This window comes from Myodes glareolus, chromosome 10 (assembly GCF_982192425.1).
Source record: "Myodes glareolus chromosome 10, mMyoGla1.1, whole genome shotgun sequence".
In the NCBI taxonomy this organism is placed as follows: Eukaryota; Metazoa; Chordata; class Mammalia; order Rodentia; family Cricetidae; genus Myodes; species Myodes glareolus.
The window spans coordinates 299701-369712 of NC_142035.1; the positions used below are offsets into that span (position 1 = coordinate 299701).

A 70012-nucleotide genomic window follows, 5' to 3' on the forward strand; every position below is an offset into this window, starting at 1 on the left:
ACCAAAGCTGGGTGAGGAGCTAGGGCAGAAATCAATTCTAGAGGATATGGAGAGCCGGCGGTAAAGTAGGCTACTTCCTTGGGTATCCTGAGGACCTTTATGGAGTAGAGATTGTTAGACAGCCTGAGGCTTAGGCTCTTGTCCTGGGCCTTGGTGTGAGTAAGCCAAGATTCAGTCAGGGCTTGCGGCCCCTTGGGAGTTGCTGGTGTTATACAGCCACTGAACTTTGTTGTCTCCTGTGCTGTAGGTATGCCGGTGGTACACAGTGGACACACAGTGCCGAGCCAGGCCTCACTCTGCTTTGATCCTGGAAACCCAGCCAATGACAGGACTGAAGGGAAGAAAAAAGGGAGACCGAAAGCCGAGAACCAAGCTCTCCGAGATATTCCTGTGAGCTTCCTGAGGATGGGGTTGGGGGTGGGAGCATACTGTTCAGCCTGTGAAGGCCACTGCCCTGCCCTTCTCTGCCCCCTATACATCCTGTGCCAGGTTGTTTCAGCATGTGGCCTAGGGCCTTTGCATCTGACTGTTGTAAGGTCCTAGTGGGCTGTGTTAACTAGTCCACAGCATAGGTCTGATCCTTGGTCTGCTCTTGAGGTTAAAGAGCTCATTTGGTTTGGGGGAGCTTTGAACCTGGATAGCTGCAGGTCAACAGTTTGACCTTTTCCTCTGTCCAGCTCTCCCTGATGAACCAGTGGAAAGATGAATTCAAGGCACACTCAAGGGTGAAGTGTCCAAATTCAGGGTGCTGGCTAGAGTTCCCCAGCATCTACGGGCTCAAGTACCACTATCAGCGGTGCCAAGGGGTAAGGGGCTCTGGGTCGGGGAAGAGGAGGCCTGGGAGTGCATCTGGGCAGAGGCCCCCGGGGCCCCATCCCACACCTGCCCTCCCTGCCCAGGGTGCTATCTCAGATAGGCTGGCCTTCCCTTGCCCCTTCTGCGAGGCCGCATTCACCTCCAAGACCCAGCTGGAGAAGCACCGGATTTGGAATCACATGGACCATCCCCTGCCTGCCCCCAAGCCTGGCCCAGTCAGCCGGCCGGTCACCATCAACCGGCCTGTTGGGGTCAGCAAGCCCATCGGAGTGAGCAAACCTGTGGGAGTCAGCAAACCCATTGGCATCAGTAAGCCAGTCACAGTCAGCAGGCCTATGCCAGTCACCAAGCCTGTCACAGTCAGTAGGCCCATGCCAGTCTCTAGACCTGTGCCAGTCACCAAGCCCATCCCAGTCACCAAACCTGTGCCACTCACCAAACACATGCCGGTTACCAAACTTGTGACAGTTACAAAACCTGTACCACTCACCAAGCCAGTACCAGTCAGCAGGCCCATTGTGGTCAGCAAGCCAGTGCCGGTCAGCAGGCCCATTGCCATCAGCAGACACACACCACCCTGCAAAATGGTATTGCTGACCAAATCTGAGAACAAAACACCTCGTGCTACAGGCAAGAACAGCAATAAGAAAAGGTACAGGAAGTCATTTGGGGTGGTAAGTTGTCAGATGTGCCTGGGGGGTGAGAGGGCCACTGGATTCGCCTGGACCTCACCTTACCTGCCGCTTGCAGGACTGCAGACAGTTTGGACACCTGCCCCATCCTGCCCAAGCAGGCAAGGTCAGAGAATGGAGAGTATGGCCCATCCACCATGGGCCACAGTGTGACTTTTCAGCTGGGTACAGATCCCAACAACAGCTCCCTACTGCCAGGAAGCAAGCCCTTGATGGGCAAAGAGGCGCTGCGGCCTGCAGACCCAGCGTCCCAGCCAGAGGAGGACCCTGAGCGCACAAAGCACAGTAAGATAAGAGCACTGGGAGGCTTGCCGTGGCGGGCTCTGGCTTTCAGTGGGTCTGTGGCCAGAATCTTGGCACTCATTTTCTCTCCCCTGAGTCAGGAAGGAAACAGAAAACACCCAAGAAATTCACAGGGGAACAGCCATCTATCTCAGGGACCTTTGGGCTCAAAGGTAAGACTCCAGCCAGCTGGAGACCTCTGTACTGAGTTTATCAGTATTTAGCCCATATTCTTATCCACGTTGTGTGTGCACACAGGCCTGGCCAAAGCTGAAGACAAGGCCCGAGTTCATCGCTCCAAGAAACAAGAAGGATCAGGCTTCGAGGAAGTGCGGAAGAAGGTGCTGGCCACCCCTGTCACTGTCAGCAAGGAGGCCCCAGCTCCTGTGGCCCACCCAGCCCCAGGTGGGGGCTGCCTGGCAGGACCCAGGACAGGTCTCCATGGTGGGCTGGATCCTGTAGCAAAGGCATGGGGGCTGCCCCTGGAGTCCAGGGCACTCAGGAGCCCCACAAGCCTGAGGCCTGGCCCTGCCTCACAGGTGGCCCTGAGGAACAGTGGCAGCGAGCCATCCATGAACGGGGGGAGGCTGTCTGCCCTACCTGCAATGTGGTTACCCGGAAGACCCTCGTGGGGCTCAAAAAGCACATGGAAGTATGTCATAAGGTAAGCTTCCTGCACCCACCGCCACCCCCCAGGGTACTGGGAGGAAGATGCCCTGACCTTGATGGGTTTCTCATAGTTAGGCCCTGTCTACAGTTGCAGGAAGCACTCAAATGCCAGCACTGCCGGAAACAGTTCAAGTCTAAGGCTGGCCTCAACTACCACACCATGGCTGAACACAGTGCCAAGGTACACTGCCTGACCCCCAGCTCCCTGTCCAGCCCCGACTGCTGACCTCTCATTCCACCGCTGCTCCTCTATGCTTGATTTTGGATCTGTGGCCCTAACTCCTGGCTGGCATCAGGTCTGAGGCTTGCTCTGTCTCCAGCCCACTGATGCTGAGGCCTCTGAAGGGGGAGAACAGGAGGAACGAGAGAGGCTTCGAAAGGTGCTGAAACAGATGGGACGGCTACGCTGCCCCCAAGAGGTCTGTGTTGGCCCATGTGTGGGAGTTCAGGACTTGGGAACCTGGATGGTTACTTACCTGGTCTCTGACCTCGATTCCTAGGGCTGTGGAGCCGCCTTCTCCAGCCTTATGGGTTATCAGTACCATCAGCGGCGCTGTGGGAAGCCACCATGTGAGGTAGACAGTCCCTCCTTCCCCTGTTCCCACTGTGGCAAGACTTACCGATCCAAGGCTGGCCATGACTATCATGTACGTTCAGAGCACACAGCTCCGGTGAGTGGCCTATAATCTGCCATGTCCTTGCTCTAACGGCCTATGTTGTGTCATGCATGTATTTGTGAGTTCATATGCTCTCTGATAGATGTAATCCTTGCCTTTGGTAATCCTAAGTCTTGTGTTTCCCGGGAGGAAGGACGGCAGCCTGGTGCCCCAGGGTCTTGTTTTTCATGTGTCTATATCTCCCACCACTTGCATGTATCCTGGGTCCCCCAGTACCTGCAGAGACCACAAATGGCCTACAACTCATGCCAACTCTAACTCCTGGTCTCTAGATGTCTTCCTTCTCCATGACTTAGACTGGCCTCTGTGTGTCCTTGCTCTCTAGCCCCCTGAGGAGCCCACAGACAAAATCCCTGAGGCTGGGGACCTGCTTGGAGTAGAACGGACCCCAAGTGGTCGCATCCGTCGCACGTCGGCCCAGGTTGCCGTGTTCCATCTACAGGAGATTGCAGAGGATGAGCTGGCCCGTGACTGGACCAAACGGCGCATGAAGGATGACCTTGTGCCTGAGACTGCACGGGTGAGTGGCCCACCTAAGGGATGGGCAGGATCTTGGCCCTTGGTCATTCCCTAATTGCTCCCCCAACTTCTTGGTCTCTGACCAGGACAGGCCTCATTTGATTCCTCTGTGGCAGCCATGTTCTTGTGACCTTGGCCATCTCCTAACCCCATCTGTGAAGGGGCAATGAGCCTGCTGCAGAAGCACATGCATTGTGTCAGAGCAACATGTGCCTCAGCCTGAAGCTCACCTGGTGCTGTGCCTGGCTTTGCAGCTCAACTACACTCGGCCAGGCCTCCCTACACTTAACCCCCAGCTGCTGGAGGCATGGAAGAATGAAGTCAAGGAGAAAGGCCATGTGAACTGTCCCAATGATGTAAGCTGGGACCAGCATATAGTGGGAGTGGGCGTTGGGGCTCCAGGATAGAGGACTTAGGTTTGACCCTTCAGGCACAGTAGAGGTTAAGACAGTGAGTGTCCTATTGGGAAGTAACCATATTTAGTGTGACCAGCCTATCTCTGACCCTGGGTTTCTGTAGCATTTTCACATAGATAGATACCATGTCAACAAAAGGGACTTCAGCCTGGGGACCCATCTACTTACCCTGCCCAAAATCCAGGACTTCAGGGACCTGCCCCCAGAGAAGCCCCATAGTACTTTGGAGTTGAGGGTGGGATGCCCCTTGTGTGGAGTTGTGGGAGGGCTCCTTCCACAGCTGTCTCCTGCCTGCAGTGCTGTGAAGCCATCTACTCCAGTGTGTCCGGCCTCAAGGCCCATCTTGCCAGCTGCAGCAAGGTCAGTCCTGGGATTCCCCCAACAGCTGGGTGGGGCACTGAACATTTACCTGTATAGGTGTCAGATCCCTACCCTGTCCACTGCAAATGCTCTCAGAGACTAGGAGGTCCTCAACAGGGGGCCCAGAATCCCTCTCTGTTCCCTACTTTAGTTGTTTGGTTCCAGATCCTGCTCTGGATTCTCCTTATGTGGTAGAAGTGTTCATCCTGACCTGAGCAGAGGGCGCACTTGACTTGAGATGAGGACATTCACCAAAGGACTTTGACCTATCCCTACAGCACTTGCCTCATCCCATCCTCCTTATTTCCTACTCTTGTGGTTTAATAATCCTATTGCAGGGTAGTGTTTCAGTCCCTAAACCCACCATTGACACACACCCAAGAAGACAGTACAGCTTCTCTCTAGTTGACCCCAGTCCTAACCTTTTAGCAGCAGGATAAGGGCTTGGACCAGATGTGGGTGCTTTGAATCTTCCGAAGGTTGGGTACTGGACCACTGTGCATTGCAGGGGGACCATCTGGTGGGGAAGTACCGCTGCCTGCTATGTCCCAAAGAGTTCAGCTCTGAGAGTGGTGTCAAGTACCACATCCTTAAGACCCATGCAGAGGTATGAAAGTTATCCATGCTTGTAGGCCTGGAGACTGGCCTTGGGGGTGGGTTGTAGAGAACAGGTGGCTCAGATGGTGTACACTGAGAAATCTGGTGTCCTCTCAAAACACAGATCACTTCCCCTGAAGTGTCAAGAGCATGGGGTAGTAAATCTTGAAGAAAAAAGAAAAAGCAAAATGCCTCATCTTGGTACCTAGCCACTGAGGGGAGTCTCCCAAGGCAGGGGAAACCCTGTCTTTAGCCACTTCTAGTAGTTGCATGCCTGATCAAAAAATAATTTAAATGGATTGGAAAAATGTATCAGTGGCTAATAGTAGTACTTCTGGATCTTCCAGAGGACCAGAGTTTGTTTCCCAGCACACATGTCAGGAGGCTCCAGCTTCCTGGCCTCCATAGGCACTTGCATTCATTCACATGCACATACCCACATGCAGACACACACACAACAATAAAAAAATAATAATGAAAAAAAATTTAGGACTGGAGAGACAGCTCAGAGGTTAAGAGCACTGACAGTTCTTCTGAATTCAATTTCCAGCAACCGCAATGTGATTCATAGCCATCTATATAATGAGATCTGGTGCCCTTTTCTGGCATTCAGGAATATATGCAGACAGAATACTGTATACATAATAAATAAATCTTTGAAAAAAAATTGACAGGGAAAGACAAAGAGTTCTGTAGCTTTGGATCAAGATCCCTAGTCTTGATTACAAATTTTCTCTTCCTAGAACTGGTTTCGAACCTCAGCTGACCCACCTCCTAAACCCAGGAACCAGGACTCCTTGATGCCTAGAAAAGAGAAGAAGAAAAGTCTGTCCGGAGGAAAGAAGCGGGGCCGCAAGCCCAAGGAACGGTCCTCTGAGGAGCCAGCATCTAAACTGCCACCTAACAGGGATGACTGGCCCCCAGGAGGCAGAGACAGGGGGGCCCGAGGCTCCACTGGGAAGAAGACTGGAGTTGGGAAGGCGCCTGAAAAGTGAGCCCAGTGCACAGGGCCTAGCCACCATGCCCAGCTTTGTCCAAATTAGGGGAGCCAGTTCGAGACCTGTCCTCCACCTCCACACACACACCCATCTGTCCAGAGGGTTGGCAAACCACTCTGATCTCCCTGAAAGTGGTCCTTCCCCCTGTTTAGGCTACTTCACATAGCTAGGTGGGGCTCCCCGGGAGTGCCAGGGGCAGCAGCAAAAGTGCAATAGGCTGGGTTGCCCCAGCCATTCCTACAAGGACATTTTTGGACCTGGCAGGATCTAGAACCTTGGCGCCATGGGGCATGAAGTGTGCTTGAACGGCCAAATGGCCCCTATCTCCACCTCCCTCTGGCCCAGTAGGGTCCCCACTCTGACTTCCTCAAGGCCCAGACATTCCTGGTGACCCATAATTGTGGGCTGATGAGGCACCTGAGCAGCCTGGCTGCCACCACTTAGGCCTCACATTCACCCGACACTGGATCTCCAGTACTCCCAGCTACCTCCCAGGACAGACCCTGTCTAGCTACTGCCATGCTGCCCTGACAGCCACCCGGGTACCCATCTGTCCTCTCGCATCCACTTACGACCCCTTGCTTATGTTTTCTACCTCTCTGGGCCTGCTCCCCTGCTCTGTCATCCCTGCTGTGTGTCAGGCCTCACCCCACTGACTGGCGTTGTCATGGTGGAGTATGTAGCCTTCCAGGCAAGGAAAGAACTCTGTATGTTCTACCTTCAGGGAGGCCCAGACTGATAGCTACCAACCACCTCCAGCCTCTAGTTCTGTTGTTGGCACTCTAAGGGATTCCTCCTTGGGGCCACAGCCATGTGAAGCTTAGGTTGGCCAGAAGGAGCCTCTAGCCCAAGTGCGCCTATGAGAGACTGCTTATGTCTGCCATGCTGGGTGGGCCCATAAGCCCAGTTCTGTGGGAGCCCTCTTTTTTTTCCCCTGCTTTTTCTGCCCTCAGTATCTAGTGGCAGTCAGTCATTTAATACAGAAACTGAAGGATAGTGAAAGATGGGGTCTCAGCTCTAGGCTGGACCTCACCCCTTTAGGGGCCCTGAGGATAACAGGGTCTGCAGGTTGGGCAAGGCCTGGAAGAGAGATCTAGCCTCCTTGGTTCTGCTTTCTAACTCTGCCCCACCACTCTGTGAGCCATACCAGAAGAAGGCTGGAGGGGTGAGAACAGGCTTTTTTCCAGTGTGGATAGGGTTGGGCTGAGGCCTGTGTTTCTGATCCTGGATGATGTGAATTTTGATATTTGCCCGCGTGTGTCTCCTGGATGTTGTTGATGCCAGTCTTGTTGCTGTGACAAGTAGCAACCTTTTTAAAACTTTTTTTTATATATATATATATACAAAACTCAAAATTTTTATGTTTTGGTGCTAAGGGTTTCCTGGTGCCGAAGGTAGAGCTGAGCTATAGTACTAACTGGCACCTGCCCCTTAACCTCAAGGAGGAGGGGTGCCAAGGAGATTTGGGATGGAATCCTTGTACACTCCAGTCTAGGAAGGCTCTGACTCTGGGCGGCCCTGGCATGCTATGCTGGGGTTGTCTAATGGACTCTTCAGTTCCTATACACCTTTGCCATGATGAGAGGGTGGCCGCAGAGGTGGGTAAATGGGTAGGCTGGGACTTCCGGGTGGTGGTGTGCAATTGTGGAGGGGATTGGGGCCCAAGTGCACTTTCACTACACTTCCGTGGGGTGTGACCATCCACCCCAGCCTCTCAGGTACCTGGGTTTGCTGGGGGCTGTTTTCCAGGACATGCCTCAAAGCCCAGATGTAGGCTTTGATATGGGACTTGGGGTTCTGGTAACTTGATGTTTAGCACTTTAACTCCTTTGTCTTTGAGGTGGGTTTGGGGGCAGCTGTCATGTGGCAGTTGGGTAGGTACCAGCTGGTGGTGCCTGGTAAGGGATTTTGGCAAGCTAGTCAGTCCATAAAGCTCTCTTCCAAGGTGGTAAGGCCCTCCCTGGGCAGGGTTCATCAGTTTGCCCACCTCCCTACTCTTGCCTAAAGATAACCACCAGCCTACACAGACCCTCAGTAAGAGGGGACCATCATGGCAGATCTCCAGGAGATGGTGGGCTTGGACTTAGAGGCCCAAACAAACCCGGTCCTTGGCAAAATGCAAAAGTCAGGGTCTCTACAGATCTACCTCTGGCTCAAAACAAAACAAAACAAAAAAACCCAGAAAAGTGCCAAGGGCAGACATTTCATGCAGAACCAGGGTGCACTTTATGTTCCTATACAGGCAGATATTGGTGCCTCCTGGGGACTTTGGGGCCTTCCTGTCCCTATGGTGGATCTGAGTGGAGAGTAGTTCCTGTGTTCCCCTGCTGGGTGGAACCCAGGCCCTTTGCCCTGGAGGCCTGGTTTCCCAGGTCATCTCTCGTACCTGACTGCAGCGCCTCCTAAACTTTGGGTTCCTTGGTTTGGTTTTAATGCAGTTCTCATTACACAAGTGCATTTCTGGCTATCACTTGTAACCATAGATAATACATGCATATATATTCTATCTACAAAGTGTTTTATTTGCAAGATGTTTTGAGGTGAGCTTGGGTCCTGCCCGCCTTGTGATCATCTGTCCCCATCCTCATCCCCTGGCCCGGAGTGGTGCGGTGGTGGGCCGTCAACTGTATGTATTAAAATTACTGTATCAAATAAATGTTTATTGATTTTTTTTTTCCAGGGCTTTTGTGCGGCTGAGTTTGTGTTGAGGCCGGGGCCCTTCCCTAGGCTTGCCGCATGGCCTTGTGGGGCTCGTAGTCCGTAGCGTGCCAGACTTCCTGCGCGCTTCCCTGGCCTCCGCCAGGTTCGGGACGCCATGGCTGCGCCGCCGGCGTCCGCGGACGCTGCCCCTTCGCCCCTACAATCCGCTGTGGCCCCAGACGTGCCTGGCCGCCCGGCCGAGCAAACTGAGACCGCGTGTGAGGACCGGTAGGCGCAGGCCTGGATAAGGCAGGGGCCGCGCTCGCCTCTTGGGAGGGTCAGAGCACCGGTTTGCATCCCTTCTTAAAGCCCGGGTGGTTCCGCGGTATCTCCGCAGATAGGCAGCTCGGTGTCCACAGCCGCGCGGTTCCTGGATAGGTTTTGGCGGTTCTCGGAGCCTTGGGGCCTCCTGGGCCATATGTCGGCAACCCTCTGCCTGGGAAGAAGGAGGTGGCAGGTGGCCTGGAAGGCCCCAGCAGGACGGAAGGCGGAACTGGCCCGAGCCCTTAGCTTTTGGAGGCGCGGAGAGTGGAAACCTGTTTGACCTGTGTGGCCTGGATTTGTCTCTAGCGTTTGCGTTTGCGCACTTGATTGACTCTAGGCTTTCAGGTGGGTGGGTGGGTGGGCGTGCTCGACCTTCTGAGTTCCTCGAATTTGATCTCACCAGCTCATACCCACCTGGCGGCCAGTGGTAATTGTGAATGTAGGATGGGGTGGTGATCTCCACCTGCTCGAGAGTTTGGGGGCCCTTTCGAGGCTTTCAGGAGCATGGAGATGGCTCGGCCTGATCATCACAAGTAGTAACTCCAGGCCACCGCCGCCAGGGGGTGGTGACCGCGCTTGGAACTGCGCGTGGCACCTCTTTCGGTCTGTTCCGGCTCTAGGACCGCTTAGGGAACTGTGAGCCCGGACGACTCCAGGTCGGCAGGTGCTGAAGGTGGAAAAGGCCAATCCCGGCTAGTTCACACACTCCACGGCTTTCTAACTGGTAGCCTGAAAAACTTGGTTTGGTCTAACAAGGCTAACTTTGTGATACTTTCTAGTTCAGAATGTCTCGAAATAACCAGAAGCAAAGAGGTCATGGCCACATCCTCTGAGGGTTCTGAGGAAACACCCTGAGAAGATACAGACTGCCCTGGAAAAATAGATATTGGACTGAGATTTATAGAGAGTGGAGGGAAGCTAATGGTGCCCACCCAGAGTCTTGGGATGCAGGTGGAGGTGTGTGAGTGAAGGCTTAAAGTGTGGCAAGTGGGCCGTGGAAGCCTCTAATCTCCCAGTCGTGCGTCTGTCTTGTGATTGTGGCCTTGGTGACTATCTCTGAGCCATTCCCTGCCTCTTGCAGGCCTTCTGTAGAAGCACCAGAAGGGGTAGCTTGACTATAGATCTAGTGACGGCAGGGGAACCTTGAGACCTTTCTTAGTCCTTTGGTGGTCCAAGTGATGAGCTGTCCTCTCTTCAGACTCCGCTGTAGACATTTGATTCCGGTTTCTCAGACATAGGGAAATGCAAATTATTTTTATTTTTTTTAAAAGGGAGGCAGGTTTCAAATTACTCCCCTCCCCCAAGATTTATTTAGTATGTATACAGTGTTCTGCCTGAAGAGAGTTGGGAATTGAACTCAGGACCTCTGGAAGACTAGCCAGTGCTCTTAACCATCTCTCCAGCCCCTGGGAATGCAAATTATAAGACAGCTCTATTTCCATGATGTCGTCATATGTAGGTTCCTTATCAATGAGGTCCTCAGTAACCCCTATTTCCTTGATAAGGATAGAGGACTGCAGCAACTCCCTGGTGAGTGATGGCATCTGAGCCATAGTTGACAGAGCTGTCACCTAGTGGGTAGCCAGGGGGAAATGAAGACTGAGTAGCAGCTTCCAACACTACTTCCTACCTCAGACAACCCTGAGACCTAAAATGGAAGCCTAAAAGGAGGAAACCTCAGGGGCCAGAGTTATTAGTCAGGTAGCCCGGTATATCCTAGGTTAAGATGAAGTTCAGGGGTCAGGGTCTGATGTTCTGGGGCCAAATCTAGTCAATCAATAGGTAGTGCGGGATCTATTCTGTTAACAGTAACAAACCTGGAATTAGTCCTGTCCTTTCTGAGACCAGCATGGTGTTAGCTTCCCACAGACCTGTGGCCCGTTTTTCTACTCCCCAATCCTCATCTGATGGAGTACTCAAAGAACATGACAGGATTCTCTGTTGTGATCAGCCCGCCAAACTTGTGAATGGATTCCCTAGGATCCCTTGACTCTGCATCCCTGTCCAGAACAACGTCAGCCTCCCAGAGCAATCCTAGGGCATATCCAGCCAACCACCTGAGAGTGGAGGCGGAGGGACCAACTCTAAACACGCACACGTACATGTTAACATACATAGGCTCCAGTCCTGTTCCAGTAGGGATGTAGACATAGCCATAAATTACCTATATAGTGAGAAGAGCTGCCTCCAAGGTGCTCCCAGAGTGGCTCCTTTTCAGGTGTGTGAAGTCCACTTGGAAACTTCCTTTTTCCTGAGCACCTACCAGACTGTCTTTGTGCTAGAGGCCAGCCAGGTAGGATGAGGTTGCAGTAAGGCCAACCCACCCGTGGAAGAGAACGCCAAGACCAGCAGAACTTCTCTGATTAGATCTTAAGTCAGTAAAGATTTCAGCTGAGGCTGGGACTAAATCTTCCCTTTCTCTCTATGCTGTGGGCATGAAGGTGGCAGTTTCCCTGCTGACTGATGAGGCCTGGGTGACCATAGGACTTGCTGGAGCCTCTGTAAGGTGGGGGTGGCACAGTTATTCTTGGATGTGCTAGGGTAGAGTTTCAGATTTGTTTATCATTGTAGGAGGCACCTTGAGGCCAGGGGAGAGGCAACCAACTCAGCATTGACATTCATCCTGATATGGAGGGGCCTCAGATTTCCTTGTCTCCCTGTGTATGCATTCAGGGCACAACTGTATTTCTTCCAGAAAATTTGGGGGAAAGGTACTAGAGTACAGTGGGCCTTCACAAGTCCAGCTAATGAGCGTACTAGCTAACACTGAAATACACTTCACACCAACTGGTCTGAGGATTGTGCAGGCCAGAGTCAGTACTATTAATATCTGGTACATGAGCCCTAACAGGATGATCCTCTTATACATGTGGCCTTGGCCTCTGAGACTAACATTGTGTTCCCTTAGTGCAGTAGGGCTCCTGGGGCTACCTAGCTGCTGTGCCCCACCCCTTGTATATAGTAAGATACTGCTGCCAGACTAGGGGTCCAATACCACCTAGCTCTTCTGCTGTGCTGTCCACAGGAGTGATTCCACCCATGGAGAACTAGTTCAGGTGGCCAGAAATCCCAAGCTGTCCTTGGGGACAACAGTAGTTCTCAGAGGGAGTGATACTCTCACTGCTAGCACCTAAACCACACATACTTGGGCCATCCCACTGTCCAGGGACACCCACCTCTGAGCCCTCTGTACCTACCTGCATCCTTGGCAATGAGCAGCCCCCCAGCTTACCCTGGCATCAGGATTTCAGGGTGCTGGACTCTTGGAACAGAAGGCAGGTGAGTTGCAGCAGAATCCCTGCTGATGAGAACCCTGCTTCCCAATGATACTGACCGCTCCTGACTTGTGTGATGCATGTCCATGGATATCTGAAAACAAACCAGCCAGCAGGGAGCTGAACAGTGCTCAGGGCTGCCGATATGGCAGGTTTGGGGTTGTGGGTTGTGGTAGTGTCTTGCATTCGCTGTGTCTCTTAATTCTGTTGGTACAAATGAACTTTTGTTGTTGAGGTCAGAAATCCCTTTGTCTGTCTGTGGATAAGAGATGGAGTATTTTGTGCTGCTTTCCCATCAAGAGGCACCTTTTATGAGAAATGGATGATACCTTATCTCTGGCTCCACGAGACAGCTATTAACTTTGAGGAGGTCAGGGGGGCTGGGCTATGTACAGACATAGCATGAGGCAGATTTCTGGCCAAGTTCTCCATGATCTGCTTGCACCTGGGCACTGTGCCCATCAGCAGCACAAGCCTTGGAAGGGATCTTCACCAGGAACTTAAATTTCCCCAGGGAAGCTGGTACTTTGAAAATCAGGGAGATCAGGAGCAGCCCCGGTGTGTTACCTCCTTTGCTCAATTTCTGTCTGAATATCTTGGCTTTGTGTGTACTTGTGTTTGCCAGTGATGTCCAGGGCACAGCCTACAGGCAGGCAGTACTAGGAGTTTTATCAGGTTGTTCAGCTCTCTTGCAAGTCAGATGCTCTGCCTTGGGGTGAGTAGTTTCCTCCCAAAAGCTGAGGACAGCTCCCTGGGGAAGGTGGAGGAGGCCCAGTGGGGAGACAGAACCTGAATTTGATTTTTGTTTACTGTGGCCTCCCAGAACTACCCTGTGTACTGTGATCATGTTGCCCCTAGAGACCCTAGGGAATCTCTGCCCTTTCCTCTGGCTGGGGCCCCCCAGCTCTTGCCCAGTGGAAAGGAAAGCCCAGTAGATAAGCTTCCCAGATCCGTTTGTTTACGTGGATGGATTAGCATGTTCAGGTGAGCAACCAGTTACTGTCTGGGGACCTGGGGACCTCATTGTCTGGGTTTACAGTTGTCTCCCTTTCTGTCTGAGCCATTCAGGCAGGCCTGAGTTAGGATGCAGGTGATGCCCCTTCAGTAAGCTCGTCATTCCATGTCCTGTGCCCCTTACATGCTATCCGTCCCTAAGACCCCTGACTGGCAGACTCAGGTCTCAGTATTCAGATGTGTTGTTTATACCTAGCTCCATGCTCTCCGCCCCTGCACTTGTCTCCAGAGCAGTGGAGGTGAGGCTGAACTTAACGGACTGACTAATTATTCCCTGTGCTCATTCTCTGAGCTCTGGTACGGATGGATGGTATAGAAACAAGCAGGCCTTGTTTCTTGTCTCTGTCCCCAAGGATGAGTGCAGTGTGTTTTCCTGGCTGGATACAGATGGGTTCTTTTCACGATGCTCATTTGTGTCTATGTTGTCCTGTACCTTTCAGAGCTGCCAGGATGACCAGTTACATGTTGGGCTCTGCCTGCCCTTCACTCGTGGGCACACAGCCACAATCTTTCTGGTTCTAGGAAGGATTATCCAGCTGAGAACATCATTGTCCCCAAGCTGGGCCATCCCAGAGGTAGAAAGAAACTGTCTCGGGCCACATCCTAGTACATTAGCCAGGATACTTGTTCCCATCTGGACCTGTCAATCTGACTCATTCACCTCAGGTTTACCTGGTATTCCATACAGTGCTCTTTCTCTTGCGGTACTCCAGACTTTACAGCCACTGTAGGAGGCATCGCACAGGGAGCTAGACGGACACGTCCATCTGCCATTTCTATAGGCAGCCCTCCTACCCACCAAACACTATTGTGTATCATCAGTGGCCACAGTTCAGTTTGACCCCACATGGGTAAGACACAGCTTGCCAGGCAAAGCCACTGACCCGAGAGCCTCTTGAGAAGTTTGAAAGCTGAGACTGGGATCATTTGACCTACCCTGATTTCCTTTCAGGTAGTTGGCCAGAAAGTGCCTCTGTTAAGCATATGCCTCAGTCTCTTACTAATTTTTAAAATTTTTTAAGATTTATTTTTATTGGGGCTGGAGAGATGGCTCAGAGGGTAAGAGCACTGGCTGCTCTTTCAGAGGTCCTGAGTTCAATTCCCAGCAACCACATGGTGGCTCACAACCATCTGTAATGAGATCTGGTTCCCTCTTCTGGCAGGCAGGCATATATGCAGGAAGAACACTGTATACATACATAATTAATTAATTAATTAATTAAAGATTTATTCTTATATTATGTGGATTGATGTTTCACCTGCATGTGTATCTGTGTGAGGGTGTCAGGTCCTCTGGAACTGGAGTTACAAACAGTTGCGAGCTGCCATATGGGTGCTGGGAATTGAACCTGGGTCCTCTTGAAGAGTAGTCAGTGCTCTTAACTGCTGAGCCATCTCTCCAGCCTTCTCTTAGCACTTCTGCATCAGGCTGTACCTCAGGAAAAGCGGCAAAGTATTAGAAAGGTGATGCAGCACATTGAGCCTCTGTAGAAGCTGCTTGTCTTAGGGTTTTTACTGCTGTGAAGAGACACCACAGCAACTCTTATAAAAGAAAACTTTTAATCGGAGCTTGCTTATAGTTCAGAGATTTAGTCCGTTATCGTCACAGCAGGAAACATGGGGGCAGACATGGTGCTGGAGAAGTAGCTGAGAGTTCTACATCTGGATCCACAGGCAGCGGGAAGAGAGTGAGCCAGTAGGCCTGGTTTGAACTTCTGAAACCTCAAAGCCCACCTCCAGGCACCCAGTGACATACTTTCTCCAACAAGGTTACATGTCCTCATAGCATCACTCCCTATGGGACTATGGAGGCCCTTTTTATTCAATCCACCACACTGCTCATTCTCAAATGTGAAGGCCATGGGCGGAACTGGCACCATCTGGAAGTGTAGACTAACTGCGGTATCAGCAGGGCTCTGAGTGCCCACCTAGCATGAGTGGTAGGCTATGGGTGTACAAAGTTACAGATCTGCTCTAACCTTCTTCGGGTTGCATTTCCCTCTTGCGTTCTTGGTTAGTCTTTCCTTCTCTGTCTTAGGTCACCATCTCAAACCACCACCACATAATGTGCGTACGTGTGTGCACGTACATACATCAGCCACGCAGGTGGCATTTACAGGCTGCTAGAGGTGTCTGGTTTGGGAGCACAGAAGGAGTCACACTGAAAAGTGGGTTCTTCATAGGTCTTCTAGCCTCCCTTCTTTCTTTCCGACTTTTCTTGACGGGGTGCCAGACCAGGAAAGTCCCTAGAACATATAACTTGTCACTGGCACGTGGCCAGTACATTGTACTTTCGCCTCCTGGGGCAACAACCATCCTCCAGGGCAGCAATGACTGGACTATGTTAGGGAAAGGGGCACAGCCCTTAATGGGATCTTCCTTATCCTTGAGTATTCATTTCCTGGGAATGAGGCCCTACCCACCATAATCCACAGAGGGATAGGATTGTGACTCAGAGATCGTGTCTACCCTCCTATGTCTTCTTGCACTCATTGTTGTCCCTTGTCCTCGCTATGTGGACAGTCTAAGGTTTTGTGGCCCCATTAACTCCTTGTACCAGCTACAGGTACGTTTCTTGGGCACACTCTCCCCAGTTGAGCCCATGTTGTACCTGTCCCACTTGGGCATGACCAGGGAGATTGACAACTGTTGACTGAGGCTGAGCGCATTCCTCTTCACAGCAGCAACGCAGGGTCCTTGGACAGACTCCTCCCACCAGTGGGTACTAGGCGCTCACCCCGGAAGCGCACTACCAGCCAGTGCAAGTCAGAGCCACCCCTTCTTCGTACAAGCAAACGTACCATCTACACAGCCGGGCGGCCACCGTGGTACAATGAACATGGCACACAGTCCAAGGAGGCCTTTGCCATTGGTAATAGCAGTGTGGGAAGGCACCTTGGGGATCAGTCTACATGGTCAGCCCAGTGCAAGTAATTGCAAGGTAACCTTCCACCTACAGGCTTGGGAGGAGGCAGTGCATCTGGGAAGACCACTGTCGCCAGGATGATCATTGAAGCGCTCGATGTGCCCTGGGTGGTCCTACTGTCCATGGACTCCTTCTATAAGGTGAGGCCCTGCTCATCTCCCCCATAGTACCTCCTTCCTGTGACTCCTATGTGAGGCCTATGGTCACAGGGCTTCATCATGCCCCCCTAGGTTCTGACACAGCAACAACAGGAACAGGCTGCCTGCAACAATTTCAACTTTGACCACCCTGATGCCTTCGATTTTGATCTCATCATTTCGACCCTCAAGAAACTAAAGCAGGGCAGGAGCGTCCAAATACCCATCTATGACTTCACCACCCATAGCCGGAAAAAGGACTGGGTAGGCCCATGGTCTTGGGGCTCTTCCGGAGGCTGCAGGGGCCTGAGCTGAACATTGAAACTCCCTGGGTTCCTTTGCAGAAAACACTATATGGTGCAAATGTCATCATCTTTGAGGGTATCATGGCCTTTGCTGACAAGACACTGCTGGAGGTGAGAGTTGCTGGGAGCACCCACCCCACAGGCATTCCCTGAAACAATTCTTTCAAACACCCTGCCCCATCCCCACGGCTTGCGTGCTCTGTGCTCTCTGAACAGATTGCTCCCGATCAGATGCTTCTAGATGAACCCTCTTGGTGTCTCCTAGACATTCACAACTGTTCTGTACCATTAGCTAGCTGACCACTGCAGTAGGACGTGGCTTCTGGGGACCATAGTTTCCTTGATATGGGATGTTGAGAGCTATACATATTTCCCCTGCTCTTGAGATTCTTCCTTGTTGAAGAACAAACAAGGACTTTGCTGCAAGACCCTGGCCCAGGCCAAGAGGACTCTTACCATCTCCACATGGCAGCCCCAATCCCCACATGGCTCCTTCAGGGATCACCTATCACACGCTGACTGGAGGAAGCCACACCCTGAACTCTCAAAGCCCCACTTCTCCAGTGTTCATGGGAGGTATAATGAGTAATATGTCCATCATCCTGCCAAGTCCCAGTTCTGCCTGACTTGTCAGTTGTCTCCATTCTGTGCCCCACACCCACACGCGTCCTAATGCACACTTCCTGTGAGTGCCCCTTATATACACTAATGGTTAGTCCAGCGGGTGCCCTGTAGGCAGCTGACCCCAGTGATCATGGCCCATAGACCATGAGCTGATCATGTTGCCACTCTGGCTCTGTGGATCCTGTTCTATTTGATAGTGCCACTGGTGCCTGCCTCAACCCTGTGCACTGGCTTGTTGTCCCCACCCAGCTCCTAGACATGAAGATCTTTGTAGACACAGATTCTGATATCCGACTGGTACGGCGGCTACGCCGGGATATCAGCGAACGAGGTCGGGATATTGAGGGCGTCATTAAGCAGTACAACAAGTTTGTCAAGCCTGCCTTCGATCAGTATATCCAGCCCACCATGCGCCTGGCAGATATTGTAGTGCCCAGAGGTGAGCCCGCCAGACTTGTCTTCCTGCCAGTCAGCCAGAAGGGCCAGCAGGCTTCTGAGTTATCCTCTCTTTCTCCCCCTCCAGGGAGCGGGAACACGGTAGCCATTGACCTGATTGTGCAGCATGTTCACAGCCAGCTGGAAGAGGTGAGTCAGTCTGATAATACCCAAAGTCCCTATCTCGCTGCTGCCCCACCCCACCCCACAGCAGCCTGCGCACTCCATCCCACACATCCACTGTCCCCTACAGGTACTGACTCTCAAATGTTCTGAGCCTGCTTCCTAAACTTATTTAAATGGCCCAGCCCTCTGTGATAAGCAAGGGGACTTGGCCATGCATGAAAGGGTATACTCCTGTCCCTGCCAGCCCTGAGAGTAACAAGGGTGGGCCACTATTCACTAGTCTAGGATTACAGGCTTCAGCACTGAGTCCCATGTCTTCTCTTTCTGAGTGGGTCACTCTACAAGTGATTTTTCCCACTATAGGGCCGGCATTAGGTGGTTTATGGCTGTGCTGTGGTGTCTGGCTCTAGTTCTGCCTTGGCATTACTTCTGCAGCCCAGAGCCACGGGTCCCAGCCCAACCCGTCCCTGCTTCAGAGGTCCTTAGAAGCTGCCTCCTCCTGTAGTTTGCACACCCTGAGCTATTTCCACGTGGGGCTGTGGATGTATGTCACTGGGGTAAGGGGTAGCCTGGCTGCTTGCCCTGGTCACTGATGCATCACCCGTTCCCTTGTGTCTCCCTGTGTTGCTGCCACAGCGTGAACTCAGCGTCAGGTAAGACTCCACAACTCTGCAGATTTGGAGGCATTTCCAACATCTTCATAGAACTCCGAGTCGGCTGTCACCTAGCCAAGCAGACAGTCAGTACATACCACAGGGGTAGAGTGGTAAGCAGCGTTGCTGCTGCTCCCCTGCTGGCAGATAAGAACACTAAGGTACAAAGAAATTAAGGAATTTTTCTCAGGTTTTTTCTGTTTGGTTGGTTGGTTTGGCTTTTTTTGGGGGGGGGTTGTTTTGTAGTTTTGTTTTCTCAAGATGGGATTTCTCTATGTAATCCTGGAATTCACTTTAGACCAGGCTGGCCTCAAACTCAGAGATCCACCTGCTTCTGCCTCTGGAATGCTGAAATTAAAGGTGCATGCCACCACCACCTGGCCTTTCTCAGGGCTATGTTTTACCTGTCCTGGCCAGATGTTTCATGGGGGCTTCTTTCCCCATACAGCCTGACTTGGGGTTCAGCCACAGAGAACAAAGCTGTTCTCCTGGGCCAGCACTGCCATTCATGATCCAAGACAGGGACCACACTGACATGTCTCTGCAACCATAAAGCCCAGGCCTATACATCTAGGCTGATGTATCTTGTAAAATGAACCGTACAATGGGCCAGAGGCTCCGTTGACTCTCCCTGAAGAGTGGGGAGGGTTTGGCTCTGCCTTCTCCACCTAGGCCCTGCCCTATCCTAGCTTAGCCTTGAAGCTGTAGCACAACTCAGGCAGAAGGAGCAATTGCCGCATGAAGCTGGGATAGGCTGCTATGCCGTTATCATCCACTGCTGATCAAAGCCCAGGCAAGAGTCATAGGTAGCACCAGGGACCTACCCTTCTTCCAGGCTTTCCTCAGGGTTGGGAAGATCCAGGTGAGCCTCTGTGTCCCACTGGATGCCCCAGGAGTTCTAAGCCAGTGTTGGAAATGCCTCCAGGACCTTCTAAACAGCTCTGCTTCCTGTCTTTGCATGAGTCTCCACTTGGCCTCACCAAGACCAGGGTGTCACAGCCCTGTGCCCGGGCCCTTATAAAGCCTCAATTCTGAGAAAAATCTCCAGGCACAGCCAGCTCCACTTTCCATTTTTTGGTCAGCCAAGGAAGTGGCGGCTGACCCCCTTGGTCTCCTCCAACTCCAGGAAGTCACTGGTGAGCAGAAGGGAAAAACAAAACGTCTGGGTGTAGGTGGTGCTCTCCCCTCAGGCACCAAGGATGTCAGTGCCAAGACAGCTAGCTGCCAGCCTCCTGCCTCAAGTCTTCAGCCAGCTGGTGGCCCACAGGGTACCTTCTGCAGGGACTTGGCTGATCTCCCACTAAGTGTTCTTCTCTCTGTTCTTTTCCTCTTTGTAAACCTGTTTCCTGCCTTGTTCCCTCCCTGAACACGCTCTTCACCTGGCGAGCAGAGGAAGCTGCGTTGGGATATGTGAGCAGAGCAAGCTCTGATTGTGCTGCGCTGTGTGCTGCCCCACGCCCTGCACTGCTCCTGCACTTTGTACTTCAGTGACCCCTCCCTTCCAAGATCACTGTTTGTACCTTTCCCCCTAACCAGCCCTCCCTCCTGCCTCTGACAAGTCCTTGGCCCTTCTCTCTCCAGGCTTGGGTTTTGGGTGGGGTAGCCTTTGGCACTGAGCCCTCCTTGCTTTGCCCTCCCTCCTGAGGGACTGCACACTACTTGGGGGATGGATCTGAGTGGAGCTTGGCCCTACAGCTTACATGTTGCTCCCAGGAGAAGTTGGGGACAAGCTGTCCGTTTGGAGGCTGAGATCTGTTCCCACAGTAAGCTCCCTTCTTCCTTATGTCTGACCTCTCTACTTTATCTGAGTCTAGGAGGGGACACCTCATGCCTCAGCCCCTCCCCAGCATTCGCCTCACTGAGAGTGTGTTCCGTGTTCAGAATTGAGCATTCTCACTTTTGCCTGGCATTTTCGGGGACAAGGCATTTTTCTTGGGTCAGCCATAGCCAGCAGACAGCTCCCACCTTGCACACGCCCGTCCCCACAGTGATGTTCAGATGTTCTCTGGGTTAGAAAGGGACTTTTGGATAAAATATCCCAATCAATTTGTATCTCTAGGGCTGCGTTGGCCTCAGCCCACCAGTGCCATCCCCTTCCCCAGACACTGAGTGTCCTCAAGAGTACACCACAGGTACGAGGCATGCACACCATCATCAGGTAAAGGCCCATCTATGGAATGCTACCTCCAATTCTGTTCCCCCTCCCCCAAGTTCTGGTCCATCCCTTTCTAAAGCTTGCTTATTCCACCATCAGGGACAAAGAGACTAGCCGGGATGAATTCATTTTCTACTCCAAAAGATTGATGCGGCTGCTTATTGAACATGCACTGTCCTTCCTACCCTTCCAGGTGTGGGTTTGTGGGAGAATGGGTGGAAGGTGTCCTGCCATCCTGGTGTGGGCTTATGATGGGGGATGCTCAGCTCTGGCTGTTCATAGATACCCCACCTCACTATGTAGGACTGCACTGTACAGACCCCACAGGGGCAGGACTACGTGGGAAAGTGCTATGCTGGAAAGCAGGTAAGGGCAGTAGCTGCTGGGGTAGGAGGCTATGGGCTGGAGGCATCCTGCTTACAGGTCATTCAACCTTTATTCCCTGCTAGATCACTGGCGTGTCCATTCTGCGTGCAGGGGAAACCATGGAGCCTGCACTGCGTGCCGTGTGCAAGGATGTGCGCATCGGCACTATCCTCATCCAGACCAACCAGCTCACAGGGGAGCCTGAGGTGTCCAGCCAGGGAGGGCTGGGAAGGGTGTTACAGTGATGCCCAGCCTGTGGGGGAGAGTGGGGGCCCTACTCTGACCTTACTATCATTTACAGCTTCACTACCTAAGACTTCCCAAGGATATTAGTGATGATCACGTGATCCTGATGGACTGCACAGTATCCACAGGTGCGGCAGCCATGATGGCTGTACGTGTGCTCCTGGTAAGTGGACCTGGATGGGCTGCAGGTGGGTTCCCTTGGTGTTGGAACTTATCCTGTTCCCATGCTACACAGGACCATGATGTGCCCGAAGACAAGATCTTCTTGCTATCCCTGCTCATGGCAGAGATGGGTGTGCACTCTGTGGCCTATGCGTTTCCACGTGTGAGAATTATCACCACAGCGGTGGACAAGCGTGTCAATGACCTTTTCCGTATCATCCCAGGCATCGGTGAGGCTATCATAGTCCAGGGGCATGGCTGATGATCTAGGAGGACCCAGTCACACAAGGCCATTTCTTTTTGCAGGGAATTTTGGCGATCGCTACTTTGGGACAGATGCAGTTCCTGATGGCAGTGATGAGGAAGAGACAGCCTCTGTGGGTTAGTTCCCAGTCTGAGCTACTCTCATTTCTATCCAGCCTCTTGGCCTGGAATTGCAGAGACAACACATTAACTTATTTGAATTTAAAAATGTTACCAATTATACTCAGTTTACAAAATAAGCTTTAGAAAAATGAAGGCATAGCAGAATGTATTCTGGGTGGGCTGAGGCACTGAGGCAGTCTCCCCAAGGTGTTTGTAGTAGTTTGAATAGATTCATGTGTTTGAAGGCTTAGCCCACAGGGAGTGGCAATATTAGGTGTGGCCTTGTTGGAGAATGTGTATCACCGTGGGGGGGTGGGCTTTGAGATCTCATATATGCTCAAGCCACGCCTAGTACACAGGCTCCTTCTGCTGCCTGCAGAACAAGATGTAGAACTCTCAGCTTCTTCTCCAGCACCATGTCTGCCTGCTTGCTGCCCTGTTTCCCGCCATGATGATAATGGACTAAACCTCTGAACTGTAAGCTAGCCTCAATTAAATGGTTTCCTTTATGAGTTGCCATGGTCATGGTCTCTTCACAGCAATAGAAACCCTAAGAAGTTGAGAATGAAGTGAAAGGTCCAGCTTCTGTTTGAGGGACAAGGTATTCTTACCCCTGCATCCTGCTTTCCTTACGATGATTGATGATTGAAGCTCATTCATTCACTGCCAGATGGAGATAAGGGAAGTAGAGTCTCCAAATGAACCACACAGCTCGATACCCACCTGACTTAGACCCAGAGACAGGGCGACCTAAGATTCTGAGTGTTATAGGAAGCAGCCTCTGTGGCCATTCCCTCCCAACATTTACATTACCAGAAGAAACTGGTGGGTGTGGGCAGCTATGGCAAGGACTGAGCCATGGAAGAAAACCCAGCTTAAAGATGGTCAGAGCCTCAGGTTCTCAGAACCAAAGTCTCATGCCTGGCCCCACCTTGCTGCGACTAGACTCTAGAGGGTAAGACAAGCTTCTCTGCAAACTGTTAGGCGATGACAGACAGATGCATACTGACAGCTACTGGATATGGGCTGTGACAGGTAGGCTAGGAACTATTCAAGTTTGGTGTGTGCCTTTTTCCTACTTTAATGAAATGGGGACGGGAAGTTGCCGAGTAGAAGTGATCTTACAATGGTGGGGAGATAAGGTGAGTGGTTTGTTCAAGGGGCAGCCAAGCACTAGTGACAGAGGACCAAGCAGAGGTCAGGAGTACCTTCTCTGTAACATGGTAAGTAGACCCTATCCATGTCTACAATGGCTCATTCATTCCTGCACTTTATGCTAGGAAACTGAAGATATTCTTTCCAACCAGGTTTTCCCAGAGGAAGAATTTAGGAATACTGTGAGAACCTGGGAAGGAACCAGATCCTTCCTAGGAGGGGTCTACCCAAGTCCAACCAGGATGACTGGTTCCTGAGAACAAATCAAGCCAATATACGTATGCGTACAAAATTCAGCTGCCTTAGCAGGGATTAAAGGCATGAGGGACTAACAAGTTCTTTTCTTTATTCCAGACAAAGCATTTAGAAATGAGGTGTCAGAACTGATGAGGGGTATTCACAGCTAGATCAGAAAAATGGAAATGAGGCCTCAGCCCACTGGGGACCCAGCAGGGGATAACACCAGGTGCCATTTCAGTGCCAAATTCATGAACAGAATTAGGCAGGAATCAATACACACATCTGGTCCGCAGTGAAAACATTTATTTTTTACAACAGCTATCTTTATTTTAGGTCAACATTTAGACAGGTCGCCATGCGGAACCACCACAGCTTTCGGCTTGGCCCTTGGAGGCACACCAAAGTCAGTTGTCTGGGCTGGCAGCAGCTTGTACTCTGCTGTATCCAGACTTCAGTAAATGGGTAAAACTGCTACAGGCTTTCCATGCACTTACATACAGCTCTTAAAAATTGTCTTTAAATTAAAATTTCTTCCCCCAACTTAGCATGAGACACTTCCGTAGAAAAACCATCTCCCAGCAGCACAGCCTACGGGACACTTGACCGGGCACTGGACAGAGCCCCTGCCCAGGCGTCCTTTATGTGCACCTTGATTACTGATTTCAACAGGTGCTCATACATTGGTTTTAGTGTTTCAAGAGAGGAAAGCTTCTAGTTAGGTCCTAGACCTCATATATTTGATGAACAGGTGACTTGGCATGGTCCTGAGAGATATATTTGGTATGGTCACCCTTGTGACCAACATACACAGCTGAAGCCAAACACTGGCCAGGGCCTATGCAGTGTAGTGCATCATCCAAGTACATGTACCTATATGTACACAGTAAGCTTAGGGTGCAGTGCGGTGCATCCAAGTACATGTACCTATATGTACATAGTAAGCTTAGGGTTTCCTTTGGTGTTCTGCCAAGAGACCCTACCCCTGCCCAACACTTCAAGAAACCACAGGCTGTTTTGGAGCCGACTTTTATTGTACTTGTTGCTTTGCCACCAAACAGCAGCATGACAGGCCTGCTGCATGATATATACATATACACATATGTACACACACCAACACACACCATAGCCCACACTCACAGCATGTGACAACACATACTGTGCTTGTGAGGATAGTAAAGATGTAGCTTTTGCTATTTCCATAGGAGGAAAACTGAACCAAAATAAAAGGAACAGGTCAGTGCTGAGACACATGGGTTCACAGCTCAAAACCCTGGGAAAAGAATGAGATCAGTCATGTTTTACACTGTTCACAGCTATCCCTCAATAAAAGGTGCACTGAAAGCCAAGGAAGATGGTAATGGCCCACCAGCTCTCCATACCACAGCACCTAGACTTTCCAGGGACAGCTTGAATGATGAAGACTACCAGCTGCAACAGCAGCTTCTTTGTACAAGATTTACCTGGAATAAAAGTCATGGGTCAGCAGGACAAGGGGCACTGGTATTAGTAAAACCTGGCACCTGAACATTTGAGAAGAGACTTGGCTTTATTATTCGGGAACAAACCCAGTAACCGACAACTTGGGAAAGTTTCCTGCTAACCACATTAAGCACTGGTTTCTTTTCCTAACAGGTCCCCATTGGGTGCTGGCTGTGTTAACTGAACATCAGAAGACTAGGAAGGGTTATAAACATTGCACAGAATTATCTAAAGTAATTTAAAAACACAGTCAAAAGGAAGACAAGGAAAGACCACATCATTGGGCACAAACAGAAATCTACACTCTAGCCTTGGTGAGATGGGTCCCCAGGGTTCCTCCTAAGTACTCTCTGTAGGTCAGAAGTGGTTGGGTTTCTGGTTCTTAAGGGGCATCCACTGCACTGGATGAACTTCTTTATATTTAATAGTATTTGGTCAGGAATAGTCAGGCTGATCCTAAGACTCACCAGCTATGTTTAGGTCAGGGCAAATGAAACCAAGGAGAATTTAGGTCAACTCAGCAAAACCTTGCAAGGGAGTTTGTGTTCAGGGATAGGTCAGAGAGTTCAGTGGCCTTGGCAATCACTATTATCACCTTGAAACTGTTGTACATACTGATGGTTTCAAGATCAACATGATTTACTTAGCTTTACAAATTCAAAAAGATACTAGGTTCGACCTCTGTGCTCTTACCCAACAGTACCTGGCTCACTGGGATGTAAGAGAAAGGGCCACAGAGCCCCAGGCAGGAGGATGTGCTACCAGACTGTAGCTTTCTACTCATAACCTGTTTCCTGGCCATCGTGGTGAAAGGGCACCAACACTAGGGTGATGTGAACCAGAACCCCAGATTACCCAGTGGCCTCTTCTTCCTTTGTTACAACAATAGACCCAGCAATGATTTTCTCATTCTTTTTGTTTGTTTTTTTGAGACAGGGTTTCTTTATGTAACACCCCTAGCTGTTCTAAAATTTGTTCTGTAGACCAGGCTAGCCTGGAACTCAAAAGATCCACCTGCCTCTCCTTCTGGAGTGCTAGGATTAAAGGTGTGCACCACCACCACCCCGCTAATTTCTCATTCTTCTACTAGATTTTTTTTTGAGTAGGGGTCTTAATGTATAAAGCCCAGACTGCCCTGCAACTCAAGGTCTTTCTATCTCAGCCCCCCCTAGTGCTGATTACAGGCAAGTGCCACTACATGTAGCCATAGGTCTGACGTTTACAAATTATTTCTAATTCAGTATGATAATGAATATCCCTAAAATCTTATAAAGAATAAAACGAACTTACAAACCCATAGTAAGACTTTGAAGCCAGCTTCTGGCTCATGTAGTTCTCCTGCAGGGTCAGCTGGGAACCCTGGCATCAATGTCTCCCAGAACCTGGATAGGCACCCTCAATCACTGCCAAGTTTGTCCTCACAATGCTACCTCTTCTTGCAACTTCCTGTCAACCTGATCTGATCCCTGAAGGCCCTGGTAAGCAGGGGCCAGGAGGTGGATGGTGGCTTTGGAAACATATGGTGGTTTGTCTGAGCCACTACATGAGCTTTCTCCTTCCTCTGTACTGGAAATGCGGACGGTCAGTAGCAGCCAGCAGAAGGTTCTGGAGGAACCTGGCTCACTGAAGTCTGGCACAGCGAATCCAGCTAACTGTAAAAGGGTAGGGTGGTTCAAAATCCCTGGTAATCACATTTTTCAACTCTGCACACCATGGTACCTGTGACCAAGACTGGAATACTGACTGGAGAGAAGTTCACAAAGTAATTCTGTGGCTTGCAGCTGGCATCCCAGGTCCAGTAACTGTCACCAAAGTTTCCCTAAAAGTCAACCCTTCTGAGTCAGGTGCACCACGAACCCAACATCCCAGCTCTGCCAGAGGCATCGATGATGAGAGGTGGAAGCAAAGGCAAGTGGGATGGATGGAGCTCTGGCAAGCACAGGAGGAGGTTCTGATCCTGGGCACTCACTCTCTTTATAAGCAGCTATATGCCACCCACAATTGGACTCAAAGACTTTCTGACTATGACTAAGTGGCAGGTGCTACCATTTGTGGTTCTTAAAGTCCCCCCCACAATAAAATAAAATAAATAAAAATTAACAAGGTTGGCTTGAAGGAATGTGGAAGATGACCCAGGAATGAGGAAAGGAGGCTGTGGCCCCGTCAATCCAGCTTTTGACCTGGAAAGGTGCAGAACAGAGACAAATGATTTCCCACACACCAGCAAGGGACATGCCTCCAATGACAGGATTCCAGTCCACAAGGACACTACAGAGTGTGCTCTCCCTTTCAGAAGGGCGTACCTGCGCTCTCCACAGCAGGTCTAACACGAACGCTGTGCAAAGACTGATGCTGGTGGTGCCTGGGAGGACGGGGCCCAGCTCCCTCCTTCGCAGGTGAGATCAGAGCCATGAACTAGACCATGTCACAGGACACAGAGGCCAACATGGAGACAGATGTAGCTCCAGGTGCCTACCTGACTCCTGTAAGCACAAGGAGACAGCTGAACCTCACTGGATCCACTTGGCTTAAAACCCAAGAAAGCACTACCATCCAGTTAATTCAGCCCAGCTGTAGCACATCCACAACACAGACATTGAACATAACCCATACATGCTATTAAACAAAAGGATAAAACAGAAGAAGACCGTAGCTACACTGCTTTAAATACTGCATGCTACGCACTTCGTGTATCAAGGATTGACAGATGGGTGGGCTTAGAGGAGGTGGGAGGGGCCCTGACAAGCCACAGCAGGTCAGGTTGACGGCTGCCTCCCCATCTCAGTGACTACTGTTCATGATTCTAAGGTTGCAGTGGCCAGGTGCTGATTCATCCTCTAATCACAGCCTCTCCTGAATTTAGTTGAACCCGTCGGTGTGATAGCTGGGGTGGGAGTCAGCCGTCAGCTGGGTGGTCTCTGTGGCAGATGCTGGCTGTATGACAATCGGTGTGTCTGTAGCCTCTGAAAAGTAAGCAGGCAGTCTCATCGCACAAGGGCAGCAGCCATATTGTGTACCCACCGACATGGTCCTTGCATCACATCATTCGGCCACCTGGACAGACACTCGGGAGAGGCTACTTGCAGACCTCCACCCAACACACTTTCCTCAGGTCACACCAGCCCCCGGCCCTCCCCACCTGCCTGTCACCCTCCCCACCTTTGGTCCCTCAGATCTACGGCTACCACAGTTCATGGGCAGGAACAGCTCCCTGCACCTGCTTTACCTCAAGTGTCCACGTTCACACCTCAACAGTCCCAGATGCCACCACAAACACTCTCGGCACAGTGTCAGTGCCCTCCTGTTTGACAAGACAGTTGACACCGTTCAGGGCCAGTGCAGACTCCACCCCACACTCACAAGGTCCTGGGGTGGGCACTCACCCCTCTCATCAGACTGCAGCTGAGCCTCCAGGTCTTCAGGCGATACGTAGAACTCCGTCTCTTCACCCTCAGGTGCCTTGGGCTTGCATTTCCCACAGCAGCAGTTAAAGCAACAGCACAAACAGCAGCAGCAGTAGCAGCAGGTGAGGAGGCCACAGACAACAAACAGGGCCTGGGAAAGACAAAACCAGCACTGTACAGCCTCAAAGGCCCAGAGGCCATAACACAAGAACCTCATAGAGAAAACAGGACAAGAACTGCAGAATGAATATACAGCGAATGCTAAAGGTATCTAGCTTTCAGAAGAAGGTGTAGACAGAGTGAACTTGCAGGGTGAAGGCAGGAAAAATAGAATAATAAGTAATTTGTAAAGATGGGACTGAGCACAAGCTGCCATGAAGTTCTATTGAGTTTGCCTGCCTTTCTGAACTCAAAAAGGTTTAACTTTCTTTTCTTTTCTTCTCTTTTCTCTCTTTCTCTCTCTCTCTTTTTAATTTAGATGTTGGCCAGAGTCTAGGTATGCTTTCTCTGGTACACTGGGCTTTCTTACTTTTTCTCTGAAGTCTTGCTCACTCTGAAATGTAGCTGACTTCCATACCTACTCAAATGGCATGGCTCTCTCCCTCTTAAATTCCGATCTACAATGGATTTCTCTCTAAAACAATAAATACTGAAGACTAACCAGTAAAGGCCAAAATCATGCTTCCTAAACCTAACGGTTATGGCATAGATCACTCTGACTTTGTATATGGCTGCCAGTTGCACAGCACATAGAGGACAGCTCCAGATCAGAAACCGTGTCAAGAGAAAGGAGACACAGATCTTTCGGTGCCTGCAGTCCTACTAAGCACTAGAATCTTCGATGCCTTCAGGGTAGCAACTCACACTGACTGCCGCCCCATCCTCACCTTGGCCCACCAGCTGGAGAGTACGAAGTAGGTGTTGACGTTCTCTTCCCCAAATTGTTCGGCCACGTAGAGCCCCAGCGAGCCATACTTGTCATATATGTTTCTTTTCGTGGCATCTGTCAGGATGGCGTGGGCGTTGTTAATCTCCTTAAACTTGTCTGCAGCCTCTGGGTTATCAGGGTTCTTGTCAGGGTGGTATTTCAGGGCCAGCTTCCTGTAACCAAAACCATTTCCTGGCTCTACCTTGGTCTTACATCTCACATTCATAAATCAGAGTCCAGGGGAAGAGATGCTTACCCATTAGCATTTCAATTTTCAGCTTTCCAGAGATCTGGCTCATTAGAGTGAAAAGAAGTCTCTGTAATTTCTTTGGGGTAAGTCCCCCCCGCCCCCCACTAGGATTCATGTACAAGGGAGTCCTGAGGTACCAGGGTGGGGGCACAGCTTATAACACAGACTTCTAACTTTCAAAGGGAAATCCTACTGTCAATCCCTGGTGTCCTGACCAGCTAACTGAGTATTTGACAAACAGTGATGCAGAGGAGTGTATACTGATGACATTCTAGAACAAACAAGTAGATGACCACAGGAACACCTGAGGCGGAGATTCCCCTGCCCCCTTTAGGTTACCGTATAATATTGCACCTAAAAGCTACATTCTTCAAATCCAGTCAAATAGTCAAAACAGGATAGGAAAAAAAAAGACCACGCCTGGCATGGTGGCCTTTAATCCCAGCACTTGGGAGGCAGAGGCGGACGGATCTCTGTGGGTTCAGGTTAGGCTCCAAAGCTACAGAGGAACTCTGTCTCATAAAACCAAAACCAAACCAAACCAACCAAACAAACAAAAACAAAAAACAAGAAAAACCCACAGATACCCTTTTTGCCTCTGCCTCCCAATTGTTAGGATTAAAGGCATGCACCACCATGCATGGCCAGGATAACAGTTTTAAGTTTTAGGATTAAACTACACATGCAAGAATGAAATGCAACTGTTAAAGAATCTGCCAAGAGGGCTGGAGAGATGACTCAGAGGTTAAGAGCATTGCCTGCTCTTCCAAAGGTCCTGAGTTCAATTCCTAGCAACCACATGGTGGCTCACAACCATCTGTAATGGGGTCTGGTGCCCTCTTCTGGCCTGCAGGCATATACACAGAATATTGTATACATAATAATAAAAAAAAAAAGAATCTGCCAAGAAGCTGGGCATGGTAGCACTCGCCTTTGATCTAGCAGAGGCAGGCAGATATCTGAGTTCAATGTTAACCTGATCTAACCAGGGCTACACAGAGAAACCTGTCTTGGGGAAAGATGAAGAAAATAAAAGTCTGTCAAGAAAAATATGTCACGGTTCTTGGGAAAGTATACAAGAAAGCAGATGAGGATTTGTGGTTTTCCTTGGAACACAGCTGCTTACCGGTAGGACTTTTTAATGTCATCCGAGGTTGCATTCTTGTCTAGCCCAAGAACATGATATAATGATTCCCCGGAGGTAGAGAGTGAGCGCTGCCTCTGGTCAGCCATGTTAGATTAATCTACAAAGGAAGATAAACGAAAATATGGAGAAAAATTGAAAACCAGTCAGCAAGATACTCAGTGGATAAAGGTACCGCTGTCATCCTGGGAAAATAACTCCTAAGTTACACTCTGATCTCCTAAGTGTGCTGGAGTATATGTGTCCCTCTTCTACCTCACAAATAAATATGTGGGGTGAGTTTCTGAAAATTGAATATGTGTTAAATATTATAATCCCAATCACTAGAGCAAAATGCAAAAGGGCTGGGGCTCATGCAGCTTAGTGGCAGCTGACTTTCCTAGTATGCATGCACACTAGGCATCAATCAAAATTGCAAGCACACCTACACCCACACATACACACAGAGCAAAGAGGTATATAGCTACAAAGACTAAAGAAAAAAGCAAAAAATTATGCTGGATGTGCTAGTACACGCCTGTGACCCCAACTATTTGAAAGGCTGAGGCAAAAGGATCTAGTTTGAGGCCTATCCTTATGTTATTTTTTTTAGAGGCCCCCATCTTTAAAAACCTACAACAAAACCTTAAAGAAATGGAAGGAACCAATATAATATGAACAAAAGATGGACAGAGGAGGAGTGGATGGGGAGGGGGATAGATGGGAGGCAGGGGAGGGAACAAGAGGAAGGGGAAACTGGTCAGTAAGTAAAATAAGTGAAAAAATATTAAATAAAAACAAAACTCAAAGGGGGGGAGGATTGCTCATGATAAAATACATTTAATGAGCTTTTCAGAAGCCCTTCAGCAGTTACTCAAAGCAAACCCTGGAATCCGGGTCTCTGTGGTAGATGAAGAAACTGGGCCCTGAAATACAATACACGTTTAGAAGCTACTTGGCCATTTTTGTTTTCACTAAGTACTTCTTTTATCGACAAAATGACCCCTGTATCCGTTCTCAATTTCAGAAGTGTGCCCAGAGAATGGCTTGTTTGTTTGTTTTGTTTTTTCAAGACGCAGTTTCTCTGTTTAGCTTTAGACTCTGTCCTGGAAGTCTCTCTGTAGACCAGGCTAGCCTCAAATTCACAGAGATCCACCTGCCTCCCAAGTTCCGGGTTAAAGCTGTGCACCACCACCGCCTGGCTGTGTTTTGGGTTTTGAGATGTGGTTTCTCTGTGTAGCCCTGTCTGTCCTGGAACTCTGAGATTTGCCTGCCTTTGCCTCCCAAGTACTGGGATGAAAGGCGTGTACCAAGCAGCCAGGCAGTCTACAGGACAGGACAGGATTGTCACACAGAGAAACCCTGTCTCAAAAAATAAAACAAGGTGTACACCACAGCCCAATGGTGTTTGCACATGAATACTTCCACCTATCGCCAGAACACTGGTTACGAATCATCAACATCAGCCAGGTAGTGGTGGTTCCAGGACAGGATCTAAAGCTACAGAGAAACTCTCTCTCAAAAAAATCCACCAAACAATCATCTACATCCATGTTTCCTGAACTGCCATTCTTGAGATTCCAAATAAAATAGTCCTTCTTACTTTTGCAGTGTCTAGGTTTAAACTAAATGACAAAGCAGAAAGGAAAAAAAAATTGAGAAATTTAAAGAGACAAAAGTTGACGTTTTCTTTAATATATGTGTGTGTGTGTGTGTGTGTGTGTGTGTGTGTGCCCACATTCATGAGACTCTGGGTTCTTGATCCTTGGTTCCTGAAGCCAGTCTGAGCAACTAGAAGACTTGTGATTTACTTACTATCAGGCTAATGCAATGAAGTACTGAAGTTTTCATAAAAACTCAGACTAGAAACTGCACACTAGATAGAATATGAGATGGTGCTCAGGAAGGTGAATAAGGAAATACTCAAGAGACACAAGTATCTTGCTTGGAACCAATCAAAAGTTCACCTAATGCATTAAAATATTTTTAATTATGTATGTGTGCATCTATGTATAGGTGAGTGCACTGAGTACAGGTAGGTGCCTGTGGACACTAGAGGCAGTGGATCCTTTAAAGCTGGAGTTACAGATGGTTGTTAGCCACCCAGCATGGCTGTTGGGAACTCAACTTCAACAAATGAGCCTTTTCTCCATCCCAGAATCTTTATCCATCTTTTAATATAACCCTTATTTGTAACCTTCAAAGTATATTTTTGGAGACACCAGACTGAGGCTACCTACAATTCCTGAAATCAGCAAGTGGGGACAAGAAGATGAGGAGATGTACAAAAGACTGCTCAATAGCCCTCTCACATTGAGGCTGAACAAAGAATCTATTAGGAGAAAAAGAATCTCAAGAGCACATCAAAGAGACATAGATACACCCGCTCCCACTGTTAGGAACATCACAAAAATACCAAGCTAATAGCCATAACACACACACAGGACCTGGCGTGGACCCATGCAGGCCTGTGCTCGCCAATTCAGACTCTAGGAACCCATTTGAGCCCTGTTTAGTTGATTCAGGGGGCCATGCTTTCCTGGTGTCCTCCATCCCCTCTGACCAACTTCCTGCCAAGAAATCATAAAGGTGAATAAATGGAAAAACCGAATTGACTGAAATTGGCAAAGGGTGAGATAAAAAAAAAAAATCTAAAGAGCTTTATGTGTTAATAAAATTTAATTTGTAATGGAAACCTTGTCAAAGGAATGAAATTATGATATCATAACAACTGAGTAATAACTCCATCAGATAAATGCACCACATTTTCTTTATCCATTCTTCACTTGAGGGACATCGAGGTTGTTTCCACTTTCTGTCTATTATGAGTAAAGCTGCTATGAACATAGCTGAGCTGGTGTCCTTGAGGTATGAAGGAGTGTCCTTGAGGTTTATGTCCAGTAGTGATATAGCTGGATCAAGATAAATTCCCAATTTTCCGAGAAACCATATTGATTTCCATAGTGGCTGTGCAAACTTGCCCTTCTAACAGCAATGGAGGACCATTCCCCGTGCTCCATATCCAATGGAGGAGTGTTCCCCGTGCTCCATATCCAACAGCATGAAGTGTCACTTGTGTTTTTGATCTTGGCCATTCTGACAGGGGTAAGATGGAGTCTCAGAATCATTCTGATTTGAATTCCCTGGATGGCTAAGGATGTTTAACATTTCCTTAAGTGTCTTTCGGTCATTTGAGATTCTTCTATTGAGAATTCTGTTTAGATGTGTACCCCATTTTTGAAATAGGATTATTTGGCCTTTTGATGTCTAATTTCTTGAGTTCTTTATATATTTTAGATATCAAATGTAGGGTTGGTGAAGATCTTTTCCCATTCTGTAGGCTACCATTTTGTCCTTTAGATAGTGCTCTTTGCAGTACGAGGCTGTGGCCTACTGGTAAGGTTCCAGTGTCTTTCTCCTTCAGCAGCTATGTGGCATTTCTCTGACCCCACCTTCTTTCTCCCTGCATTCAGTTTTCCCATCTAGTTCTATTCTACTCTTCCATAGACCAAAGCAGCTTCTTTATTTAACCAATGGTAAGAAAACATATTCACATTATACAGAGAGGAATCCCACATCACCATTTATTAATTGTTGTATAGCATGGTCTTCTTGTGGGTCTCCTAACAGTGGAAGCAGAGTCTCTGATTCTGTTGCCTGCTTCTGGGACCCTTTTTCCTACTGGAGGAGAAAGAGTGGATGGGTGAGGGCAAAGGGGAGGTGGTGGAAGAGGGACTAGAGGAAAGGAGGGAGAGGAAGAACTGTCGGGATATAAAAACAAACAAACAACAAAATAATTAAATGAAATTGTAATTTAAATATTTTAATTAGCTTTACTTTCAATTCTAGAACTGAGCAACACTGTAAACTAAAAGTTGTAAAGATGGTGTAGTCTAAGCTAGCTTTGTGTTCAGACTCCTGCTTTAGCCTTTAAAGTATTGGGATTACAGGCATGTGTCTCCTTGTCTATAAAACAATAGTTTTATAACAAAGGACTCAAAAGAAGCAGAAACAAAGGGATAGAAGCATAGAAAAATTAATTACTAGTAGATATCAGGTTATTAAGATCACTTCTATAATAAAGACTGTTATAGTCTAAGACGGGTATCCTTCTTCGATAATCCTTCCTACCTTCCACTGTCCTCCACTCCTTTCTTCCTTCTTGATGCTCTGAATTCCTCAATCAAGGATGCTTAGCATATACAAAGTGCCTTGGTTTACCTCTGAGCAAGCCAAAGCAGCCAGTCTTAGTGGGTATAACTCAAAACAGAACCAGGACAAATAGCAATACACACCCACTAGAAAGGCTTAGCCAGTTTACTCATTGTGAAGCAAGAATTGTGCCAGTTAGCACCATGAGAACACCACAGACACATCAAACTCAAGTCTTTAGACCTGTGGTGCCATATACCTCTCTCTACCTACTAAGCAAGACATCTTGCTGGACCTATGTAGGAATACTATAAGACAACAATAAAAAATATAGTCTAAAAATATATAAGCCAGTAAGTCAATTACTGCTATTATCAAGTATTATGTACTGTATACAATTATGTGTGTTCCATTTTCTTGCGAGAGATGTGCAATAAGTTTATTTACATCAGCATCACTATACATTCAAGAAATGTGTTGCACTGTGCTTCAATGGCCACAAATTCTAAGTCCAATATTTTACAGGACCGGCTAAACAGGTAGGATATTTCCCTAATGTAAGCAGAGTGTTTTAGTTTTTAAATGGGCCATAACAATTGCTGATAAAAATGCAAACAGTATGAATTTCTTTACATGTTGCTGGAAATGTAAAATGTACAACCACTTGAGAACATAGATTGGCAGTATCTTAAAAAATTATAACATGGGGGCTTGAAAGATGGCTCAGTGGTTAAGAGCACTGGTTGTTCTTCCAGAGGATCTGAGTTCAATTTCCAGCACCCACATGCAGCTCAAACTTTCTATATCTCCAGTTAGAGGGGATCTGATACTTTCACAGCAACACATAAAATTAAGTAAAGTATTAAAAAAAAATTAAACATGTGACAGACATGGTAGTGCACACCTTTAATCACAGCACTTGGGAGGCAGTGGCAGACGGATCTGTGAGTTTGCGGCCAGCCTGGTGTGTAGAGCAAGTTCCAGGTCAGTCAGAGCTACACAGAGAAACCATGTCTCAAACCACGCCCCCCAAAAGTTAAGCATGTACTTTCCATGGTTCAGCAATTCTACTGCTACAAACACTGATCCCCAAGCACGCTTTAATATTTAAACCTTGGAAATATATCAGCAGTAAGCAGATCTATAAACAACTACTAATACCATATGATCAATTTTAATCTACTGTTATTTGTCACAATATGGCTGACACTTCCGGGCTCCAGGGCTATGTGTGCAGACAAGCCCTCATGCATGGCCCATAGGCGGCATGGTTGTATCATCTACATATGACCAATGCAACTTTCAGAATGAGCACTTGTTTTCTCTCTCTCTCTCTCTCTCTCTCTCCTCTCTCTCTCTCTCTCTCTCTCTCTCTCTCTCTCTCTCTCTCTCCCCTACACCTCACCAGGCTGGTAACCCCTCCTGCTTAATAAACTCCTAGGCAGGTCTGTTGCGTGTTCCACGTTTCCTTCTCACTCGCGCCAGGTAATTTCAACTGTGACAGAACACACTCTACTCCCTTGAGGCTGAAAAGCAGGAAGAGGGATAACTGCGAAGGAAAGTGAAGACAGAATGATTACACAGCCACCACAGTTTGAGGTCAACAGGGACAATGCTACAAGACCTCATTTCAAAATAAAAGTTAAGTCAAGATCTTTAATCCTAACACTCAGCAGGCAGATCTCTGTGAGTTCAAGATCAGCCTGATCTACAGAGTGAGTTCTAAGACAACCATGGCTATGTAGAGAAACCCTACTTTAAAAATAAATAAATAAATAAATAAAACGACAAGTATACAAAAAATAAGTATTTTATTTATTTGGTCTTTCAAGACAGAGTTTCTCTGTTCAACTGTTTAGGTCCCGGAACAAAGTCAGTAGACCAGTGTTGGGTCTCATAAGGCCTGGGCGTGAGGCTCAGTATAACTTCCTGATCTCAGATTGAGTTTGGAGACCTGTCTTTGGCCATGACTTCCACATGTGTGACTCAGCAAAGTCTGACCTAAACCTGCCTCTGCCCAGCCACTGTTAATGTGGCAAAATATCATTGGCCCTTATTCCTTACTTTGCCTCAACCCATCCCAAGATTCCCACCCCCTATCTCAGCCCTATTTAAATTCCTGCCTGATGCAATTAAATGTGTTTTCCCCTGGTGGTGGTGGTGTGTGTGTCTGGTTTGCCAACATTCACCATCCTTCCACTCAGCCCCAGGGAAAGTATGGCAGGTACAGTCCTGTCCCACCTTTCTGCCAGAGAACCCAACCTAAATTCTGGGATTAAAGACACAATAAACAAACAAATAAATACAATTTAAAGCAGGCAGAGGGGATGATGCAGTGGTTCAGAGAGCCCAAGTTCAATTCCCTCTGTCCATGTTGGGCAGGTCATAACTGCCTAACTCCTGCTGGTCTCTCAGGACACCTGCATACACATGGCATATGCTTACACAGTTATACAAAAAGTAAAATTTAAAAAAAAATGGGAACCATTTCAATGGAAGGATTTTGGTCTCTGTATGATAATATGCTAGACATGCATTTAATCCCACAGGCGGATCTCTGAGTTCAAGGCCAGCCTAGTTCCAGGACAGGTTCCAAAGCTACAGAGAAACCCTGTCTCAAAAAACAAACAAATAAACAAACAAAAAAAGAAAGAAAAAAAAGAAAATGGAACGACTGAGAGGGTATCTAATTTAGATTGGATTGATGTAATATCAGTTGTAAACACTATCAGCTTTATCATCTTTGTCTTATCACTAAGACAGTTGGTTAATCTGAGCACTAAGAAACAGGCTTTATAAAAACCTAACAAAATACATCACAGAGATATTCAAATCCAGATAGAGGAATTTAATGGAGAGCTGTAACATGTAGGGGGGCCTGTTTGTTGGGGTTTTCTGTTCTCCCCAGTTCCCCACAACCGGCAAGCACCAAAGAAAATCACAGAGATCTCTGTAAGTTATAAAGCTGATTGGCCCATTAGGTCAGGCTTCTTATTAGTTCCTGTAACTTATATTAACCCATTATTCTGATCTATTTTAACCATATAGCTCAGTACCTTTTTCAGCTGAGCAGATCATATCCTGCTGCTTCGGTGATCTGGGCAGGAATGGGAGGAATCAGCTTCCTCCTTCCCAGAATTCTCCTGTTCTCACTGCATTACCTCTACTTCCTGTCTGGTTTTCCTGCCTGGCCAATCAGCGTTTATTTAAAAATGATTGACAGAATACAGATAATTCTCCCACACCAGAGAGCCAATTTCAGCATTGCACTATAAGAACAGAGAGGAACAGCTGAAGGTTTTCAGACAACCAACCTTAAAATATCCAGTAACCTTCCAGGAATTGTCAAATGGCAGAGTCTCTGTTACAGCTAACTGGACTATTGTGCCAATGTTAGATTTAAGGAGATTCAAGGAAGTAATAGTATCATATGGTATGCATTCAACTTTTTGTGAAGCAAATGTTAAACTTGGGGTCAGTCTGTAATAGAATTATCCCTAACAACTACATAGAACTGGCGAACAGTGTTTAAGAGTACCCAGTTCAGAGATGAGGCTAAGATTATTGAAGAACAGAGTAAAGCTACAGGTAGGAAACCTCCCAAGATCAAATCCTTGGAGAATATGTTGTATGTGATGACCATACCCTGGATTTATGCCACACAGTAGCTTGGAATGCTTGGGACAGAATTGGAAAAATAGGAAAGAGAATCAAGTCATTCACTAAAATTATACAGAGCCCAAAGGAAGCCTTTATGAATTTCTTACAAAGACTTCAGCAGTAAACAGAATGATACCAAACTCAGAAGCTAAACAAGTAATAATTGAATTTCTGGGTTTTAAAAATGCCAACTTTCTATGCAAAAGGATAAATAGGCTGTTAAGGGATAGGTCAGCACCTCTGGAGAAATGGATTCGAGATACAATTAATACTGAATCTCATGACAAAGATGATACACATGGATAGGAGAGGTGATTTCTAAAGGTTTGTGGAAAATATCGAAATGTCAAATGTTATAGTTGTGGCACTCAGGGTGACCTTAAAAGGAATTGTTGACAGGATGTTCTTAGAAACAATGTTTTTTTCCCTAAGAATAATCCATTCAGAAGGCCCCTCCCTTCTAGATTACGCAGGTGTGACAAATGAGTAATATTCAAGGCAATCCCCCCCAAACTCAGTGAGGGGCTGCTCGTAGGCCCCTATGCCAAAGTTGGTTCAGCTATTTCATGTCATTGTAGAGGAAACCCCTTCCTAGAGCAATTAAAGAACCTAATGCCTACTGGTTTTGTTTTTTTTTTTTAAGCCTACAGCACCCGGTATTCCCAGGCAGTCGCCCATCCAAGTACTAACCAGGCCTGACTCTGCTTAGCTTCCGAGATCAGACGAGATCGGACGCCTTCAGGGTGGTATGGCCGTAGACCCTAATGCCTATTGTAAGAAACCATACTGCTCTTGATAGCAAGCTAAAGAGAAAACAAAAAATTTAGAAGAAACCATAAAGTGAGTGTTTTGGCAAACTTCTATGAATGAACAAAGACCAAACTTAAAAATACAAATAAACGATGTTGTCATTGAAAGCCTGGTAAACATAGGTGTGGACATAACAATACTTTCATCAGAATCCTGGCATCCAAATTGGTCTCTGCAGGACAGAAATGTTCAGCTTTTAGGAATTGGAACTTTAACTCAGGTAAAACAGAGCTCAAGATGGGTCAAATATATAGAGCCAAAAAGACAGAGAAGAAAATTAAAACTATATATGGCTAACACAGCAATGAATTTGTGTGGGGTGTGATTTGTTACAGCAATAGAATACTCAGATCAACAAAAATAGAATACTCAGAAACAAACCAAAATTCATGTATATTTCTGGGAAAATTGGAAGGTTTTATAATGAACAATCACCAACCATTCAGGTTGTACAAGAACAGGGCACAATAGCTGCTAATTTCCAAGACACCAACAGCACTACCTTTAAAATGGTTGACAGACAAACCTGTATGGGCTAAGTAATGATCTTTAACAAAAGAGAAATTGCATGTTTTAGAACAGCTGGTACAGGAGCAATTAGATGCTCAGCATACTGAAGAATCAACCAGACCTTGAAGTTCTCCTGTATTTGTTGTTAAAAAGAAATCTGGATAATGGAGACTGGTAACAGATCTAAGAACTGTTAATAAGGTGATTCGACCAATGAGCTCTCTACAGGTGGCATTCATTTGCTTTCTGTTGCCTAAAGGATAGCCTCTTATATCTTATAGTTACTGAGTTAAAAGACTGTTTCTTCACTATACCTTTACAAGAAAAGAACAGAGAAATTTGCCTTCACTGTATTTACTTGTAATCTTAGCATGCTAAGAAGATTCTCTCACAGGGAATGTTAAATAGCCCCACCCTGTGCCAATATTTTGCAAATCAGCCACTGGAAATGATACGTAAGCAATTTCCTACTAAATCTAGTCTATCATTACACAGACATTTTGCTATCTGATTTAAATGTAGATACTTTAGAATGTTTGAAGAAGTAATTTTTGCCTTGTTAGGGATTACAAACTGCTCCTGAAAAATACAAAGAAGAGAGTCTATTAATTATTTAGGTTATTAAAAAATTAGATCCCAAAAGGTATAAATAAGGAGAGATCGGTTTCAGACTCTTAATGACTTACAAAGATTGCTAGCAGACATTTCCCATCTACAGTCCACTATTGAGATAGGTCCTGATAACATGATTACTTTAAACAAAACCTTAGACTGTGACAAGGACTTAAATAGTCCCAGGGAAGCTGAGAGAGAATTGGCTTTTATTGAAGAGGCATTACAGAAGGCACCTGTAGATCATGTGGATCTGAATAGTAACTGCATTCTGGTCATATTACCCTCCAAACATTTCAATAGAGGAAATTTTAATGCAGAAGGAAGATGTTATCTTAGAATGGACCATTTTTTCTTTTTTAACCACATAAACCATGTAAAAAATTAAAAACCTATGTGGAAAAGGTCTCTGAGTTAATTCTAAAAGGAAAATTGAGACTTTGTCAATTAACAGGATAGACTCAGCAGAAATTATAGTACCTCTTTATAATGATGGAGTTGACAAAATTATTGGAAGAAAGTAAACGCTGGCAAAGAGCTTGTAGTAATTTTTTGGGAGAGATTAGCAACAATTATTCCAAAAGAAAGAGAATTCAACTTAAAATGAGAACTAGCTGGATCCTTTCTCACATTGTATGGGACACACCAATAACTGGGGTCCCTAAATTCCATACTGATGGAAATAAATCAGGAAAGGCAGGTTACAAACCAGAAAATTTAAGTGGACCAAAGCCCTCATGATTCTGTCCAAATGTCAGATTATATGTTCTTCTCATGGTACTTAGGGATTTTAAAGAACCTCAACATAGTTACTGATTCGTAACAAGCTGGAAGAGTTGTTTTGCATACTGAAACTGCTGAATTTATACCAGAAGATACAGTGACTTCATTATTTACTCAGTTAAACATATAATCAGAAATAGGCATCATCCCATATATGTAACACATATCTAATCCCATACGGGAAACTGATCAATTATTGACTGGAAAAGTGCTGAAGGCCTCAGGATTTCATGTCAATAACAAAGGTTTAAAAAAAGACTTTTCTATCATGTGGCAACAAGTCAAGGACATTATAAGGAAATGACCTATTTGTTCTTTATACAGTCAAACACCACCACCTGCAGTAAGTAACCCAAAGGGTACTCAAAGAAATGAAAACTGGCAGATGGATGTGTTCCATTTTGTAGAATTTGGAAAACTAAAATATGTACCCACGACTGATACCTATTCAGGTTTTCAACAGGCAACTGCTTTGAGTTCAGAAAATGCTGATTTGGTAATCACACATTTGCTAGAAGTTATGGTCATCATGGGTATACCTGTACAAATAAAGACAGACAATGCTCCAGCATGTCTCTTAAAAAAAAACAAAACAAAACAGTTTTTTGTTTATTAAAATATACACATTACAGGTATTCCACACAATCCTACAGGGTAGGCAGTTAAAGAAAGATCAAACTGAACTCTATAGGATATGTTAAATAAACAAACATGAATGATAAATGCCCCCAGAAATAGATTGCAAAATGCTTTACTTTGAATTTTCCAAATGCTTTAAAGAAATAGCAGCTGCAGAGAGACATTAGATAGTCTCAGAGAAAAAACTACAGAATATCAGCCAATATACTTTAAACATGTACTAACCTCAGAATGGAAACCAGGACATAATGTTACATTGGGGAAGGGGTTTTGCTTTTGTTTTCATAGAAGAATAAAAGTTATGGATACCATCAAAACTGATAAAGATTCAATTTGAAAAAGAGACAACTCTTATTTACAAGAGAAGATATTTCATTAAGTACCATGGTTGTTTAATTGAAACCTACATAAGAAACTAACAAATGTATTTCATTTGATCAGATATAATTTGCCAAAAGAGACTCTCCACAAAGTTAGGGTTGGAGAAGGGTTTTTTTTTTTTTATCTTTTCAGGAGAATGAAGACATCCAGCTAAGGAATCTGAAGACTACTGGACAAATGAGACATCTGAAGAAAAAGGACAAATCATCCAGAAAGATGTCAAGGAAAGAGTAAACTGGCTTATTGGTACATCACATTTCCAACAGAGTAAAATTTCACATATCTTTCCAAATGTTTATTTCTGTTGTTTTCTACAGACATGTAATGCAAATGGTTTTTTTGTAGTCCCAGTCCAATTAAAAGACTAAAGATGGCTTTGGAGTTGGAATGTGGCTCTCTCCTTCTCTAAACCCAAACATGCTTATTAAATTAAAGTGAAATCCAAAATCTCTGTGTCATGTCAGAAAAGTCACCTGGTATGGGACAGAAGATAATAATTTAAAAACTATTTTATGGCCACTCATAATCCTTTGGTTTTATACTGACTCTTTATCTGCTTTTCTTAAGGTAAAAAAGTTTGGGCTGGAGAGATGGTTTGGCGGTTAAGAGCACTGAGTACTCTTCCAGAGGACCCAGGTTCAATTCCCAGTACCCACATGGCAGTTCACAACTGCCTGTAAATCCAGTTCCAGGAGCTCTGACACCTTCACTGGTGTGGGAGAATTGTCTGTATTCTGTCAATCATATTTTAATAAAACGCTGATTGGCCAGGCAGGCAGTATAGGCGGGAAAGCCAGACAGGAAGTAGGGGTGGAGCAAAGAGACTGGGAGTATTCTGGAAGAAGAAGCTCCCTCCGCCTCTCCTGCGCAGACCACCGAAGAGGCAGCATGTAACTTGCCCAGCTGAAAAAGGTACCAAGCCATATGGCTAACGTAGATAAGGATAATGGGGTAATATGTGTCATAAGAACTAATAAGAAGCCTGACCTAATGGGCCAATCAGCTTTATAACTTATAGAGATCTCTGTGTGATTGATTTTCTCTGGGACTTGCCGGCTGTGGGGTACTGGGCGGGAACAGATACCCCAACAAGCCGGCCCCCTCATGTTACACTTCACAAAACTGCACGTAAAATAAAGTAAAATAAATCATAAAAAGTTCTTTAAAAGTGTTTATTATATATATGTGTGTGTGTGTGTGTGTATTAAAATTTCTGTCATGATATTAATATATAGAGTAATAACTAATTTTAGGAAAAGGTTTCATCTTGATCCCTGTACATGATTTCAGGTTTGAGTCGCTATCAGTTTTCTATAGTGAACCACGAGCACACCTAACAGCAACCTCTGAAGTCTTCAAGAAGAGGATGGGGCCCCACAATGACAATTCCTCCAGGACTATGATAATCCCACCAAGTTGAAAAACACCACCCCTAAAGACCAGCTTTGGACTACAAACTGCTCAGAACAATTTTGAGGTGGCTAGTTGAGATGATCCAGCCTAACAGACTACTCTAGCCAGGACTTGAGACAAGCCCTGCACTTTCCCATTATGTAGAGACTTGACAACAAATGATACAGCTACCTCTCCCAGGACTGGACAATTAACCTAAATTTTTCTTTTCAAGATGCCCTAAAGATGTCATCACCCCCAGACAGCAGGCAGTAAATGTAAGAATATGACGCCCACATTCCCAAGAGGTGGAGGGCAGTTTTTGGTCATTCAATGGGTTATGGATATTTGTCATTATGTAGGGGAATTGGTTACAAGTTGTTATTAGTAACGGTCAGGAAAAAAGCTAAACAAAGAAAACTAGATTCAAGGTTCTTGTTTTCAAAAGAAAAAAGGTGGATATAGATATGATAGAATAAAAGGGTAGATTACTGAATCTACTCCAAAAAGAAAAAAGGGAGGATATAGATGATAAAATAAAAAGATTATTGAGGGGGCTGGAGAGATGGCTCAGTGGTTAAGAGCATTGCCTGCTCTTCCAAAGGTCCTGAGTTCAATTCTCAGCAACCACATGGTGGCTCACAACCATCTGTAATGAGGTGCCTTCTTCTGGCCTACAGAATATTGTATACATAATAAATAAATAAATAAAAGATTATTGAATCTACTTTTAAAAAGCGACTTTTAGTTTTAAATGTTGCACACTTGATTGGACTTTTGTATATTGTATACAAATTTTAGATTAATTTTGTTAGAACACACTATACATACATTTCTATTCTTGTTCAAATCACTGTACCTATACAACTCATTTAACAATGTAATGCAACTTTCTAGTCCTTGTAAATTAGTATTACCAGCTGTTTAGGATAATAAGGAAATGCAGGTTAGTAGCCAATCACCTATTATAATGAACTTGTAGCCACATTAAGTATGTTTTCAAGGTCAAAAAACATATATTTTAAATAGACAGGTCATTTTCACTTCAGAGATCTAAAAAATATAGCATTTAAAATGTTCTAAAAACATCAGCTCTTTTTTTTTTTTTATGACAATGAGACATGTCTGCTCCTGGCAGAACCAAACTACTTCAGGGAAGATGATGGACATCAAAGAAACTCCATATTGAGTTTACTTTGTGGCAAAAGTAAGCTACTGGGCAAGAAAATGCCTTTGCCTCAACTGCTACCAGTCTGCTGTTGCTGTCCTAATTGGAAAAGCAGGACACAAAACAGAGTGATTCCTAAACCTTGCCCAGACACGGCAGGACAGTCCTTCAAAAACCCTGCTTCATAGAAAAGTCTGACAGATATTCTAGGCCTGTAGGCCAAAGATGGATGGCCAACATAGCAGAGGAACCTTGGGTGACTGTCCAGGCATTCAGCTCTTTCTGTCACTTCTCACAATTTTTGGAAGTTGCTTGCTCGAACATCCTGCTTACTCAGTTAACATAATTTCCTTGTTGGGTCTCTGAGGGAGTTGAAGACTAGACAGTTATAGTTTTTCTTGTTTACCAGATGCAGAAAGCAAGTTAGGATAGAAAGTAAATTAGGTACAAGACTTTGGACTCACCAAGATAGGACAGATAATAGAGTATTTTCAATGAATTTGTCAAATGCATATGGACTAGACGTTGATATATTTATTGCCTGTATGTTTTATACAGAGTTACTATACTTATTATATAGTTTTTCTTATATTAGTTATAGCCTTCTTTTTTATTTTAGACAACAAAGGGGAAATGTAGTGATATCTCAGTTGTATTTTAATAAATAAAGCTTGTCTGAAGGTCAGCGCAAAGCTAGCCACACTAGTCAGTCATACAGACTAGGCAGTGGTGGCACACACCTTTAATCCCAGCAGTCACACTAGTTAGTCATAGAGGCTGGGCAGTGGTGGTGCACACCTTTAATATTAGCACTAGCGAAGAATACATGGCAGGATGAGACAGGAAATCACTCTCGTTTTCACTCTGAAGATTTCGTAAAGGTAAGAGCTCTCTAGTGGTTGGCTGCTTTGCTTCTCTGATCTTTTGGCTTGAACCCCAATATCTGTCTCTGGGTTTTTATTATTTGTGTTATAACATTTGGCTCATATTATAGAAGAATAGCTTTGCTAAAAATAAAATCACTAGCTGGGTGGTAATGGTGCATGCCTTTAACCCAGCACTCAGGAGGCAGAGGCAAGTGGATCTCTATGAGTTCAAGGCCAGCCTAGTCTACAGAGTGAGATACAGGACAGCCAGGGCTATATAGATAAACCCTGTCTGGAAACAAACAACAACAATAATCAATCAATCAATCAGTAAAACTGAAACACAATGATGTTTCTGGAGGAACTTTTAAACTAAAATCCACGTTGTAACACTTGAATATCAGCTGGCAATGAGAGTATGAGGAAGCCAATAACTTAGAACACAGTAAGATCAGCATCTTTCAAGTGACATGGCATTGTGATTGGTCACAAAATTAAGAACCTACCTGACTACAGGAAAACAAGAATCATTCCTGAAGGCATGGGATCTGGGCTGCGTAAAAGAAAAAATGAACTGAATACCAGCATGCATTAATTCATGCGTTCTACTCTTGACTGTGCATATAATGCGACTAGCTGCTTCACGTTCCTACCACCATGATTAAAAAAAAAAATGGACTGTAACCTCAAATTTTGTGCCAAATAAACCCCTTCTCTCTTAAATTGCTTCTGCTAGGGTGTTTTAGCACAGCAACAGAAAACAAAACTAAGATATGTAACATCCAAATCTGTAACTACAAATAACATATAGCCTTATAAAAACACTCCTGATGGTAAACATGGCAGTATATACGGTAATCTGTCCTGAAGGGATGCTAAAGTTGTAAATTCCAAATTCAAGGTCAATCTAGGCTACATAGCAAAACTGTGTCGAAAACACAGCAAACCAAAAATTCTATTAGAACAGTATAGACTACAACATCTATTTAAACATTTTTGACATATTTTCAGAGCACTGCAAATGCTCGTTCATTCTAAGATATTGTCAACTGAATGATCCATTCACCCTGATCATGGTCTAGTTCTCACTGCATAATGGACTTATGTATCAATAGGGCAGATCCCAAAACATGCTGAAGCTTAAGACATACAATACCTACCTTGGAATTCATAAAATACTATAGATGACACAAAGTATTTTGTTTGTCTTTCTTACTTTCTGAGATAAGACATTTCTGTTTATCTTTAGAGCCTGTCCTGGAACTCGCTATGTAGACCAGGCTGGTCTCAAACTTGCCTCTGCTTCCCGAGTGATGGGATTAAAGGCACGTGCCAAAGTATTTTAATGTAATACATTCTGAGACATAACTGATAAAAAGTAGCATCAGAGCCAGGCTGTGGTGGCACATGTCTTTAATCCCAGCAATCAGGGCAGAGGAAGGTGGATCTCTGTGAGTCAAGGCCAGCCTGATCTACATGAGTTAGTTCCAGAACAGGCTCCAAAGCTACAGAGAAAGACTGTTTCATCCCCTCAACCTTCGCAAATAAAAAAATGGCATCAGCATTCTGCCCTTATACCCTAGCCTGAGGCTACTCTTAGGAGAAATTCATGTTGGATACATAACTGGCCAGTATATTCCACTTGAGGATGATCTTAAAGTAGCAAATGAAAATGCATTTAGAGTGACTGCCTACCTGCAACTATTGCTGGAAACCAAGCGATCACATCAAATCTAGCATGTAAGTAACCTAAAATCAGATACAACAACTGAAACATGACAAACTGAAAAGACACACCAAATTTCAAAGGGGTAAGTATTAAAACACCCAATACCCCAAAAAGATAATGCTGAAATTGAGTTATAACCAATTAAACTGTTTCTTTGTTCCACAATTTCTCTCCTGTATATGAATACCACCTGCCTAGTTGCTGGGTAGAGTTCTCTGCATTTTTACTGGTTCAGAGTGCTGCCCAATTCATGAATCATTTCTTTGCTCAAAGTCTATTCAAACTAGCTTGTCTATGGTTTTGTTTAATAGTTTAGTGTTAGGAGTGGGATCTCAAGCAAATGTCCCAAGTGAACATTGCTCCAAGTCCCCACTCTCTCCTGTCCCAGCAATTAGACAAGTAAAGGTACCTTACCAAGATCACTGTGTCCATGACTCTCCAAAAGCAAAAGCAAGTGGAGTCATGGCTGAGTCTACTCTTTGAATGAAGCGACACAAATCTGTGATGAGTTCACCATTTTATTTAAGTTTTTTTTTTTAAACTGAATTACATTGTAGATTAAATAGTACAGCAAGAAGCTCAGGTATATGCTTTTGAAAAGAGATTCCTCCATTGCTGGGCTTGGGAACTCATACCTATAATCCTAATACTCAGGAGGCTGAGGCATGATGATCAAAAGTTCTAAGCTATATAGATCCTGTTTAACCACCCCTCCCCGTAATACAAAGGCTGAGTCTAGGTTTTCCAGCATGGAATGGGGATCTAAAGTTGAAGCTGAAGGAAACCTGTGCAAACCAAAAGTTCTCAGGCACAGCAAAACAATGATAAATATTTGCTTCCACTTCTTTACTGCAGAGACTAAAGGTAGCTAGGACAACTAGCAAATACGTTATGTTTTGTGCCATACTGACAGATTTTACTAGAAGAAAACACCTGCTTCCAGCAGTTGAGATTTAACACTTCTATTTAACAAATGCACTTCTATTTAGCAAAGAAACTCAACAGTCCTGCTAATTCCTTTCTATAAAAAGAGAAAATAAGGGGAGGTAACAGCACATTCTCCTTAAGAAAACTCAGGCCACTTCTGCCCGCACCTCCACACCTTCACTCAGCAGAGGTCAGATGAGGGATCTGCTGTCTTACATCTTCTGGGCACTTGACTACCACCTGTTAAGGGTGACTCTATCAACAATACCATAAGGTATCTGATTCTGTTCTTCACTGAACGCATTCAACTTGATGAAAAGATCAACCATCTAAGGAAGATTTCTAAGATGGCCACACTTCTTTCCTGAGTTAACCTGACCGGGCACACCTGATACCATCACCCAGCAAATCCTCATTCCCATCCTCTGACTCACCAGGACTGTAACCTTATAGCTAATAGGCAAGCATTCTTTAGAACACATAAAAATAAAATTCAGTACACTTTATACTGTAAAACGTGTGTGTGTGTGCGCGCGCGTGCGCATGCACAGTCTCAATGTTTAGCAATTAAGCTGACAATAACAGCACCAACAATTCAGGATAATGAGTAACATTCACTTACACAGAATCAAGGAACATAATACATCACAAAAACCTAAGAATATTAGTTGGGTTTAAACTGTCTAAAAATAGTTGGTGGAGGGGCTGGAGAGATGGCTCAACAGTTAAGAGCACTGGCTGCCTTTCCAGAGGACCCAGGTTCAAACACTCCCAGCACCCACATGGCAGCTCACAACTGTCTGTAACTCAGTTTGGATCAGGAATCTAACGCCGTCACACCAATGTGCTTAAAATTAAATAAATTATTTTAAAAAAAATAGTTGGTGGAGGGGGATGAAGGAGGCACATGTCTGTAATTCCAACACACGGGGAGGCAGAAGCAGGAGGATCTCTGAGTTTGAGGCCAGCCTCTATAGTGAGTGAGTTCCAGGACAGCCAAGCCTACACAGAGAAACCCTGTCTCAAACCCACCCCCCAATTTAAAAAATGTCTAGAAATAAACAACTAAGTTCTCTGCCAATAACTAAATGTTACTTGGGAAAAATGTAGGGTAGTAGGACAGTGGTAGCACATGCCTTTAATCCCAGCACTCGGGAGGCAGAGACAGGGAAACCTCTGTGAGTTTGAGGCCAGTCTGATCTACAGAGGGACTTCCAGGACAGGTTCCAAAGCTACAGAGAAACTTTGTCTCAAAAAACAAAAAAAGTAAAATGTAGTGTAATTATGGAATGAAATAAAACTGCATACAGATTAGTAGAGAGAAAACTGGTCATGAAACTTTCAATTTTCTCCCAAAACTGGCCTCGTTCTACTTCTTTAAAGAATGAGATCATTTCATTTCTATAATCAATAATTTTGATATAAAATATCAATGTTTGAGAAACTCAAAATTTTGAAGCCATTATTTTGTAAAAACTTATTCTGAGGACTGGGATGGCTCAGTGGGTAAGAGCATTTGCTCTGCAAAGATGAAGTCATATTTGAATCCCAGGACTCACTTTAAAACCTTGGCATAGTTTTCTGTACCTGTAACCCCAGCACTGGGAGCAGAATCAAGAAGATCCTATAAATTCACTAGCCAGACAACTTAAGGAGCTTCTGGGTCACTGAGAGGCCCTGACTCAAGGCAATAAGTAATACCCAGAGGAAGACACCCAATATTCTAGTCTTACCTCTGTGTGCACACACCAAAACCACATACCCACACAACACACACACCAAACTACCAAAAAAAAAAAACCTATTAAATGTCATGAATGAAGAACACACACTTTTCATTAATAAATACACTCAAAGTTAATGCAAAGTGTCAGAAGGCAAAATCCACACCGAAGGTTGTTGAGTAATCTAATCCTTAAATCTTCCTGTTTAGTTGCCAGTTAACAGACTAAGTGCTAATCCTCGTCAGGGTTGCCTTCATTGGAGGTAGGCCTGGCACAGTAGCCCAATTAAGGATGTTTTAGGGGTAGATATTTTCACAAAATAAGGCTATTACCATTTTTAGAATCTTTGTCACTTCTATTTAGGAAGTCATCAGAAAAATATCCTACTTATCCTTCCTTTGCTTCAAAAGGCAGGTGAGGTGGGAATCATCTCCCTCTTTTTATAGAGTACAGAGCCTCAGAGACAGAAGCAACCCTGGTGTTGTGAACTCTAGCCTTGTCCTCTTTCAGGAAGGGTAATCCAGCACATTCTGCTGATTCAGAGAAGAGGGAGGAAGGATAGCAAGAGTAGGAAGCTTGACTGACAAAAGGCCACTGGCCTTGAATGCATCACTCAGATTGTATACAGTACAAGAATAATAAGCCTCATTTTTAAGAATGCAACTTTTTACTTTTTCTTTGAGGTGTAGAGTTCAAATCTAGGGCCTGGCACATACTTGACAACCACTCTCCTCTGATCTACATTCTCAGCCCCGAAGACTACATTTTTTAAATGTTTAATAACTTCCAGGAGTCACCCAGGAACACCAGGCTCCTCACTTGTGCTCCATTCCCATACAAACAGCTCCCTAGCCAGTTCCCTAAAATTTCAGGAGTCTGTTTATTTACAAGAGAAAAACTGCTTTCATTTGCGGATACAGTTTGCCCACAGTATTACATGTTTACCTCACTTTCTGTTTTCAGAAGCAAACTTTTAAAATAAGCCCAGCTTCAGCCAGGCAGAGGTTGTGCACGCCTTTAATCCCAGCACTCGGGAGGCAGAGGCAAGCAGATCTCTGTAAGCTTGAGACCAGTCTGGTCTACAAGAGCTGGTTCTAAGACAGGCTCCAAAGCTATGGTGAAACCCTGTCTCGAAAAAAGAAAAAAAAAAAAAGGCCCCAGCTTTGCTGCATTTTAGCTATTTATTCAACAAACACCCATGAGCATCATGCACCTGGACCCTAAAGACACATAACCGGCAGATTATGGGATACTTTAGGCTATAGTCAACGAACGGAAGAATCTGGCTTAGAAACCTTGAATTCCGTTGACGTTTCAAGTCTGATTTATTCAGTTAGATCTTGAGCATAGCAGGTTGTCAGGGTGGGTCTACAACTATGTCCAGAAGCATCATGCTCTCCTATGCGCTCTTGGATAAAAGTGGCTAGAACTGTGCAACCTGTATCCAACACTGAACCACACACTAACAGAACTGTTCAAAAATACAGAAAAATCTAAATATTCTTCTAAGCTTAGATGGACAGGAAGCAAAAACCTTAGGATTCCAGGGTCTGTCAGTCACAAAGAAGTCTCCTGGGTTGTCATAGCACCCCAAATAATGGGCTTCCAACTGAGGGCATCAGTAGCTGCTCACTCTTTTGCACGGGTATGACAGTAAATGCCTATGATTCAAGTCCTCTGCCAGGCTGAAGCAGGAGGATCACAAGCTGCAGGCTAGCTACAGCTATGTAGTAAGATCCAGTTCACAAAAACAAAACACTTCTTCAAAAGAAATAAGAATCGGATGACTTCACCCTTCATCTCTCTGTAACCTCAAGTTCCAACAAATAACCAAAGACAAATTTTCTAAGAGCTTTTTTACTTTTTAACCAGTGGCATATTTGACTTTTAAAAAGCTTTTAACTTTCAAATAATCACTGATCAAAACTTGCAAGAAATTTACAGGAAAGTCCTAAGCACCTTTCTAATATCCTATTAACTGACTGTACTGTTTTCAACGGACAGAGGAAAGCTGGTGGGTCTGTCCCTGAGAATACAAATTTCCCTGTACATCTTCCCAGAACCCAGCGCCTCTAAAGTGTCAGTACTGACTGACTGACTGACCTCCTGGTGAGAAGGCCTAGCCCAGTTGCTACTGAGTTCATTTGCATTCATTCAATAAATACTTACTGGGCATACTATGTGACTACTCTAAAAAACAAAACAAAACCTTACCTAGAAAAAAATGTTAAATACGTTATTAATTAATACATTAAGCAAGAGGCAAGTGCTGCGTGAAAATTAAGCAAGGAAGGGAAGGGGAAAATGGGAAGTGGCAGAACTGAAATTTTAAGTAGTAGAATCTAAGAATGTCTTACAGAACAGAAAGTGAATGTTCAAGAAAGAATCAAGGACTAAGCACGTAAATTTCTTCATAGATTAGCAAGGAGGCTGCAGGAGTGTGAAGTGGGGAACTCACTCTCCAAGGAGTGATGTTCCACCTCTTCCCAAAAGGGTCTGTATTCAGAGCCCCCATAAACAAGGCCAACCCAAGCATGAAAACACCGATGAACGCCAGGCAGTGGTGGCACAGGCCTTTAGTACCAGCACTCAGGAGTCAGAGGCAGGCAGAGTTCAAGGCCAGCTTAGTCTAGAGTTCCAGGACAGCCAACTCTACACAGAAACCCTGTCTCGAAGCACCGGCCCCACTCCCAAAAATAAAGAAAACACTGATACAGGTAACGCAGTCCTAATAAGTTAGAAACTGTCCAGAAGCACTTAAACCATGGCTTTTAATGTCACCAAACAGACCAGTTTCTTAAAAAAAAAAAAAGCAAGTAAATGAAAAAAATTATCCTACAACCGTTAGTTCTGTCTTTAGGTAACCATGACAATAAATAGGTGAATATAATTCTTTCTGATATTAAGTAGTGTTCTGTTTTGTTTCTTTTTTTTGAAACAGACAACTCACTAGCAATTCAGATATGTTGTCTAAAAGTATGATCAGCTGCAAATCAAACAAACGGCGACCCAATTTTCCTTAAGTCCAATCGGAAAACAAAGCTACTTTGCTTTCTTTTTCCGAAGATGCACTTAAGAGAGTTCGGAGAAATCATCTAGGCACAAGGAAAAACAAGTTTTTAATCCAGTCACATAACGCAAGTTGGAGACTAAACGGATGAGTTTTTAATAACTCTCCCTTAACAGCATTACACAAAAGCGCCTCTTAAAATGCCGTTGTGAAGCACATAAAATATGTTTTTACAGGTAAATGCTTTTGGAATTGACAACTATAAGACAATCTTCCGAGCCCCAGGGCTGTGAACAAGCCTCGGAGCCTCCATTGCCCGCCTCCCTACAGCAGTTTCCGCGTCCCGGGTGCCGCGGAGGCGGCCGCGCGTGTGGACCCGGGTTGGCCCGGAAAGCCTCGTCCCCGCGCAGCCTCGCCGTGTGCAAGGTCGAGTGGGGCCGAGTGGGGCCTAGCAGCGCCCGGGACCCAGCGCGACTGAAGGCCGGCCGCCATTTCCGGCTGAAAGCAGCCTTCACCTCGTTCTGCGGCGCCGTCACCCCGCTCCAGTCTCCTACACCCCGCTCCCGCGGCCCCACCTAATTTGAGGGCCACCCGGCAGTGAGCTCACCTGTCGCCCGCCCGCCTGTCCACCGGTTCCGCGGTTCCGTTCTCCCTACCGCGGTGCTGCTGGACAGCCGGCCGTCCCACTGCTCTGCCTGAGGATCCGGGGCGGCGACAGCGGCAGCAGCAGCAGAGGACGGCGGAAGCGGCACCGGTGGCGGCGAGAACGCGCACGCTCACGAACTGGCACTCGCGCCCCCGGAAGGACGTGTGCTCCGCCGGTCACAGGCGGCTGCGCAGGCGCCCAGCGCGCCACTCAGAGGCTCCGCCTATGGGCGGGACCAACGTGACAGTGCAGCGCAGAGGCTCCGCAGTTAGTGTGCCGAGCCCTACGGAAGGGTCTACGGGAAAGGGTACGGTGGTGGGCGGAGCCCGCAGCTACTAAGGGAAGCCGAACGCCACCGCCACCGCCCAGGAACAGGACCTAGGCGTGAGGGCCTAAGAGGTGACTCAAAGGCCCTGGAAAGCCGACAGGCTGCACTCCATCGAGTTAATGCGCCCTTGTCTTGCAGTTGAGTTTGCTCAGTGCTTCACTTAAGCCTCAAAATATTGACTAATCCTTACAAAAATTTAGAGAGGGAGATGGTGGGGAGAGGCAAACCATCTTCATCTCTAGCTACTGCTTTGGGCTAACGATTTTCTTCATCTCTGGAGATCACCCTGAAAGAACGCTCCTGCATGACTCCCCAGTCACTGAAAAACCAACCGCCATTACTTAGCCACCCTCTATGAATCACCTGCAATTATGTGCTGGGCCGGTTAAGGACTTTCCTTCCTGCTCTCCCGTACAATCCTTGTTCAACCTGTTGATTTACTACGGAGAAACCTAGTCACCCTTGCCTATTACCCCCTGTAATACTCCTATCCTTTAGCCGGGCATGGTGTGGCACTCCTTTAGTTCCAGCACACGGGAAACAGATGCAGGCGGATCTGAGTTTGAGGCCAGCCTGGTCTATAAAGCGAGTTTCAAGACAGGGCTGTTACACAGAGAAACCCTATCCCAAAAAACCTAATAAATAGAAACGGTCTCTCTGAGCATTGCTCCTACTTTTTCACTTTTATTCTTACCTATCATTTTAATTATAATTTTTTTTAGATAATTACACCAGTTCTCCCTTCCCAACCCTCTCATGTTTCCACCCCCCCCAAAATTCATGGCCTCTTTTTGTTGTTGTTACATACGCAATTCCTAGATATATGAATACAACCTGCTCAGTTTGTATGTTAATAGTATGTTTTCAAGGCTATTTGGTACGGGATAACCAAGTGCTATGCTCTTTCCTCAGGAAGACTGTTTCTCCAGCTCTGAGAATTCCTGTTGTCCTTGTTCAAGCCACAGTTAGGCAGCCATGTTGGTTAGACTTCATGGATGTAGCTTCTCTGACATTTCTAGGAGACACAATCTTACAGCAAACTTTGTTTCCCTAGTGATCCTTGCCCTCTTCCACAACGATCCCTAAGCCTTAAGTGCAGGAGTTGTGTTGTAGATTTATCAGTTGGGACTGAACTATAACTCTGCATTTTGATTAGTTGCAGTTTTCTGTAATAATCTCCACCTGTGAAAGAGGTTTTTTGATGAAGGGTGAAAACTACACATTATCTGTGGGTATAGGATACATATTTAGGAACCAGGGATAATGCTGTTTTAGTAAAGTGACCCATGACTTCACTAGCCCCGGGGAGTTGGCTAGGTTTCCAGTATCAAGCATGATTTCCCTCTTGCTGAGCAGGCCTTAAGTACAATTAGAGTTGTTAGTTATGAACAAGGTATATGGGTGCCACTAACGTGACCATAAGTCAGCTTTCAAAATCAAAGCAAATGACACTCAAGGCACCCATAATGCACTCAGTAAAATCCAATCTTTTCTTCACTTCACCCAACTGGATGTCTTCTCCCTTCACCGTTTACCTTTCTGCTCCGGCTGAACTCGAATTGGCACATTTTCCAGTCTCAGACTGTCAGGAGCAAACAGCTCAAGAAACTCAGTAAGTTGCGCAACATCAAGCAAGTAACAAAAAAATGCTCATGAAAATCAATAAGCAGAGAGACCAATTATCTATTTGACTCAAGAGAAGGAAAGCCAGGTGCAATAACACATGCCTGCCATCCCAGCAGACAGAGAAGGCTCTTGAATTTGATGTAGAAGCTATGTAAAGAGACCATTTGAGAGGGAGAACATGAGTGAAAAGATTCCACAGGTGGGGGCTGGAGTGATGGTTCAGAGGTTAAGGGCCCTGGCCACTCTTCCAAAGACCTGGGTTCAATTCCCAGGACCCACATGGTAGTTTACAGCTGTTTGTAACTCCAGTTCCAGTGGATCTGGCATCCTCGCATAGACCAATATACATAAAATAAATTTTAAAAAAAGATTCCAGGGGCTGGAGAGATGGCTCAGTGGTTAAGAGCACCGCCTGCTCTTCCAAAGACCTGAGTTCAATTCCCAGCAACCACATGGTGGCTCACAACCATCTGTAATGAGATCTGATGCCCTCTTCTGGCCTGCAAGAAGAGTACTGACAATACTGTATATATAATAAACAAACAAACAAACAAATAAATAAATAAAAGATTCCATAATTGGAAGAAATAGCAAAATGGACCTGGAACCAACTGAAGACTGAAGCTATAAAGCTGTCTGTATTGGGATCTGAAAGAAAATGTAATCAGGCCTTAAGTGAATCCCTCCAGGTCTAGGATTTTCTCCTAATATCTCCAAATACAAAAGTTTTATGTGCTAAGATGTTTGTAACAGTGTCATAACTAATAGTGAAAATGGAAAAAAATCCCATACCTTTAATTAGGAGACAGCAGCAGGCAGATCTCCGTGAGTTGAAGGCCAACCTGGTATACAAAGTAGGTTCCAGGATAGCCAGAGCAACACAGAGAAATTATAATAGTGAAAATGGAAAATTGCAACCCAACTGTACAAGTAAGCACATTCAAACTGAATATAGCCATGTATACAAAATAGCTGGGTGGTGGTGCCACACAGCTTTAATTCCTTTAAGCACTCAGAGGCAGGTGGATCTCGAGGTTAGCCTGGTCTCCATAATGAGTTCCAGGACAGCCAAGGACTACATAGTGAAACCTTATCTTGAAAACCAAAAAAACAAAAGCATATATAAAATAGTTATAGGATAAAAAATGGCTACAAAACACACACACACATAACTGCTTGTGATAGCTCTTCACAGTCGACTGCAAAAGCATGATGTTTAAAAAAATTACAACTTCACAATGAAGTTAGCCAATCTTTTTTGTTTTTATTCTTTCTTGTCTGTTTTGTTTTGTTTGTTTGTTTTTGAAGACAGGGTTTCTCTGTGTGGCCCTGGCTATTTTGGAACTCTTCATAGACCAGGTTGGCCTTAAGCTCACAGACATCTGTTGTGAAATAGAAGATTTATTTAACTATGTAAAGATGTGTTGCTGTTTCAACTTGCAGCGTAAGGCACATGACTGGCCTAATAAAAAGCTGAATGGCCAGCTAGGCAAAAGAGGGACAGGTGGGCCAGACAGACAAGCAGGAAAGCAGGATGGACATTAAGTATATACATGAGGTAAATGAGCCTTGGGGCAGCATATAGATTAATAGAAATGGGTTAATTTAAATTTAAAAAGGTAGCTAGAAATAACTTTAAAATAAGGCTGAGCATTCATAATTAATCTCTGTGTCATGATTTGGGGGCTGGGAGTCCAAGAAAGCCTGCTACAGATATCTGACTGCCTCTGCCTCCTCAGTGCTGGGATAGAAGGTGTGTACCAATATGCCAAGCTAGCAAGCCAACCTTTTAAGAGAGCATATGACAGGAAGTGATCTGACAATTACGTGCAGTAGTTAAGAATTTGAGGGGGGGCGGGTGGTGGTGGCACATGCCTTTAATCCCAGCACTCAGGAGGCAGAGGCAGGTAGGTCTCTGAGTTCAAGGTCAATCTGGTCTACAGAGTAAGTGCCAAGAACAGGCACCAAAGCTACTCAGAGAAACCCTGTCTTAAAAAAAAAAAAAAAAAGAAAGAAATTCTTTTTGAGGGTGTTTTCATATTTGCCTTTGATGCTAAGGGCTTTATCTTATTCCTTCATTTGACTAAGGCATCCAATCCTCAAGCTGAGTCTTCAAATATAGCTGTTCTCTGCTAGTACAAGCCCCTCAAATGTGCCCTGGTTCTACCCATTCCACTCATTCCAGGACACCATCCTCTCAAAAGACCTTCATCACACCTCATTTTATTAGAACCAAAGTTACTCACAGGAACACATCTTCCTCAAGGAATGCAACTCTTGAGAACTGGGTCCATGAACACAATCACGTACCCACAAAGCCTGGCAAGCAGTCTCTTATCCACTGATTAATTTAAGGTATCTGCTTAATGATTGGAGTGCACTGGATTGTCTTCCAATATAACCTAGGGCAAATACTGAATTTCTAGTTCAGATTCAGTTGCTGCCCTACTGTCTGAACTTGCCCAGTGTGAGAGCCACTCACAGCCCATACCACTCAGTCCTCCTGATCAGGCCAACAATTCCAACTTACCCTGTTCATTAAGCACTTAGGAGTCTTCAATTACTCATTATTTCACATGACCCCGCACCTGCAGAAACAGGATCATACCTCCTAAGAGTGGTTGTGCCATGGAGTGACAGTCTTCTCTTAGTAGGGCTTAAGAATGCTTAGTAGGGCTTAAGAATCTTCCCCAAATGCCCATTTCTGCCAGGTGAGCTCCTGGGTATGACCAAGCATCACAGCAAAAGCCAGCAAAAAAGCTAGATGATCACAGGAACAAAAAGGCCCCTTCAGTGGAGCCAATCTTGATAAAGAAGTGCATCCCTGGTCTCATTCAGAGATGCAGCTTCTACACAATTCCCTCCCTTTATATGCACACCAAAGACTTGTAATTTGTACATGATTGTCTCCTGCCTGCCCCCGTCAAAAGCAAGGGATCGTGTGCATTTACTCCCCAACTCTTTTGTCGTTATCCTAAAAGATACACCAAACTAATGGATGTGGATTTTCCTCCAAAGGAATGCTTTATTGACAAGTTTCCTGTTATTCTTGTGGGAAGATACATCATTGACCTGCACTCCTGTAGCCCACCTCTACACACAACTGTTTTTAACCCCGGAAGAGAAGACATCACGATGTCTCCTCTTCAACTCCCCAGTTCCTCACCGTTCCTTGTTTTGTATGGTATAGTATTCTAAAGGTATCCAAAGAAACCAAGGTACTTGATAATCAAAGGATACATCACACCGCATCAAACCAGACACTAAAATGGAAAGACCCCACCTCACCCCAGGAGTGCAGAGATATGCACACAACAAAGTCTTTGCCCTGCTAAGAGCCACTAAGGCACAGTGCTGCCCCTCCCTCCAGACCATGCCTCCCAACACTGAGGGCCCTGGTGTTGAGAGGATGCAGAATGTGGCAATTGGAGGCAGGAGAAGGGAACTTAGAAAGAAATCTTTGTAGCTCCTGAGAAAAGATGACAGCAGAGTTCTGGCTGAATCAAAACCATATCCCTTACGTGACCTGCAGGGTTGGTTCTGCCTCTCATTTATTCTGTGTGTCATGGACATGCAGGTAGGTACTATAGACCAGAGCCCTGCTCGCTGTCAGCAGAGCAACACTATGCAGGGCACATGTCATTAAAATGCCAAACACTGAGGCTTTTTTCCTTCTCTCTGCCCTCCTGACCCACAGCACAAGAGCCTTGTGGGCCAGACTGGAAAGCTACTGGGAAATGCCATTCTTCAAAAGAACCAAGTTTTGCATACTAGGAGAAAGTGTTAGAGAAATAAAATGGACTAACTGGTACTGGCAGAGTATGAGATGGGACAAAGATAAAACTCTACATAGTACCCATATCCCATTAAAGACCCCTCATTTATAGGGATATAAAAGACTATAAACAAATAAAGCATAAGGCAATGTAAGGCTTGAATGCAAAGCAATATTCAATAATGAGGCTAAAGTTGTTTTGCCTCACTTTTTTCTATTTAATTTTTGAAAAGTCCATCACATTTAAAAAATAGTGGATCTGCTTCTGTCACAGCCAGGTTGTTCTCTAAGAATGAAGCGGTTGCTTATGTTTCCTTTCTGGGGTCTCAGAAAATAAGAGAACTCGCTCATTTCTCAAACGATGCAGTATGATCTTCTGAGCTATGGGGAGGAGGGCAAGCAATACCCCTGACAACTCTTCCCTCAGCATCCTGGTGAGACCGCCAAAGGGAATGTGGGCCCCTGTCCACTTCCTGTGGCCCTGGAAAGGATAGCAGTGATCTGCTTCATCTATGAACTTTAGTGTAAAACATTTATGCACAAGACTGTTCTCTAATTCATGCCAAGGCAGCAGCCACATCTGCACGTAGATGGGTATGACTGTCTTCAAAACCAGCTCTTCAATGGCCCTGGCTGGTTGCTCTGTCATGCAGAGTTGCAGCTGTGATGATGAGGGTGTGCTTCTGTATTCTGTGGATGATAAGCTAGGACGAGCTTAGAAAGGGGCATGATCCGGTAATGGCTGGTCACCACTTCCAGGTGAGGAAGGGAGGTTATCGCTGCCATTCTCTCTGCTACCCACAACCTTAGACTATAGAAAAAACAGAGAAAGTAAATCTAAGACACAACAGAAAACAGAATAGGTCCAGGGACCATGTTCAACTCTCTACACAGGTTTATGCAACATGAACATTACTCAGCAATGAAAAGAAATGAGTCAATGACATACAACAGTCTGTACAGGTTTCCTAAGAATTATACATTGTGGTGTTTAGAAAAACATTCATACTGTGTGGTTCCACTAGACTGATTACATTTTGTATATTAAGAAACATGTATGTGGGGGAAGGAGCTGGAGAGATGGCTGATTGATCAAAAGTATTTGTTACCCTTGAAAAGGATTCAGGTTCAGTTCCCAACACCCACATAGTGGCCCACAACTGCCTTTTTCTGACCTCCACAAGACCAGGCATGTACAAAGTACATATACACACTTGCAGGCAAAACACAAATTTTTGTGAGATAGGGTATATTATATATCAATATATGTTTTGGAATTTTCTATGTAGACCAGTCTGGCCTAGAATTCACAGAGATTTGCCTGCTCCTGCCTCCCAGCTGCTGGGATTAAACATTCTGCTTTTGTGTACATACTATATATGAATGCATGTGGACACAAAAGGTTGACATTAGATATTTTTCTTCACATTATTTACTAAAGCAGATTATCTCAATGAAGCCTGAGTTGAGTGACTTAGCTCATCTAACTAGGCAGCTTGCTCTGAAGATACCCTGGCGCTAACTCCAGAATTTTGGGGGATTATAGGCGGGCTACCACACCTATCTGATTTTTCATGTTAGGGATCTCGATTTCCAGTTCTTGGGCCATCAAGAATGGCCTCAGCAGGTAAAGTTTCTTGCCACTGAGCCTGACCATCTGAGTAAAAGGAGAGACAGGTTTCCTTCTGACCTCCACGTGTATGCCAAGGCATATATACACACCCTCCTCCAAATACATTTTACAAGAGAGAGAGAACTAGATTTGAGTTATCACTCTTGTGCTGCAAGTGTTTTACCCACTGAGGAGTCATCTCTACAACCTAAGAGACATTCTTGAAAGGATAAAATTATAGAGATGAAGAACAGATTAGGGGATGGCAGGGCAAAGAAAAAGATGGGCATGACCACAGAGGCACTGATGAATAAGTTTTAGCTGGTTTTGATGGCTACAATTATAATCCTAGGACTCAGGAGGCAGAGGCAGGTGAACTGAGTTCAAGGCCAGCCTAGTCTACATAGTGAATTCCAGGCCAGCCAGGACTGCTATACAATGAGACCCTGTCTCAAAATTTAAAAATCAGAAACAAACAAAAGCACAGTTTTGTATCCAGAGACTTTACCCAAGTTCTGTAGTATGTTATTACTGTAGGAACAACATGAAAGGTACAAAAGACCTCTACATGAGCTCCTGTAATAACTGAGTCCTCAATAATAAAGAAGTTGATTAAGTAGATCACACCCATGCTTCAAGAAACACAGGAATAGTTACCTTTATGGTCCCTACTCGGTCTTCAAATGACTTGAAGGTTGCAGAGTTCCTTTAAAGAGATAAGGGAGATAATGGCATGAAAAGGTGTTTTGTTACCTCACCCTCCTCAAGTTGAAGGACCTAGGGCTAGGACTAAGCCCACCTTCTAAACTCTCCTCATGAAAATGGGACACAACAGAAAGGAGCACAGTGACCCTGAAGACTATACACAGGGTAATTTTGAGTGTTTTCAGGTTGGGTCCAGATGTCATTTAAGAGTACTGTAAACCCCTGACTACACTGTGCAGAATTTCTTCTCTAATTTAAGCAGACATCCCTGATTAAGCTTAGATGCAGCTCAGTGGGGTTCTCAAGCACTGAAAAAATAAAAGACATTCTTGGGTGTCCTCCTTCTAGGAAAGTAAGAATGTGGTCCCCATTATCATAAATCATGCAGTCAGTTCCCACATTTTAGGAAATCACTGGAATCAGCACACCTAGAGTACAAGTAAGCATCAACCTAAGAAAACCACCTTTTGGTCATATTATCATTTCTGGGGGGTTTTTTCCCCCCTTTATTTTCTTTTTTGTGTTGGGATGAGAAGTCTTGGAGTCCTTCAAGTATATCTTCAGACAAACCACATAAAAGGAAAATCACAGGCAGTTTTGGAGAGGGTAGGAAGACAGAGGAGAAAGGTCTCACACACTAAGACACAACAGCTTTCCTAACAAGGATGGACTCTGCTCAGGCACTACGCTTGGTCAAACAGGTGAGAAGCAACAGACTATACTAGAGATGGTCCTGTTGGGTTGAGAACGAGGTCTCCAGAGATAAATCTCTGGAAGGCCCGGTCCATGTGCCAGCCTCGCTAACCCTCCCGGCTGAAACTACAGGCACCCAGAGCTTGCAAAGTCAAGTCTGGTCAAAGGTTCACAGAATGGTTCCCCTCTGGAGGCCTCAGAAGTTTCCTGCCCATGAGTTCTTCCTTGCCAGCCTGCAGACAGTCTTTAGCTGAGAGGAAGCTGCCAGGAAAATGAAGACACATGGATTGGGGGGACACAGAAGTACAAGGTATGACTAGTATTGCTGCCCACCCCCACCCAGAGACATTTCTGGAGCAATAGAAGTAGGAATACATTACCTCATGGTCGGCATACTTATCGAGTGGCGGATGGAGTAGCTGCTGCTTGGAAGCATGATGAAAGTAGAGAAGGAAGCAAGAATTAGCCTGTGGTGCCAGATCAGCCCACACTTGCCAGCTTAGATCATATATAAGAAGTGGCAAGACTCTCCCAGCACCAGAGTGAGCTACTGACCCTTTCCACACAATGCCCTTTCTTCCAGCTCCAAGGGTTTCTAATGCTGCCTTTGCTGAGCAGTATGGCACTGATCAGGAAGAGCATTAAAACAGGAAAACTGAAACCAGTAGGGTATACCTTTAGTACTATTACTAAGAAGGCAGAGACAGGCATATCTCTGAATTCAAGTCCAGCCTGCACATAATAGGATTGAGAACACAAGGTACAGGGTTGGTATTTCCTCCTATGTGCAAATGCCTATTTTCAGGCATAAACTTAGGTATGGACATTTGCCACATAACGTTAGGTCAGTCACTTTTATTGACCCACAGAAATATGCAGTCCAGGGCTGGAGAGATGGTTCAGAAGTTAAGAACATTGACTGTTCTTCCGGAGGTCCTGAGTTCAATTCCCAGCAACCACGTGGTGGCTCACAACCATCTGTAATGAGATCTGGTGCCCTTTTCTGGCCTACAGGCATACATGGAGGCTGAACACTGTGTACATAATAAATAAATCTTTAAAAAAAAAAAAAGAAATGTGCAGTCCAGTCAGGTCCAGATGAGGCATTCATAGGGGATAGTCACATAGAGCATGCCTTGTGAGCAAGTAGCTGCCTACTGGTACCATCCTGAGGCAAAGGGGGCTTCCACTGTACTGGCTTTCCTACTTTCACCCAGCAAAGCCTCCCATAGGCCTACCGGAGTCCACCTTGCCCTAATACAGGTGTGTCCATAGGTCATGTCCAAGGTCACCTTACCTAAAGGAGTGTGAGAACGAATGAGCCCTGAAAGATAGCAGCAGGAGAAAAGAAGAAAGACAGCATTATTAAGCAAGGGAGGCCAATACCATACAAGACCCCCAACAGAAGCCCTATGTCCCTCTGTTCAAATTCTGGAAGGGTAAGTAGGGTTAGCATGTGAGAAGAGACTCTGTGGATGCTTCTTTAGTGCTTAAACTGATAGGAACAGCAGAATACATAGCTCCATCCAGACTCCACAAAAAGTTAATATGAAATCTGGCAACCATGTGGTTCATGGCACTGTATTTCTGAGCACTATTACATGTATAATAATATAAACAATTACAGGTTAAAGGACAGAGAGCAAAGAGAGGTCTAAAGAAAATACCTGAGACATAAGTAGCCCAGTGAGTAAAGACTTGAGATATGACACAGTGAGCCAGCCAGGCTGGGTCAACACTTCATATCCACGGAGCACCTTGCATTCTCTGAAAGCTAAACAGGAACCCAAGCACCATAAGATGACCTAGAACATACTAGAGGCTAAGCACTAAGGTTCTAGGCTGCATCACAAAGGCCAACCTAGAACATGCAAGCCTAAGGGCAGCTGCTTACAAGGTAGAACATAGCTGGTGACTTCTCCACAGCACAGCAAGGTCCTCCCCTCTAAACTGTTGGACTCTATGAGTGGCCTTGAGCAGAGGTTACTTCCACTCCCAGAAGGAGCCACTGGAGAACACACTCATCACTCTGTAGGTTTAAGTAGGGTCATCATGCCTACTTCCTACTTCCAGTTTCCCATCTCAAGTGGAGGGTTTATCAGAGGTGCCTGGAGCTTCAATGGCTCTAGGACTGGTCCACCACGGATAGAGACATTATCTGCTCCTCCTAAACTCATATTAGTTTCCTGAGACCAATGAGCATTCTCAAGAAACTATTAGCATGATAAACCTGGGCCTCAGAAACCACTATGATTATTTGCGAGATGATGGAACTCTGCTATGGACCAGAGAGATCAGAGTTCAAAACACTAATATGAACATCAACAAATATGCTCTTTTCCCCAGGGGAAGACACATAGTAAACAGGAAGCCCTTTGGGCACTGTGAAAACAACATCACCACCCAACTGGAGAGAACCAATTTCACTGACCTTGTTCTAAAAACCCTCCCTGATCACTGTGGTTGGTCCACACAAGCCAGAACAGTGAGACCAGACAATGCTATGAAAGCATTACTGCCACAGGAACACTGCTAACTGCCTGCCATAGTCCTAAGGCTACATACCATGGGGTCAATAGCAGATCCCAATTCTCTGAGAAGAAAATAGAAACTTTATTTCTTTTCCAACAAGGAGAAGAAATGATACAGGATCATGTCTTATGCTCCCTAAGAAAGGCAGGCCATATTAAAAAAACAGCTCAATCAAGATAGCTAAACATAGCTTTTAATTCCAGCACTTCAGAGACAGAGGCAGGCGATCTCCATAACTTTGAGACCAGCCTGGTCTACAGAGCAAGTTCCAGGACAGCCAGGGCTACACAGAGAAACCCTGTCTCAAAAAAAAAACAAAAAACAAACAAAAAAACCAAAAAGATGGCTAAACAGGTTAGACTTGGTATCTAATACTTCAGTACAATACCTAGGAGATAGAGGCAGGTGGATCTCTGTGGGTTTGAGACCAGTCTGATCCACAAGAGTGAGTTCAAGGCCAGATAAGTATATATTGTGAGATTCTATCTCAAAGAAAGAAAAAAAGATGGCTCAGAGCCACTTCCATCAACACTAACATCCTATCAGGTATCTACCCAGAATGCTCTGAACAGACTAAAAAAGGAGTAAAAGCTCAGAGTGGTACCTCATACCTATAATCCCCATTTGGAAAGCTGATCCAGTAGAATTACCATGAGTTCAAGACCACCTTGAATTGCAGAGTGAGGAACTATCTCAAAAGGAAAACAAAAATGCAAACACACACACACAGAGTGGGAACACCTTAAATGAGCAAGCAACCTATTTTTCAGGAAGAGCAGGATGGTAGTTCCTGGAAGCTGGCCAGCATACCAGTAGTATAACCAGCAACTACCCAGCACCAGACATATCACCTCATAGTTCAAGACGTCCCAAGCTGATCCTAAGGACAACATGTGACCTGTCCTAACAGACACCCCCTTCCATCATGACTCCAAGGCCACATCACTGCTTTGCAAAAGAGCTGCAGGGAAAGAGACTAGTGACCTTTCTTTCCCCAAGGAATAAATAAACGGCCAAAGACAAACAACAAAAGTCAGAGGAATTCCCACGAACAAAGGTCTACAGGTAGATTGGTCCAGGTTATCATGGGGGTCCCAATGTTATGTGTCTGAACCCTTGACTTCAAACAGGTTTCCACATAAAACTGCTTACCTCATGTCTCCGAGCTTCCTACTGATGGCAGAGCCCATGGTAGACAAGGCAGCAGATGTCTTCTGTCCTGCCTGTGAAAGGGTTTCTTGAGTCTTCTTGTAGCTGGGAAAAAGACACACCACTTAGACTAACTACAAAGCAAGGGCAGCAATAGTTCATCGCCAAAGAAACCAAGTGTGTAGAGAACACCCATGGGAAAACCAGGGAGGAATTGGGCAGGTGGTAAACACTCACTGGGTGTGGGGGCTCCCTGGGCCTCTACAGTGCTGATCTACTCCAGTTCCAGTTCATCTAAACCTGACCTGAGACTTTGCCATTCTCTTGTTTTCTTGTGGTACTTCTGACCACTCAGGGAGCCAAAACCTACCAGCTACAGAGAAAACAGAGCACAGACATGCTGGGCCTGGCAGCACTCGGGCAGGCAATACTGAAGCAGCAAAGTTCTCAGCTTCTGATCAAGCCAATTCAAGCTCAAAGCTTCCCCTTCCAATTCCCACATAAAATAGTCTTCTGAGACAAGAAGGCACAAGCTGAAGAGCATTCATGAAGGATGTCCCCAGTTTGGGTTAGCACCTGTGCGGTGCCTTCATTACACTGAAGAGCCCTCTGATTTCCAGCACTTTCTACACAATATCCTTCCAGAATATGAACATCCCTTTCTCATGCTCCCTCTACTGTGTGTGGGCAGCCTTGGCCCACAGCAAAGACCACCAGTCCCATCTCCTCCCACTCCCTATGTTGCTTATTCACATAGATACACATCACATTGAGACACGGCTCTACAACCTTAACCCAATGGGATGAACGTCATGATGGTCAGAGATACTAAGGAGTTCATCATAAAAATCTTGCTTCCCCTGCAGAGCAAGTTCCAGAACAGGCTCCAAAGCTACAGAGAAACCCTGTCTCAACGCCTCCCCCTAAAACAGAATATTGCTTCCCTGTTGGCTCTGCTACCACATAAAAGACACAGCAGTCTCAGAAACAACAAAGACCATAACCAAATAACCAAATGCCTCATTCAAAACCTTTAGGTCATAGCTTCTCATTGGATGGAGTTGGGGAACTTGAAGTTGAGCCAGGAGTAGACTCATGAAGACTCGTGAGGCTGCTTAGTATCATCATGGCTACCTAAAGAACTTCTCTCCAACATACCTGACAAAGTTTGAAGTTAGGGTATCAGTAAATGACTTTCCAAACTCTTCCTGGTCCTAACTCCTACAGGAGGTCTGGTAAGAGCATCTGCCAATCCATAGGTTAAAGACAGGTCTGATGACCCACAAAGGCCCTGCAGCCTCCTCCTGAGCCTACATAAACCCAAGTTACACAGCACTTTCCTACCAAAGCCAGGGAAGTGAGAAGCAAGATTTCTGTAAGTACACTTCACCGAAAACAAAGTGTTTCTTTATAACATCAAGTTGAAGGTGATTAAGGACTGCAGCATTTATTTGCAGAAATATAAATTCAAAGTAACTACTACCTAGAAAAGGGGGGGGCAGCAGAAAAAAGGCAGAGGCAGAGATAGAGACAGAGAGAGAGAAACACAAACATACTCCAGTCATTCAGTCATGATAGCACAGGCCTATAATCCCGGCACTTGGAAGGCTAAAGAAGAATGAAAAGTCTGAAGCCAGACTAAACTGCATAGCAAAACCTTATTTCAAAAAAGGAGGCAAAAGAGGAAGGAAGAGAGGGAAGGAAGGAAGGCATGTCATAAGGTCATCACCCAGGTCCATAGCTGCAGGCAAACTGTGACAGCCTCATATACCCAGACAAACATACTCCTTAGCAATCTGGGAATCATTACATGCCATGCACTATTGGAGAAGCTAAGCTCAGAAAGTGAGAGCTAGAAAGCAGAGATGGACAACTAGCTAGAGAGGACTGTGTTGTGCTGCTTCTTTGAGATTTAGACCTCTCAGAACACTGTTTTTCAACCTGTGGGTCAAGACTACTTCTGGACCCACAGAAGTAGGTCCTTTTCATAGGAGTCTTGTACCAGATATTCTGCAAATCAGATAATTACATTATGACTCAGAACAAGAGCAAAATTATAGGTATGAAGTAGCAAAAAAAAAAATTTTATGGTTGGGGTCACCAACATTAGGAAGGTTAGAAACCACTGTCTTAGGAGAACATAGACTGTTGGAGAGATGGCTGAGGTTAAGAGATTAACTGCCCTTCCAGAGATCCAGAGTTCAATTCCTAGCAACCATATGATAGCTCAAAACCATCTATAATGAGAGTTGATGCCCTCTTTTGGCATGCAGGCATACATGCAGGCAGAGCACCGTATACATAATAAATAAACCTTAAAAAAAAAAAAAAGAAGAAGAAGAACCCAGAACAAGCTGGGTGGTAGAGGAACACACCTTTAATCCTAGCACTCAAAGAGGCAGAGGCAGGTGGATTTCTGTGAGCTTGAAGCCAGTTTGGTTGGTCTACAGAGTAAGTTCCAGGACAACCAGAACTACACAGAGAAACCCTGCCTCGAATGTCTCGAAAAACAAAAAAGAAAAAAAAGAAGAAGAAGAACCTAGACCAGGCAGTGTGTCTGCCAGCAATTGTGGATGTACTTTCCCTGCCCTTTCAGAGTCTTCCTTTTGAGGCTAACCTATTTTCTTAGGCTTACCAGAGGATACAGTTCACTGTCTACAGGAACTAATTCTCATAATATTCACACCTGGGCAACCTTGTTAGGCTGCAAAATTAGAAGCAGGGGCTTCTCTGTTAACTGTAGCCCAAAGAACTCAAAGTAAAACATGAACCAACTAGCAATTATACAGTTAAGTGGTACACTATATCTATAAAAAGAAAGCAACAAAGTTTCACGACCCACAGAATATGGGTGTTCCTTATACACAAATGACTAAGAAAGCAAGCCCCACCCCACAGCATCTCAGTTGTGTAAGTACAGTGCAGTACAACTTTCCCATGGCAGAGGGGCAGACACTCATGTCTAATGAGCCCCATGTTGTTCCAGTCCTCCAGCAAGCTACTGGCTAAAAGGAAAATACAAACACAAGGGTCAAGAAGGTCAGGAAGCTTGTATATATGACCTTCCTCTGTGAAACTGATAGAGTCAATCCTGCCAGCAATCCAGTTCCTAAATTCTGGTCAAGATAGGCACTAGCTTCTTCTTCTGGAAAACACCAAATGGCAGATGACACTGGTGCAATGGGAAGAATGGGAGGACCAGAAGGACTGGGAGGACCCAGGGGCCCAGGAGGCCCAGGACTAGGATTCAGCAGTGGTTGTGGTCGAGGCTGAGGTCGCAGGGCTCGCAGAAGTAAAGCCAAAGACAAGGACTGGATCCCCGTCACCAAGCTGGGCCACCTGGTTAAGGACATGAAGATCAAGTCCCTAGAGATCTACCTCTTCTCCTTGTCCATTAAGGAATTGGAGATTATTGACTTTTTTTCCTGGGAGCGTCCCTAAAAGATGAGGTTCTGAGGATCATGCCAGTGCAGCAGCAGACTAGGGCAGACCAGCGGACCAGGTTCAAGGCTTTCGTTGCTATTGGGACTACAATGGTCACATTGGTCTCGGTGTTAATTGTTCCAAGGAGGTAGCCAGTGCCATCAGAGGGGCCATCATCTTAGCCAAGCTTCCCATTGTCCCTGTGTGGAGAGGCTACTGGAGGAACAAGATTGGCAAGCCCCACACTGTTCTGTGCAAAGTGATAGGCAGCTGTGGCTCTGTGTTGGTGCATCTCACTGGCATAGTCTCCGCTCCTGTGCCCAAGAAGCTACTGCTGATGGCCACTATTGATGACTGCTACACATCAGCCAGGGGCTGCACTGCCACCCTGGGCAACTTTGACAAGGCCACCTTTGATGCTATCTCTAAGACCTACAGCTACCTGACCCCTGACCTCTGGATAGAGACTGTGTTCACCAAGTCTCCTTATCAGGAATTCACTGAGCACCTTGTGAAAACCCGCACCAGAATCTCTGTTCAGAGGACCCAGGCTCCAGCTGTGGCCACCACATAAGGGTTTTTATACAAGAAAAATAAAAATTGAATCAAGTCTGTCTTTAAAAAAAAAAAAAAAGATAGGTACTCACCAGGCAGAGGATAAGAACAAGTGGCATCTTTAGTCCTACACCCATTACCCTGATTTCTCAATGCAGGATGCCTCCATTTTAGGAATCACTGCTGACAGCTCTTCCCCCAAATGATGGGGCAAAACCCCAGAAAGCCTCTGCCAGAGGAAATTTG

General features: G+C 45.7%; 4 protein-coding genes and 1 pseudogene across 27 annotated transcripts in view; 2 read left to right on the forward strand and 3 right to left on the reverse strand.

The window, feature by feature from the left end:
- Window positions 1-8705, forward strand: part of Znf512b (zinc finger protein 512B) — a 10526-nt gene extending 1821 nt beyond the window's left edge. For 2 of the 9 annotated variants that reach the window (XM_085696847.2, XM_048441398.3), the window contains exons 2-16: window positions 1-11; window positions 248-390; window positions 678-1468; window positions 1567-1793; window positions 1892-1963; window positions 2049-2225; window positions 2330-2454; window positions 2548-2640; window positions 2780-2878; window positions 2960-3130; window positions 3462-3656; window positions 3910-4011; window positions 4369-4431; window positions 4940-5038; window positions 5772-8705. The exon at window positions 1-11 is cut by the window's left edge and continues 115 nt beyond it. In XM_085696847.2, coding sequence (XP_085552973.1) covers window positions 1-11; window positions 248-390; window positions 678-1468; window positions 1567-1793; window positions 1892-1963; window positions 2049-2225; window positions 2330-2454; window positions 2548-2640; window positions 2780-2878; window positions 2960-3130; window positions 3462-3656; window positions 3910-4011; window positions 4369-4431; window positions 4940-5038; window positions 5772-6023 — 2620 coding nt within the window. In that variant the 3' untranslated portion in view covers window positions 6024-8705. The other 7 variants (XM_048441400.3, XM_048441402.3, XM_085696845.2 and 4 more) reach the window with 7 other exon arrangements.
- Window positions 8706-8796: 91 nt separating this feature from the next.
- Window positions 8797-22292, forward strand: Uckl1 (uridine-cytidine kinase 1 like 1). 8 transcript variants are annotated; one of them, XM_048441407.3, is made up of 16 exons: window positions 8797-8954; window positions 15961-16151; window positions 16239-16345; window positions 16436-16606; window positions 16687-16758; window positions 17521-17710; window positions 17795-17856; window positions 18469-18485; window positions 20545-20643; window positions 20740-20833; window positions 20944-21006; window positions 21090-21212; window positions 21308-21415; window positions 21488-21644; window positions 21721-21795; window positions 22160-22292. In XM_048441407.3, the coding sequence occupies exons 1-16, from the start codon at window positions 8842-8844 to the stop codon at window positions 22252-22254; spliced, it is 1737 nt and encodes a 578-aa protein (XP_048297364.2). In that variant the 5' UTR covers window positions 8797-8841; the 3' UTR covers window positions 22255-22292. The 8 variants fall into 8 exon arrangements, with proteins under 8 accessions (XP_048297364.2, XP_048297362.2, XP_048297367.2 ...); XM_048441405.3 differs by lacking the exon at window positions 18469-18485 and adding an exon at window positions 19876-19895; XM_048441408.3 differs by lacking the exon at window positions 18469-18485 and adding an exon at window positions 19876-19895 and having other exon boundaries at window positions 8802-8954; window positions 15964-16151.
- A 1893-nt stretch (window positions 22293-24185) lies between these two features.
- Dnajc5 (DnaJ heat shock protein family (Hsp40) member C5) lies at window positions 24186-53502 on the reverse strand. 2 transcript variants are annotated; one of them, XR_007233450.3, is made up of 6 exons: window positions 53330-53502; window positions 30363-30480; window positions 28946-29159; window positions 28038-28209; window positions 27881-27955; window positions 24186-27617 (listed from the first exon to the last, which is right to left on the reverse strand). XR_007233450.3 is itself a non-coding variant. In XM_048441415.3 (5 exons), exons 2-5 carry the CDS (start codon window positions 30467-30469, stop codon window positions 27514-27516), a joined length of 597 nt encoding a protein of 198 aa, XP_048297372.1. In that variant the 5' UTR covers window positions 30470-30480; window positions 53330-53498; the 3' UTR covers window positions 24186-27513. The 2 variants fall into 2 exon arrangements, 1 of the variants encoding a protein (XP_048297372.1); XM_048441415.3 differs by lacking the exon at window positions 27881-27955 and having other exon boundaries at window positions 53330-53498.
- On the reverse strand, window positions 38813-38931 carry LOC125405102 (5S ribosomal RNA; annotated as a pseudogene).
- A 4819-nt stretch (window positions 53503-58321) lies between the features above and the next one.
- Window positions 58322-70012, reverse strand: part of Tpd52l2 (TPD52 like 2) — an 18897-nt gene continuing 7206 nt past the window's right edge. For 3 of the 8 annotated variants that reach the window (XM_048441391.3, XM_048441389.3, XM_048441396.3), the window contains 5 exons: window positions 65792-65893; window positions 63405-63431; window positions 62488-62529; window positions 61367-61415; window positions 58322-59908 (listed from right to left, as the gene is read on the reverse strand). In XM_048441391.3, the coding sequence (XP_048297348.1) occupies window positions 59813-59908; window positions 61367-61415; window positions 62488-62529; window positions 63405-63431; window positions 65792-65893 (316 nt within the window). In that variant the 3' untranslated portion in view covers window positions 58322-59812. The remainder of the gene's footprint in view (window positions 59909-61366; window positions 61416-62487; window positions 62530-63404; window positions 63432-65791; window positions 65894-70012) is intronic. The other 5 variants (XM_048441393.3, XM_048441390.3, XM_085696849.2 and 2 more) reach the window with 2 other exon arrangements.

Excerpts from the sequence above, each read along its gene's own strand:
- Dnajc5 (XM_048441415.3), bottom strand. The coding sequence starts at position 30,469 with ATGGCTGACCAGAGGCAGCGCTCACTCTCTACCTCCGGGGAATCATTA. Across the intron at positions 29,160-30,362 it reads GACATTAAAAAGTCCTACCG|GAAGCTGGCCCTGAAATACC; the intron begins GTAAGCAGCTGT and ends TTTTGGTTACAG. Across the intron at positions 28,210-28,945 it reads TCTCCAGCTGGTGGGCCAAG|GCCCTGTTTGTTGTCTGTGG; the intron begins GTGAGGATGGGG and ends TGTCTTTCCCAG.
- Uckl1 (XM_048441405.3), top strand. The coding sequence starts at position 8,842 with ATGGCTGCGCCGCCGGCGTCCGCGGACGCTGCCCCTTCGCCCCTACAA. Across the intron at positions 19,896-20,544 it reads AGGAAGCTGCGTTGGGATAT|GGCTGCGTTGGCCTCAGCCC; the intron begins GTGAGCAGAGCA and ends TTGTATCTCTAG. Across the intron at positions 21,796-22,159 it reads GGAAGAGACAGCCTCTGTGG|AACAAGATGTAGAACTCTCA; the intron begins GTTAGTTCCCAG and ends TGCTGCCTGCAG.